Here is a 69,960-nt window from a genome sequence, read left to right on the forward strand (position 1 = left end):
TTTGTTTTTCTTCATGCTTCCACAAACGCAGATGTTATACCCTGTTTCTGGCTGTAGGTCCTCTCTCTCGCCAGGATATCACACGAGTGGATCCTGCTATGACGTGGTGCAAAGAGGGGGCTGGTATCACCTGGGTTTGTGCTGCTTTTAACAACATCTACGGAGAGAAACAGTGACCGGGGCAGAACAGCGTCACACCAGGGTTATGATCTCGAGATGAGATGGTGGCCAGTAACACCTATAGGTCCATGGCACACAGAGATTTTTGGGTCTATATGTAAAATCCGGCTTATTTGATTTATAAGCGTTTCACATCAACTTGCACCAAAATATATCTGTCCTGGGATTGGTTTCTACCATGAGATGGTGGCTCTTCTCTCCCCGGTGTGGTAGAGCGGGGTGTTTAATGCTGTAGTTGCGGAGACTTAGGGTTGCATTCTGTGCTGCTTGGACTGAAACTTGGCTTCTGGCTCTTTAGGACAACTTAACGAAGGGACTGGCTTTTCCCCTATTAATTGTACTCGCTTGTGGTGGCTTCAGATGCTCCTCCGAGGTGTGTTTAAAGGATCTCGTGTTGGCTCGAAGGGAGCTGAAGCTGGGAGGATTCTGTAGTGGGAGGTGATGGGCTCTTTTACACTTTTCTTGTGATACCCTGAGGTATAAAAGCTTTTAAATCCGCCTAAAGAACATGTTTTTGGGTGAGAATAGTCAGTGATGGGTTGACTTCAACCATTGCATCCGTCTAATTTTGTGCCAAAGCTCCGTAAGGATTAATATCCAGTTCAGATCTGGTTTTCCCTGCTCTCCATCCATCCTTATGATCAAATCATCATCGTAGTCGTCATCATCATCACCGCATCCAAGACGTAAGGCTCGGCTCCAGAAGGTGGAAAAGACCTAAAAAAGACTTTTTAAAAGCTGTCAAAAGCGGCATATCCGCTTCTAGGTCTCAGGTGCCTGGGAAAAAACGAAGCCTGGGAGACTTCTGGGTAGAGGGGAGTGATAAAGCAGAGCTGCATTATTACAGGAACATAAGTTAATTTATTCCATTTATAGCCCGTGGGGCTGTGCATCGCCTCCGTGAAACACGCGGCTTCCTTGAGACCCTTCAGAGGGAAACCCAGCCCTGGGCACACAGATCTTTAAATGAGCAAATCACTGGGCTCTGCTCAACCCAACCTCCTGTTCATGGATTTTTTTTTTTTTTTTTCAAGAGGGAAAAGCCCAATTTCCATGTTTGAGGTGCTCAGCAAACAAGGACAAACTTTTCTGGGTATGCAGAGGCAGTGATTTTTAAATTTCTCCTACAGGTTCTTGCTGTCCCTACATAGAATCCTCTACCCTCAGTGGTGGCTTTGGGCAGCAAATCCTTCTTGGTAATGCTGGGCACTAATACCCGGACCCGTGATCTACTCAGGAGGGTATTTTTCAGGTCCCTAATTACTCGAAGACCTGGGAATGAGAGTAGGGTTGTACACCTGAGCTGAGCGACACCTTGTTTATCATCAGGGCTGTAAATCGGGCTTGAGCGGTTGGGGCAAAGCCAGAAGCTGCTCTGGCATTTGAGGCAGAGGCTCAAAATCAGAGGTTTTTTGTTTTTTTTTATTGCATTAGAGGCTTTGGGTTTCTCTGTTGCTGTAGGATGGAGCGTGTTGGACCAGGGTTGGGTGCGTGTTGGTGGGAGGGGGGTTGGAAAGAGCCTGCGTGTCCCTTGCAAACCACGGCCTCGATGAATTTTCTCCAGTTCCCAGGCGATGCAATAGCATTTTAACCGTGCATCCAGCATCCGAGTTGCAAAATCTCTCCGCAGAAAGATGCGGCTCCTTCTGCGGCGCTGGTTGATGTTGGAACCATCCTACCCGTCGTGGTCGATCCTGCCGTGGAGTTTTTGTTGGAAAAACACCGAGCGAATCCCACAAGGAATGTTTGGGGATGAAATTAGGGCTGGTTGATGGCGATGGCTCCCATTCTGGGCAAATCATAACAAGCTTGGGGACTTCCAAGAAGTTTTTGAGTTTTAAAACAGAAAATATGCGCAACTGAGGGGGGGGAAAAAAAAAACCCCAAACAAACAGGGAAAAGAGATGCTCAGAATAATTTGTGGTTAATTAAACCCATCTGACTCCTCTTGATTATGGAGGAGGGAAGGGTTTTTTTTTCCCCCAGACTGGAGCCCAAGCTGCTGGATAATTTTTGCAGCCCGGTGGTTTTATTATTTAGCGTATTTAGCCAGGTATCTCACAGCAATAGATTAAATATCTGAGGCAGAGACTATATCTTAGCACGTGAGTGAGAAATGGGTGTTAGAGGAAAATTGCAGCATCTCCATCCACGTTTCCCAGGCAGAGATGTAGGTCTTGGCCCTCACCCACACCACGAGGTTGAGGTACGGAGAGGTTATTTCTAGTTTTTTTTAATCTATTTTTGTTGTTGGGAACCCACGTAATGAGTTTGTTATTTGCTGTGGGTTAATTGGCAGGGCTTTTGAATGGAGAGCGCTGCGGTGACTCGGTGTTTTGGAAAGAGTCTTTGGGTTTGTGGCTTCCCAGTGGGTTTTACCCAGCGCTGCAGGGAGCGTAGCTTGCATAGAAAATGGAACCAAATTCCCGTTTTCCTGAGTTTTATGAACTAATAAATAATCTTTCAAAAAAAAAAAAAAAGAAAAAAGAAAAAAGCTAGGAAAAGGCAAAGCTGCCAACTATGAGCTACAACTTCGTCTTCATTTTGCAATTATAACTTGTGCTAGCAAAAACTAATTTCTTGGGGCTATAAGCCTGGAAGTTCCTGTACCCTTTGGCATGTACTAGCCCAAATTAAAAGCGATATTTTTGTCCAAGCAGTGTCTGTCAGGTGTCCCTCCGTGTCTGTGGGGAGCGTTTTTTAACCCAAGTGAGCTCTGTGTGTTTGCATCCTCCAGCACTGAGGCTCAGCAGAGCAAGTGGCCAGAAAAAGAGCCACCAAGACAGTTTAAAAAGTGGGGGAATTAAGGGAGGGAGGGGGGGGGAAAGAAGTGAGGGTGGTGAATGGTGCCTTTAGGAGCCGCAAGGAAAGAGGCAGAAACTCCGGGCACACACAAACCTGGCAAATACCCAGGGGAAGGCGATGCCCTCCCACCTCCTCTAATTAAATTGCAGGGCTCGGAGCTGCGGAGGTTGGGAATATCAATCAATCCCGAGGGGATAATAAGGCCGGTTTGTGGAGGACGGCTCTGTCCTGAGTTATTAGAAGTGATGCTCTGCAGACCGGTGCTGACCCAGGAAGATGCTCGAGCGCGATCGAACCGGGAGAGCGAGCGATTCCTCTTCTCCACGTGGCTTTTACCGCCGGTGTTAGGAATGGTGGCTGCAGCGTGAGACCCCCAACCCGGCACCCCCGAGCCCTCCCGGTGTAACGGTGGGTGTTTTACAAATCCGAAAATTGCACGTTAAGGCTTTTGGGTTTATTCCCGCTCATCGTCTTCCAGCGTTGCTTGCTTATTATCTTAACCCCTCGGAGCGATTTGTCCCCCTGCCGCTCACTTTGTTCTTTATAGCTGCCACGCTCACGGTCGGAGCAAACCAGCTGCGCCGCCGTTTGCAGCCGTATAAATTAACATTTTTCCACTTTAATCACTGCCTGCCTAGGAAAAAAAAAAAAAAACCAAAAGCCAAAAAACCCAGCAACCCACCACAGGCCAAGTTGTCATTCCAGTAACGCGAGGTCTTTTCATTTGCGGCTGTGTTTATTAAACAGGTTGGCTCTAAAAAGCTGCTGCAGGAGGGAGTACGGGAGCCGAGGGAAGTGTGTAAAGTGGGATTTGGGCTTAAATATAGCTGGGACTTGGCGTGCCGCATGTAGGATTTCATTGGGAAAGCGGCAGCTTGGTTTATTTGTGGCCCAATAAAGAGAAACGGCTCCTGTGCCCGGCTCAAAAGCATCAGGTGTTTAAAAAAAAAAAAAAAAAAAGTGTTTGGCTATTTTTTTTCCCGGCAGGAAAAATGCAGAGTTGGAAAGACCCGGGAGATGGAGGGGCTGGGGCTTGTTGTTGCCCATGAGGATGGAAAACTAGCCCCGAGAGTATATCCGAGGGGAAAAATCACGAGAAGATGTTTTTAAATAAGGAAATGTTACTAGTGGGGGGTTTTACAGCAACAGAACTGACGGCGCTGAAAGGCACAGGAGAAAGTGGTCAATTAAAGCCTTAGAAACCCCACATCAGAGCTTGCAAATGAGGTTCGGATTAGCACAAATATTTGCTAATGATGTTATAGGGATGAGTAAAACTTTTTTACTTTCTGTGGTTTGGGTACGACAGGGAGTAAAGCCAAACTCCGCATCAGCAAAGGGAAAAGCTCCAGGAAAGCTGGGGAGGGACTCTGGATGAGGGAGGGGAGCCATGGGACAAGGGGGAAGGGTTTGCCACTGAAAGAGGGGAGATGGAGCTGAGATGTGGGGAAGAAGTTCTTTGCTGTGAGGGTGGTGAGAGCCTGGCCCAGGTTGCCCAGAGAAGCTGTGGCTGCCCCATCCCTGGAGGGGTTCAAGGCCAGGTTGGAGGGGGCTTGGAGCAACCTGGTCTCGCTGAAGATGTCCCAGCCACTAGAAGGGATGGAACTGGAGGAGCTTTAAGGTCCCTTCCAACCCAAAATGTTCTGGGATTTTATGGTGATTCCACCACTTCCCTGGGTTGGAGGGGACCTTGAAGTTCATCAAGACCAACCACCAACCCACCACTGCCCAACCCACCACTGACCTATGTCCCTCAGCACTAGCTTTTAGATCCCTCCAGGGATGGTGTTTGGGGAGTGGAGCCCTAGGATGAGGAGGAAGGGTTTTCAACCAAAAAATGGGAAACTGAACTGAGATGTGGGGAAGAAGTTCTTTGCTGTGAGGGTGGTGAGAGCCTGGCCCAGGTTGCCCAGAGAAGCTGTGGCTGCCCCATCCCTGGAGGGGTTCAAGGCCAGGTTGGAGGGGGCTTGGAGCAACCTGGTCTCACTGAAGATGTCCCAGCCACTAGAAGGGATGGAACTGGAGGAGCTTTAAGGTCCCTTCCAACCCAAACCATTCCATGATTCTATGTGCTCTGACAGCCTGAAGCTGTGGGAGAGGAGGATGGGGTTTGCCATTTAAACCCATTTTACTCTTTAGCTGCAAAACTTTTTCCCACGTAGGGTTTTCAGCCAGCAAAAGGAGCACAGATGAGAACGGCAGCAGCACGGCTTTTCATGGAATTAAATGTTAAATTAGTTGACAGGAACCATAATTTGGGTGCTCTCGTGTCTCTCTGAAGAAGGATGGAGCCGGGGTTTGGTGTGCGGCCGTTTCCCCGGCTCGGAGAAGGTGGGATGGATCCACATGGGCAGCCCTGAGCCTGCCTGGGCTGAAGCGCTAAACCTGAAATTAGCGCTTTCCAGTCCCTAACGTGGCTCTAGGGAATTGCAGCAGGATCCTGTGAAAAGCCTCGCTAATTAATTTATGCGACGGGCATTATTAAGGCAGCGAACCCAGGCATCGAAGCAACAAACACTGGCTGTTCCTTTAGCGCTTCCAGCTGCAAACTGGTCATTCCTATCCCATTTTCAGGAGGTTTGGGGATGTTGAGGAGTTTTTTGGCTCGCCCAGTCCTGGGTGCAGTTACGGGAGACCCCAGGCTGCCCAGTTTGGGCCAAGGCTTGGAACTGGGACCCAGTATAGAGCAGGCAGGGTGCAGCAACCACTTCTATCTAGCAGCTTAGTAAAAATCATTGTATAGGTTTTCCCCAGAACCCAGATTTAGTTATTTGTCCGTGAAATCCAGAGCCCAAAATCTCCCCAAAGCCCTTTTTTTCCTCTGGCTGCTTGCACAGGGCTCATCTCTGCTGGTGTGCGGGGGCAGCTGGGTCCCCTCCTTACCCCAAAGCACCAACAAACCCCGCTTGAGGTCCCTTCTGGGGTTCGGGGAGGGGGGGGGACAGAATTTAATCTGCCAAGGTACAGCTGGCAAAGTTGGGTGGCAGTCGCCTGCTTGGGCTCGTTAAGCTCATCCTGCCAGCGATTGGCAATTAATATGCTGGGGAGCCCCGCTCTGAGGAAGAAGTAGCATCTTTATTGCAGGCGCTTGGTATGCCGGCTGCATGCGGAGCCGCCTGAAGCACCGCCGAGGGCACGGGAATAGCACGGCTTGGTCCTTTGGAGGGTTTAGAGCATTTTCCTGCAACCTCAGTTTTTGGTTTTACTGGATTATTACAGGAAACTTTCTGCCTGTGAAGCCTGGGGTGATCTGTGGGGTGGGAAGGGAATCCCCATCCTCCGGGTACTGGAGGGGGACAGGACTTTGCTGGTGGAAAATCTCCCCCCCAGTAACAGCATCACCCCCTCAAAGGGCTCCAACCCCCCAGATTTTGGCTGCTGGTTGATGTCCAGCGGTTTGACCGGTCCCTGTTGGTCCCGAGCGTCAGACGCCGGCTGAGTCATTTCTTCCTGCAGTTAATGATTGCGTGGCCCTGATGCTGCCAGAAGCGGTGTCCGGTTAATGATTAAAACCCATAAATAAGGGCTTGCTGATTGCCCATGTGCGAAGCCGCTCCGTGTCCTTCCCTCAGCCCAGTGGTGTCACCAGAGGAGGAAAAAAAAAAAAACAAAACTATATTCTGGAATAAAACCCATCCCGTTCCCATTGCCCTTCCCCGCTCCCTCCGTAGCATCACGCCGGAGCGATGGTAAATCCAACCAAGTTTCCAAATCCTGTTTAAATTTGGACTGGAGAATTTGTTCAATTCAACGGGAAGGTTTTTAAAAGCTCCGCCTGCCTCTCCCTCGTGTCCGGCAGGGCTGGTGCATTATCTCTCCGTTACGGGAATGTTAGTAGAAATAAATGGATGATTTAAGGTCCCGTCTGCTCGTCTCCGAGTGCATCTCGATGGATGTAAAGCAGCAACCGTATGCATTTGCGCCGCCAGAAGAGCCCATATTCTTTATCATCTCTTTTGCAGAAAGGAAAGCAGGGTATAAAATTTTATTTGCTTGGAGAACAATAAAAAAAAAAAAAAAAAAAAAAAAAGAGTATTAAAATTTAAAGATCTCTGGGCGTTTAGTGAAGGGGTTTGAGCTTGCTGGGGAAAATGTGGAATTATTGCTGGTGGATGTGAGGTTGGGAGAGGGACCTGCTGCTGCTTTTGCAATTGTGCTTTTTTTTTTTTTTAAAAAAAAATTAAGGCATTTTTAAAGGGAATAAAATCATTCCCGGTTCACATATGGGACTGCAGTGTCCCCGGGCCGAGGTTCCAGTGACAGAGAAAATCATGGAAAAGCAAATTTCTCCTTTCTTGAGAGCGTTAGTATATCCTATAGAAGTAGCCGGAGAGTTTTATTGCTCTTCCCCTCCCTGCAGGCACAAATCTGGGGTGGGTTGGTTTTTTGTGAGTGTTTTTTTTTTTTTTTTTTGGCAATGAGTTGTATGGAGTAATTAACCGCTTGCGGAATAGCGGGTGTTAATTACCGGCTGATGAAGAAACGGTGCTGGGGTAGAGCCTGCGCTGCGCTCGCGGGGTTCTGGCCTGATTCCTGCCGCCGGATTCAGCGCGGGAGGGGAGAGAGCCTGGAATTACTGCTAAAACCGGGGAGGAACCAAAGTTTTACGGTGATTTTTTTTTTTTTTTTTCCCTCTTAAACGTGGCTTTAAATTAAGGTGGAAATTTTAGGCAACGTTGAGCTTTATCTACGGACTATCGCCGTGTCACAGCCCGGTTTTGCAGGGAAAGGCTGTTTCTCCCTCGCTCTTCTGCACACTCGGTTGACTTCTGAATTAAAGCGAAGAAAGCGTATTATATAAAAAGGGGAATACGCAGAGAGTTAGTCATCAGATGCCCAAAATTTCTCTGTGCAACGGGTTGAAAATAAACCCTGCCATCCTCGCACCGGCGTGGAGTCAAACCCGGTGGAAAGAGGTTAGAAAAACAAGAAAAAAAAAAAAGTAATTTTTGTTTTGTTTTGTTTTAACTAACTGTTCTGGCTGCATCCTTCAAAAAGGAAAGAAAAAGTGGGGGGAATCCATCATTCATCTCCCCAAGATGTTTCTGGCTCAACGCTGGGGGTTGGGATTTCTTATTCCTTATTTCTTGCTCCGCGTGGGCGATGCTGTTGCTGTTTCCTTCCTTTGCCCGGGTGTTCACAGCACCAGCTTCATTGGGTGTCAGCAAAATGGAAAGCGCTGGTGTAAATCAGGCTCCAACGCACAAAAAGTTCATTATTGGATTAATTTATTAAAAAAACGGGAAGAAAAGTTGACTGCTCTCTTTGCTCGTTCGGCCTGATCGCAGCCGGCTGGAGCTAAATCATGTCCGGAAATGTCATTTTTGGGATGTGTTTTGCCCCATTATTATATCTTGAAGTGTAATATCCTCAGTGTTTGGGCTCTGCTGGTCAGTGGAAATTGTATAGCTCCCATCCCATCTCCGTTCTCACCCCTGAAGCTTATATGCCTATAAAAGGAAAGGGATACGATCTCTTCCACTCCCCTGAATTATTCTATGTCTGCTGAGAGCTGGGTAAATACAGCTCCCCCCTGAATTGCTCTTATTTCTTCAAACCTTGCTTTAAATTCTCCATTTGGCTGCCCCGGAGAGAAGCAGCACCTTCCTCCCAAGTGCCTGGGGGTGTTTTAAAAACATTTCTCAGGCCGCAAGCTGCGTCGCCCCTTTTTCTTCCCGTCTCCGATCCGCGCTGTCAGGCTGCAGAAATGAAGGGTGCTCCCCTCTGCTGGGTGCTCCCCTCTGCTGGGTGCTCCCCTGCATCATCAGAAACTACGGAGCCAGCTTTTCCAGGCTCCTCTTTTTATTAAACATCGCTTTTACTCTCTCTAGAACTATATTTATATGGTATATATATATATTTATATATAACCCTTCCAGGAGCCGTGCGGTCTCCCGGTGCTGGTTTCTTGCTCCACATCCCTTTTCTTTCAAGCATTAAACCTCCCCGAGGTTTATTCCTGGGTGGAATAATTTCTCTTTCCTTTTTTCTCTCCACGCCAGTGCCGGGCAGCTCAGGGTGGTGTTGAAAGGGAGGTGTTGCTCACAGTAATGAGCGACGACAGGTGAATCTGGACATCTCTTTCCGGTCCTGGGCTCCGAGTAACTGCCTGGGGGACATTTATCCCTCTTCTTGCTAGATTTTGGGCTGCCGCTTCCCCCTCTGCTGCTGCAGGGATGACCGCAAGGGGCTTTTTAAACACACCTGGCCCCGATTGCAACACGTTTGTCATTAAAAATTTGCCTACATTGGTTTGTTTTTTTGGTTTTTTTTTTTTTTGGGAGGGGGGGAATAATTCTTGAAGTAAACCCCCTTCAGCAGAGCTTTGCTGTGGTGGAAGCCAAGCAAGGAACTCAGCAAAGGGTTAACGGCGGCCGCTGGTGCCGCTGCTGCCTTCCCTCTAATTGCTCTCTGCTCCTGCCAGGCGGAAGTTGGATCCAGCAGTTCAAGTTCAAGGCTTCCCCTCTCTGCATGTGTCGGTTTTTTCGGCTCCGCGGCGGAGGGCAGGGACCGGCCGGAGCGGGGACAGGCCGGCGGGCAGCGAGAAAACCCCTCCGGCCGGAGCTGCGAGGATGGCTCAAACCTCCCAGTGCCGAAATTCCCACCTTTATTACTACAGCATCAAATTTGCTCTCTCCACCTATGCCACCCTCTTCTCGGTAGGTGCTCCGGTCGCTTTTCTGTCCCTCCTGGCCTTTCCGCCACCACCCCCTCCCCCCCACCCCGTACCACGCCACCCCCGTGGGTTGGGTTTTACTTTGCAGCATCAAAATTTCCCCTTCCAAAGCATCAAATTCTCGCGGGAAAACCTGGTGCGGCGAAGCTTGGCCTTGGCTGGGTGTAAACTGGGCAATCTTGGGCAAAACGGTGGGTTTGGGTGGATTTAAGAGCATCTCCCTTCCCCTAGAGCCACTCTTGCGAATCCCTCGAGGCGGTGAGTTGCGTTTTGAGGCAGTTGGGGCATAAACAGGGAAATTTCATGTTTTCACTCCACAAAGACCAATCGGGCCACCCGTATCCCCCTGCCCCCTCTCAGCCGTTGCCTTTATGTCCTTCCGTAGGGACAAGGCGTGAAAACAGACATCGCCCGGCGGGTATTTTAGCCAGGTTGGTTATTTTAAGAGGCAAAAATAAAGCTTGTTTTTAAGTAGTTTGGAATCATTGAGCTACAGTCGGGGCGAGGCTTCCCCGGCACCTGGGAGGTGCAAACACCTTATGGGAGCAGGGGAGGGGGAAGCAAGAAATTCCCCATCCCTTGAGGGGCTGCGACTCCTCGATTTAATGCAGGAGATGCGAAGTTAGCGCCGTCCTGGGGTTAATCTTGGGGAATCCGGTCCGTATTTAGAGATATTTCCTCTCGAGGTCTAATTAATCACCTTTCCCCCTGCGCGGCTGCCCTGCTGGGCACGTATGCCTGTCTAATTGTATGGGTGTAATTGCAGAAATGTCTGCCTGAGTTCCCCAGGCAGGCTGTGAAGGGTAAACGGGGTAACAGGCAGAGTTTGAAAACGCTTTCTATTTCCTTATTTATTTATGTATTTATTTAAATGAATGAGCTCATTGGGAGGGCAGTGCTAGCTGGGAAGGGTGAAGCCCGTTGTCCCACTGCCCTGAGCGACTTGTCCCCACCCCAGGGCATGAATGAGAATAAGAAAAAGGGGATTTTTTTTTTTATTTTTTTATTTTTTGTCCAGCATCTCACTGATTTCCTTGTGGCTCGCTGGGTAGGAAAGCTCCCGAGGGGAGAGGAGACTTGGATATCTCTCATGGGGTGGCCAGGGCCCTCGTGGGATTCCCGCTGCACCCAGTGAGACCCAAAAAATCCAGATTTCGTAACCCGTCGGTAGCTGCAGTTTGAGTTTTGGGTAAGGACGGCACAATATTTTTGCTCGCAGAATTAATCTGCGGGAAACCCCATCTCTGGAGCTTTGGTTTCCCTGGAGAGCTGGGTTTGAGGTTTCCCAGAAAGCAGGTTTTTGAGGTTTTCCCAGAAAGCAGCTGTGGGGAGGGGGAGAAGGGGCAGGGTTTGGTTTTTTTGCTCCCCACTAATCTGAACCCGGGTCGGGGCTGTGTTTGCAAACGTAGATTAATGACGGACTGAACCCTCACGATCTCGAGACCAGATCCTTATTAATTGCTGGGGGGCCTAGGGGAGCATCCTGGCAAGATGAGACTCAATAATTTCCCAGTGGCTGGAAAAATAGCTGCAAAAAAGTCACTTTGGAGCACTCTGACCCAGCCTGCCTTCAGCCCCGGGACGCGTCCTTGCGTGGGGATGTTCCCCCATGGAATCTACCCGGATGGCACGGCTCCTGCGAGCTTTTCAGCCGCCTGACCTACTTCTGGCCTCATTTGCACATGTCGCCGCCGTACTAATTCAACGGCGCTGACGAACCCTTCAAAGCCTCGTTAACCAGACGTGACTGGGGCCGGGTTTCTCTCTGGTCAAAGGCACTCGATTAAAAAAAAAAAAAAAAAAAAAAAAAAATATTGTGTAGGAACTTTCTCATGAAAGCTTTAAAAATTTAAACACACACCCCCCCCGGGGGTAAAAATTCAGTAGAATAAGGCTTGAGTTGGTTCATCACGAAGGATCAGGGAGGTTTGGGGTGGGATTGATCATGGTTTCTAGAGTAGGGTTGTCCCAGTCTGCAGAAAACTGGACCTAATGCCGCTCGATCCGCTACTTTCCTGTAATGACAACACTTTTATTTATAGGTGGGAAAATCAGTCAAGGAGTGTGGGATAAGCCAGAAAGTGGCTTTAAACCAGAGCGAATGGCAGAGATGTTTGAGCATCACGGTTGGACCTGCTGGTTTTATACAGGGAGATTTAATCCTCGTTGTCGAGGACTCAGCGGAGCACAGATTTGAAGTTTTCTTTTCAAAAAGAAATGCTTCTTTCCTTTTCTTACTTCTCCCATGAAATTGAAAACTGCTATTTTAATTGACCCTTATAAAAGCGTATTTTTTTTTTTTTTTACATTCCTACGTACCGTCAGCAGTTAAGCATTATATGATGTGTTTAATCGCTGTATTATTAATCCTGTGATTCTATCTTCTAATGACTAAAAGCATTCAGCCCTTTCTATACCGTGGTTTCTCGCCTGCACGTTACAATAAAACCTTCCGAGGAGGAGCAGGAGGGCCCTCTCTGCTCGTTTGAAGGCAGACGGGTCTTCAAAAGCTGGGAAGAACGATTCCGCCGTGAGCTGGGGATTTGAAAAACAAGAGTTTTGCCCTTAATTTTGCGCTTTTGGTCATCTTGGATGGAGAATGAAGTGATGGCCCGTTCCCTCTGCTCCTCCCTGGACCACTGCTCTGACTCACGGGGTCTGCGTGGGCTTGAAGCCACCGTCATCGTGACTTTTTGGTGTTCCCGAATAAGGAGAAATTATTGCCTCGCGTTAGCGCAACGTTGACTCATCCAATTAACGCCGTTCACCCTGGAACGAGCTGTTTCTGCCGCTTGGCCCTTGGCAGCCTTCAAGGTTGTGCTGCTTTGGCCGTGTTAACATTGTCCCCATGGGTTCATGGTACCTGTTGGCTCTGCCAGCGGCTGAGAGGAACTCCCGTTACGTGGGTCTTTTGAGTCTAGGACAAGGGGAATGTGGCATCTCTGAAGTATTTAGTGGGATTTTTAGTGGGATGCTGGGAGGGCTGGAGCCCCTCTGCTGTGAGGACAGGCTGAGAGAGTTGGGGGGGTTCAGCCTGGAGAAGAGAAGGCTCCGGGGAGACCTCGAAGCCCCTTCCAGTCCCTAAAGGGGCTCCAGGAAAGCTGGGGAGGGACTCTGGATGAGGGAGGGGAGCCCTAGGAGGAGGGGGAAGGGTTTGCCACTGAAAGAGGGGAGATGGAGCTGAGATGTGGGGAAGAAGTTCTTTGCTGTGAGGGTGGTGAGAGCCTGGCCCAGGTTGCCCAGAGAAGCTGAGGCTACCCCATAGAATCATAGAATCGCAGAATGGTTAGAGTTGGAAGGAACCTTAAAGATCATCCAGTTCCAACCCCCCTGCCATGGGCAGGGACACCTCCACTAGAGCAGGTTGCTCAAAGCCCCATCCAGCCTGGCCTTAAACACTTCCAGGGATGGGGCATCCACAGCTTCCCTGGGTAACCTGTTCCAGTGCCTCACCACCCTCACAGGAAAGAATTTCTTCCTAATATCTAATCTCAATCTCCCTGCTCCCAATTTAAAACCGTTACCCCTTGTCCTGACACTACATCTCCTGACAAAGAGTCCCTCTCTGGCTCTCCTGTAGGCTCCCTTCAGATATTGGGAGGCTGCTCTGAGGTCCCCCCGGAGCCTTCTCTTCTCCAGACTGAACAACCCCTGCTCTCTCAACCTGTCTTCATAGGGGAGGTGCTCCATTCCTCTGATCATCTTCGTGGCCCTCCGCTGGACCCGTTCCAACAGGTCCATGTCCTTCCTGTGTTGAGGACTCCAAAGCTGGACACAGCTGGACACAGGTGGGGTCTCACGAGCATAGAGTAGAGGGGTAGAGTCACCTCCCTTGCCCTGCTGGCCACACTTCTCTTGATGCAGCCCGGGATGGGGTTGGCTTTCTGGGCTGCCAGCGCGCACTGCCGGCTCATGTTGAGCTTCTCATCCACCAACACCCCCAAGTCCTTCTCCTCAGGGCTGCTCTCCAGCCATTCTCTGCCCAACCTGTATTTGTGCCTGGGATTGCCACATCCCACATGCAGGACCCTGCACTTGGCCTGGTAGAACTTTATGCAATTTGCACGAGCCCATCTTTCAAGCCTGTCCAGGTCCCTCTGGATGGCATCCCTTCCCTCCAGCGTGTCGACCAAGCCACCGAGCTTGGTGTCATCAGCAAACTTGCTGAGGGTGCACTCTATCCCACTGTCCACGTCTCCAACGAAGATATTAAATAGCACTGGTCCCAGTACCGACCCCTGAGGAACATCACTCGTCACTGGCTGCCACTTGGACATTGAGCCATTGACCGCAACCCTTTGAGTGCAGGCATCCAGCCAGTTCCTGATCCACCGAGTTCCTTATCCCCCATCCCTGGAGGGGTTCAAGGCCAGGTTGGACTTTTTTTGTTTGTTTGTTTGGGGTTTTTTGGTTGTTTTTTTTTTTTAAGGTTGGACTAGATGATCTTAAAGGTCCCTTCCAACCTAGGTGATTCTGTGATTCTGTGATTGACAGGGCTTGGAGCAACCTGGTCTGGTGGGAGGTGTCCCTGCCCAGGGCAGGGGCTGGAAGGAGATGATCTTTAAGGTACCTTCCAACCCAACCCATTCTGTGATTGTAAGTCCCAGGGATTAGTTTGATTTGCTTGGCCATAGATCGTGCGCAGCCTTCTCTAAGCCATGAAGCCCCCAAAAAGCCACGCAGTGTCACTGGGTTGCTGGCAGTATCTCCCAATGTTGTGCAGGGCCTTTTCCCCACTGCATTTTGCATTTCCCCGTTGCCTTTGTGTGACAAATAAGCTGTGCCTTGACCCCCCTCCAAACAAGAAGGGCGTTACGCCGGGTTCTGGTGGGGGGTTCCCTGCCAAAGAGCTGGCTGTGATGATGCTGGGAGGAAGGACCAGCAGCCTCGTGTATGCCATGTCCTTTAAATTTTTCAAGGATACTTTCAGCCCTGGAAAAGCTATTTTTAAGCAATTCACGTGTCCGTCCTGCAAACCCCCCTCGGTTTCTCTCCCTTGCTGGCAGGTGAAGCCCATCCCAAGCATGCCCCTCGAGCATCCAGCCCTTGACCCCCCTCCTGGCTTTTCTCCGTGCTCTTTCCATGATCTCTTCCCTCCCTTGCATCGCAGATGGACTAATTAAAACAGAGCAAGTGGTTCTGATTGGCACGCGGGAGGAACAGCGGGGACTAGCGGGGTGTGCATTAATGTCTACCCCCCGCCTTCAAAGGCAAATGTATTTCCTGGGACACCGTATAAGAGATAAACATTAAATCAAACCCAATCCCAGGGCACCAACCTGGCGCTTAAAATAGAGTATAAAACTGAAACTGTGATTAAAAGCCTGTTAAAAGAAATAGGCTTCTCTGTTTAGTTTCAAATAATTAAAACATCACGAGTCTAAATTTCACTTTCTGAGAAGTTTCAATTCCTTTGTGGATGAGGTAGAGCCTGGAAGCAGACGGTGATCGATAGACATAAACCAGCTCCAAAACCCCACCAGAAATAGTGTCCAGGCAGAGTGGAGAAGAAAAAAATCAAATCAACTTCCCCCAAAAGCGAAGGTTTTGCATCACAGAATCACAGGGTGATATGGGGTCGGAAGGGACCTCTGGAGATCACCCACTCCGACCCCCTGCCAGAGCAGGACCACCCAGAGCAGGTCCCACAGGAACGTGTCCAGGGGGGTTTGAATGTCTCCGGAGATGGAGACTCCACCACCTCTCTGGGCAGCCTCTTCCAGGGCTCTGCAATTTTTGTGTGAAAATTAAGGATTTGGTGTGAATTAGCAGGAAGAGTTTGAGCAAACTCATTAGGAGCAATGAAGGCTTTTGGAAAGGTGCAATCAATGGTGGTGTTTGTCTCTGGCCAGTCCTCAAACCAGGATAGATGGAAAAGGAGAAAAAAACCTCTTTGGAGGTGTAGGGTTCCGAGTGCGGATGTCTGCAGCCGGGGGCTTTCCCCCAGGAGCCTCCCACTGCGGTTTGGGGTTGGGGAAGGGCAGGAAAAAGCAGCGTGAAAAAGGGCTGCGGATGCTCTTGGGTTTCCTCGCTGACCTTTTCAGGTGTCAGCTCGGCGCCGGCTGAGGAGCCGCTCGCCTCCGGCTGCGCTGCGGGGCCGACGGCCGTGATGGAACGGCTTCCTGACAGCACCCACCGCTCGGGGAGCGCCTTGTGGCTTTGATGTTGAAGGAGCTGAAGGGATGCAGAGAGCCCTTTGCGGAGCTTCGCTTCATCCCGGCATCGTTAGGCATCTCCTTTTCAATCGGAGCTGTTTCATTGAAGGGGGAGGGAGGTTGTCATAAATAATCCGTTGCTTTTCTTGATGGCACTTTTCATCCAGGGATCAAAAGCTCTTTGTAACGGTGCAGTCGGCTGCGTTTCTAATTGTTGGTGCCGGGGAGTGAAGAGAAGGCGAGCCGGGGGTTTGAGTGCGAGTCGGGGCTCAAGCCGGGTTTAAGAATGTTGGAGTGAAATGAGTGGTTTTGGGGATCGTGCTCTCTCAGGGTGACATCTGGGGGGGGGGGTGGGCTGTGGGTGTTAATGACCCTCAAACCCAAGGTAAGGGCCAAGCTGAGCATCTGGGGCATTAGGGGCCTGGAGCATCTCTCTGATGAGGAAAGGCTGAGGGACTTGGGTCTTTTTAGTCTGGAGAAGAGCAGACTGAGGGGGGATCTGATCAAGGCCTATAAATACTTCAAGGGTGGGTGTCAGGAGGATGGGGCCAGTCTTTTTCCAGTGGTGCCCAGTGACAGGGCAAGAGGGAACAGGCACAGACTGGAACATAAGAAGTTCCATCTAAACATGAGGAGGAACTTCTTGACTTTGAGGGTGGCAGAGCCCTGGAAGAGGCTGCCCAGAGAGGTGGTGGAGTCTCCTTCTCTGGAGACATTCAAACCCCACCTGGACACGTTCCTGTGGGACCTGCTCTGGGTGGCCCTGCTCTGGCAGGGGGTTGGACTGGGTGATCTCCAGAGGTCCCTTCCAGCCCCGTGTGATTCTGTGGTTCTGGTCTGACTCTAAAGATAAGGGCAGGGAGGGGAGAGGAAAAGCACAGCAAAAAACAACTTAAAGCTGCCCAGCTGGATTGATGACGCTGGAATTACATCTCCCCTTCCCAGTCAGAGGAAGAGCAGCCCAACCTGGAGCAAAGGGCATGTGCCAAGCGCTGATGGCACTGTTTGGGATTGGGTGCTAAATGGCTTGGAGTTGGGTGGGTTTTCCTTGGCCGTCTGGGACTTCTTCCACCTCCACTTCTCCCTCGAAGCCTCTGCTTTTTCCCCATTGGTGCCTGAATCCCGTCCCGTGCTTCCCTTGCAGATCCTCGGCCTCGTGATCCTGTGCGTTGGCATTTACGCCGAAGTGGAGCGGCAGAAGCACAAAACCCTGGAAGGGATTTTCCTGGCTCCGGCCATCATCCTCCTCCTCCTGGGCTTCACCATGTTCGGCGTCTCCTTCGTGGGCATGGTGGGTTCCCTCAGGGACAACCGGACGCTGCTGAAGACGGTAAGGCCGTTCCTGCGCTCTTCGTGCAGCCCTGGGGATGGTCTGGGTGATGGCAAGGAGGAAAATTAATGTATCCTAACGAGTCACCACCAACGACTTACAGCAACGGTGTGCTCCTTCCTGGGTTTAAATGCTCGCATGATGTGACTGCTCGGTGTTTTCAGCTCAGCCACGAAGCCAGTGGAGGGATAATGGGGAGAGGATATATTTAAATCGCAGAGCTGGCGCCCTAATTTCCCTGTTAGCCACGGCTGAATCCTCCCGACACCTGCGGGAAGCACTGCTGCCTTCCTCCGGGGGTAATGAGGGAGTTATTTTGGGGGCTGAGAGCCCGTCTCTGGTGGAGCAAAGTCTCCACCGTTAAGTTTATTTTAGCCGTGATGACGCCGATAGAAAATAGCTTCATTTCCTTTTGCAAAGGAGTTGTCGGCAGAGGGAAAAATTACCTTTGAAATCCAAAACAGAAGAGACCCAGGACAGTAGGGCAAAGCTGTTCACTCCTAACTTGTTTTCCAGGGGTTTTGAGCATTTAACCACCCGTCCTCCCTGCAGCTCGTCCCTGCCCTTGCTCTGGGCTAACACCTCTGTCCCCAGCGAGGAGGAGGAGCCTGCAGGGGTTTATAAACTGAATTATAATCCATTCCCTCCATTCAGATGGGGGCAAAACTCTTCCATCGCTCTTGGCCAGGGCCAACATCCCTTGATGAGCTCTGTGACAGCTCTGTCGGTTCCTGGGCTGCATCTGACGCCCTCTCGGTGAAGAAGTTTCTTTCGGATGAATAATCCGTGCTGGTCCAGGGAGCCTTCCTGCCGGCACACGCGTGCCTTGCATGCCAAGGATTTGCATTACACCTTCATCTCCCACTGGTTTGGGTTGATTGGTTTATTAAAACCCAACGCTCTGGGTAGCTTGCGCTCGCTTGCAATATTGCTTTTAAAAATTGCTCGGCATTTGCATTTCCAATTAATACAGATGGGAACCCGAATTGCAAAACCGATATTGTCTTTGCTTCGGCATGAGCAGACGAAATTATCGTTGCTTTTTTGATGCGCCTGGGTCTCTGCCACCTGCAATAGGCGGCCGTTTGAGCTGCCCTTGGGAAGGTTGCTGGGACCAAGGCCAGGCAGCGAGCAGAAGAGGAGGCTTCCCAACGGATCTCCATCGCAGGGCAGAACCCCCTGCTCCACTCGAGAGCAGAGGAGGAGGTTTCCCATCGGATCTCCATCGCAGGGCAGAACCCCCTGCTCCACTCGAGAGCTGCCTCCCGACCCCGCGCGTTGGAGGAGTCTCCAAATGGGTGGCCAGAGACACCCCATCCAAGTGATACTTGTGATGTTTAAATAGCCCCAATAACTTGTTTGCTTAAAAATTAATTTTTCATTAATTCCCCATCAACTGCCTTTTTTCTTTCTGTTCGGATGCTAAATGAGAGCAGTGGGAATTTGCCTGGACTCAGTTACACCTCTAACACATAATCCTCTTTTTCCTCTCCGGCAAAGCAACCGGCAAAGCTCTGTAGCTTCTAAGCCGAGGAAATATTTTTCTGCCAAAGCTGGAGTTATGTTGCTTGTGGAGAAGATTTCATCTTCTTTCTCGTTTGTCTGCTTTTAAAGCTGTAGAGTATTGTGTTCATTCTCTCCAGGCTTAGTCCCAAGAAGGATAAGTACTTCAAATTTCCGATTATATTTTTCTTTCTGTGCTAATACTCATGAATCACGGCTAATGCTCTGTTTCCACAAACCCGGACCGAATTTGGAAGTGGAAAATTGACACATCAGAGGGTCGGAAATCTCATCCTTCGAGCGACTCAGGGCGACAGAAACCCAAGCTCATTAACGGTGTTTCACAGGTTGTCGGCCGAATCAATTCTGTGATGGGCGCAGCTGAGAAAAAGAAATAATCCTGCCCGTTTGGGTCGGCTTTTTCTCCCCATGGATATAAGCAGCTTCACGCCTGTCATGTGGAATAAATAAAGCAATATCCATGCGAGTTATCGCACACAATAACACTCGCATCCCTTTTGGCTAGGATAGAAGAAAGGGGGTGTTTGTCTCGTGTGTGGAAATATGTTGTATTTTTGGGTGGTGGGTCTTCAGGGTTACTCGAGGCTCCCCCCTGCTTTTAGCTGGCAGCAGAGCAGCACGATTGGCCCAATACTGCATTAATTATCTATTTTCCAGGAGCAGATAAATGAAGTGATGTTTCGTAGAATTGTAGAATCCTTTAGGTTGGAAAGGACCTTTAGAATCATAGAATCGTCTAGGTTGGAAAAGACCCTTGGGATCATCGAGTCCAACCATCTACCCTACTCTACAAAGTTCTTCCCTACACCATATCCCCCAACACCACATCTAAGCAACTTTAAGGTCATCAAGTCCAACCGTTAACCCAACACTGCCAAGTCCACCACTAACCCATGGATCCACTAACCCACTATCCATTTCTGATAACGAATCCGGCCTAATTCCCGGTTTTGGAGCTGAAAAGCTCTTATCCCCATGGATGTATTCGGCTTGATGGACATCAGCACGAGGAGGAGAGCTTGACGGCAGTGAGGCATTTTGGAAATGCTCTCGATGATGAGTTAAATAAGGGTGTTCCTCATGTGGGCATTGCAGTCACACAAATACGGGAGGTATTTGTGCTCTGCACAGAGGTGAAAAGCATAATTTCTGCCTCTTCTTGTAGGAAATAGCATTGCAAGCTCAGAGTGGACCAAAAAATGGACTTAAAGAGCATCTCTAAGAGCCTGGGCCATGAGCGTGGGTTGGCATGTCCACCTCTGCCTTGCTCTGCCACCTTGGATGAGCCATGGGGGACTTGCCCACTCAAAGGGGTTGCAGGTCTGTATGGGAGCAACCTTGGATTAGAATTTTCCTGGTGGAGATGCAGCTTATCCTGGCAAAAGTGCTCTATACTTGTATCTGAAACCAGTTCTCCGGTGAGACTGGGCTGCACTGGGAAGACCCTTGCAGTTGGCATGGTTTTATGGCGCTGAATTACTTGATGCTTTCTTGTGCTCTACCTGCTCATGGTCATATTGGCAAAGCCATGTTGCCAAGCCTGGACTTCCCTCTTGTTTTTATGTTGGAATTGGCTGTGAAATGCATTAACATTTCCACCCAACACCCAAAGTGGGGGGTCCCACCAGGAATTCGCAGGGGGGTTTCAGTGCGGGGCATCTTCTGTCCGGCAGCAGCCTCTTGAAGCGTGGGAGACTGAGGATTCCTTTCATTTGTAGAAGTTGTTTCACAGCGGTTTTCCGCTAAGTTTTACCAGGAAAACTCTTGAGAGGATGTTACTGGTTAGTGGGTTTGTAATCTGTTCACCTTGAGGGGGAATCCGGTGGTGCAGGGACCACGGAGGATGCAGCTCTGTCCCTTGAGCCCCAAAAGTGGGCTTGGGACAGACCCTGGAGGTTGTATGATGAGGCAGTATAAAAATGTTTATATTGACGCTGATGGAAAATCGATGTGTGAAGCCCTTTGGGTTCTCAGGAGCTCGTGTGTGCGATGTCCTGCAGCTGCTCCAATGCCCGCACATGCCGCTTCGGGGAATCCAAACTAACAATGAGCACAAAAACAACCCCAAAATTCAAATCATTAATAAAAATTGACTTGTCTCTTCATCTAAAAATACGTCTTGTTAATCTGGAGAGCAGGCAATAAATTCCTCTCTATTTAGGAGAAAAAATTTCAATACCCTACAAAAATTTGACATTATTTGACATTAATAACCTTTTTGTTACACGTAAAGTATGGGTGCGGGTGTGTACGTGCTTCTTAAACCCTCATTCATCTCAGTCACTTACTGCTGAGAGATGGATTTTTATTTTCCTTATAAAATATTTATTGGATTTTTTTTTTTTTTGGGGGGATGGATTTTTATTTGCCTGGACAAAAATCGACCAACATTTCTCTTGGGCAAAACAGTTCAGAAAAGCCACCCCGCTCCTAAATCCGCTACTTGATGTATTATTCCAATATCCGCCCTGCAAGGTATCACAAATTACATTTTGGTTTTAATCTTTTCCTTCTCAATCTTATCCTCTCCAGTCGTCACCTGTAATTGTCACCCACAACCACACAACTCTTCCCCGGGCGTAAACCAGATTATCGCGTCTTTAATGACTTTCTCTAATAACCCGAGCAAAGTCTATTCAATAAAAGCCGCCACCTCCTTGCAATCCTCAGCTCAAATTTATTAGAAAAAATTAGAGGCAAAACCTGGGGGTTTTAGCTGCTGGGGTGTGTAATCGGAGTTAGGGAGATTTGTATTTAATAGATGAGTTAAGGGTTTCTGGTTGGAAATGGAGTTTCTTCTGTCGCCGTTAATGTTTGTGAGGCTGGAAGAGCTGCAGAGTCGGATGCAGATGGTTTGCTTTGAGGGAGTTTGGGGTGATTGAGTGAATAGACTGTAAAAATCAATATTTCTCTGGCTCAATGAGGTTCTGGGGTGGTTTGGTTGAGGAACTGGAAATGCAGAGGGACAGGCTGCTCCGGCACCTGGGTTTTGCAGTTGAATATGCCCAAATTGTCTCCTCTTCGTGGCTTTTTTAAGCTGCTTTTGCCAGAAATGTGTTGTATCTTACTCAGCATCTCTTGTCTTGGGGCTTGGGATCCATGTGTTCGTCCCATGGGTATTTTACCTTCCGAAAAGTCAGCAAACCCCTGAATTTTCAGAGGCAATTCCGATAGAGTTGTATTATTTTATGCAGAATGGAGGAGAGACGAGGGTCTGAGCAGGCCAAGAAATTCAATTTTCCCATTTTTCTTCACCATTTGGTGAGCTTTTGGGGTCCTTCCTTTCCTGCCTTGGGTTTGCCAAAACTTGTCACCCAAGGCAGGATTTGACCTTGGGTTTGTGGCAGCGAGAGATCAGCTGCTGCAGCAGCTCTTTTGGCCTTTTGCGGGTGTTTTAGATAAATATATAACCAACAGAAATATATATATATATATATATATATAAAAAAACAAACATATATTTTAATGTATATTTATATCTATACTGCTATTTCCAAACGTCAGGCACAGCGTGATGTGAAAGGCAAACTCCGGCGACCGCCACCGGCTTCGCCGGTTATTTTATTTGTAATTCTGTATTTTTATTCTCAAGGTTGAACCCACGAGGCGACTTCCCGAGCTGGGGTTTGAAATGTGCCTTCCCCCCCCGCCTCAAACCTCTCCAGCCCCTGATTGCACGTGTGAATAAAGAGATTAAACGCTGGAATATGTCAGGTTTGAAGAGGGGAGCGGGTAGGGCTGCGAGGAAATGGTTGGCAATCACCGAGCTATTGTGTGGATGGAGAATTGTCCTTCTCCTGGGAAGATAAATTCCCCCCCTGGAAGAGAGTCGGCTCCTACAGTGATTTGCAGCCCCGGGGGCCCTGAATAAAAGCAATCAGAATAACGCACGTGTGAAGGAGCACTTTGAGGCCTGAGCTGGTCCAAGCAGCTGGGTTTTGGTTTTTTTTTTTCCAATCACGCAGAGAAAAGGGGCAAAAATTGCGCGGAAAACCTCTATTACAGCGGTGCCGTATAAAGCCCACATCACCGGCGCTGATTCCTCACCCCCCAGCAGCCGCTTTGAATCAGTTTTAAGTCAGAGGAGGTGAAAATACCAGTAAGTAGCACCTCCCCCTTATTTTCCTTCTGCATTCGGAAGAGTTGAGCGAAATAGTTAATGGTTTGTGGGGGCGTTGCCTGCACTTAAACCACTTGGATATTGGAGTTGGGTGAATTCCTCGTGGTTTCATGGTGCTGGAAAACCTCTGGGTTGAGAGCAGAGGGTTCGCTTGGAGCATCCAGCTCATCCATCTACCCCGGGCTGTGCTCACCTCCAGGCATGCAAAAAGAAATAGTCTCTTGAATATTTGCACTAAAGAGACGCATTTCCAAGACCAGGGGGCTTGGAAAAACCTTTGGGAGGAACCGAAAGGCTCGGCGCGGTTTCCTGAGTGTGGTGACCTCGGTGGTTGGAGGAATTTGGGGTGAATTCAGGCTGGCTTGGGTTTCCAAAGTTTGCAGCTGGTGGCTGGAGGTGGGTTTTTCTGTCCCTGCAAAATGAATGAGGGAGAGCAGGGTGGTTTAGCAAAAAAAAAATATGGATTTTTATGGGCAATATGGACATTCCCTACCAGAAAAAATTATAGCAATTTCCAGTTGAAATGGGATTTGACTGGCATCTCCTTTAGGCTGTTTTTCCGTTTATTTCTGCCCTCTTAGAAGATGGAGAAGGGGAAGGAGTTGCCCCTTCTGCTGTAGCTGCAGCAAAAGACCCTGCCATGTGTGGTCTTTCTCATCGGTGAGATGCAGCTTTTGGAGGAGCGGTTGAAGGTTTTGGTTGTAGAAGCTGCAGGTTTTGGGGGTTGGGTGCATCTGACCTCCTCCATAGCAAGGTGAGCTATAAATCAGGGCGGCAACGATGGCTGGGGCAGCAGCCCTCGGTGGCTTTGGCTCTGTGATGTGATGGATGCCATCCAGAAGGACCTTGACAGGTTGGAGACGTGGGTCCATGCCAACCCCATGAGGTTCAACCAGGCCAAGGGCAAGGTCCTGCACATGGGTCAGGGCAATCCCAGGCACAAATCCAGGTTGGGCAGAAAATGGCCGGAGAGCAGCCCTGGGGAGAAGGACTTGGGGTGTCAGTGGATGAGGAGCTCAACGCGACCCATCAATGTGCGCTGGAGCCCAGAAACCCCCTGCACCCTGGGCTGCATCCCCAGCAGCGTGGCCAGCAGGGCGAGGGGGGGGATTCTGACCCTCTGCTCAGCTCTGGGGAGACCTCCCCCCAAGTGCTGCCTCCAGCTCTGGGACCACCAACATCAGAAGGACACGGAGCTGTTGGAGCGGGGCCAGAGGAGGCCCCGGAGATGCTGGGAGGGCTGGAGCCCCTCTGCTGGGAGGACAGGCTGAGAGAGTTGGGGGGGTCAGCCTGGAGAAGAGAAGGCTCCGGGGAGACCTTGGAGCCCCTTCCAGTCCCTAAAGGGGCTCCAGGAAAGCTGGGGAGGGACTCTGGATGAGGGAGGGGAGCCCTAGGAGGAGGGGGAAGGGTTTGACACTGAAAGAGGGGAGATGGAGCTGAGATGTGGGGAAGAAGTTCTTTGCTGTGAGGGTGGTGAGAGCCTGGCCCAGGTTGCCCCGAGAAGCTGTGGCTGCCCCATCCCTGGAGGGGTTCAAGGCCAGGTTGGAGGGGGCTTGGAGCAAGCTGGTGTGGTGGGAGGTGTCCCTGCCCAGGGCAGGGGGTGGCACTGGGGGGGCTTTAAGGTCCCTTCCCACCCAAACCATTCTGTGATACCGCACATTGATCGCAGTGGAAAATTTGATCACTAAAAGGCTCCTTCTGGTTACAGGTTGCATGAGAAATGAAGCTGCATTTCTGTGTTTGAACTCATCCAGGGTTATAACCCCGAGCGAGGTCACCAGGCATTTTTTCACTTGCTTTTGTCTGCTTGTGGGGATATTTTAGGTTAATTAGGAGATGCTTTGTGCAAAGCATCACTGCAAAACCCCATTTCTCTTTATGGTCCCTCGGGCCCGGGTTCCACTGCCCCCAGGGTGAGGGGCTCAGCACCCTCCATCCACAATGAAGAGTTTTCTCTGGATATTCCAATATTGGCTGCTTTCGATGGTGCTGCTTTAACTCGCCAAAAACTAAATTCCTGATAATTAGCACACAAATAGAACCTGCTGGAAAAAAGCGATTGAAGAAACTCCTTCCTGCAGAGTTTTACTCGGGGATCTGGATAGATTTCTTTTTTCTTCCTAAGCCCGCTGATTACATACCGCTCTGATTGCAGGTTCTTTAAACGAAAACATCACTTTCTTGATGTTTTTTTTTTTTTTCTGCTTAGCTGCGCAGAGGGGTGGATAAATGAGGAGGGCCTGACATCTGCGCAGCAGAGGGCATTCGGGATTGCTGGGGGAGCTGGAAACATCCCAGACCCGGGGGCAAAAGCTTCCAGGGAAAGGAGGGGAGTCCCAGCTTTGTGCTCGGGACCGGAGCCGATGCGAAAGGGCTTTGGAGCAGGTAGGCACCGAGGTACCAGTGGTCCCTACACTCCCTCTTAGCCTAACGAGCACCCGCAGCCTCCTCCTGGATGGGACAGACCCGCAAAAACCCTCCAACACCCAAATCCCCCAAAAATACGGCAAGAAAAAGCCTTGCAGGGACCCACCCCACCCCTACCCCCGCGCTTTTTACCCATCTAATTTGTTCTCTTTTTAGTCTGTGGGTTTCAATCCTTTTTAATTATTATTATTTCATTTGCTTGAGACAAAGCAGGAAACCCCAGGGCAGCAGAAGGAGTTTTGTGCGAGAAATTGTGGCCGATCTCCTCCGCAAAGCGTTGCTCGCCTCCTGGCTGGGGCTTTTTAATCTCCACAACGTGCTTTAAACGAGGATTTGCGTGGCCGCCGTTGGGCTCTGAGGGGGCTGGAATTAACGATTCTTTTGCCGCGCTAATTATTGGCACTTTCCCACTGAATTTCTCGCAGCGTCCCCATTCACCATCTTTCCAGGAGCAGTTTGGGAAGGTTTTGCAAGCAGCAAAAAGCATCCTTTATTCTTGCCAAGCCTCATAGGATAAGCATCCCCAGCAAACTCCCAGCACGTTGCATTTCTTTCCTTGGTTCTCCCCTCTTCCTTTTTTAATCTGATCATTAAATTAACCGTTGCAATAATAACAGCCATCCTCGCAGTGAACTAGTGGGAATTTGCTGCTGGAAAGCCCTGGAAAGGGCTGACAATACAAAATCCTTCCAAAAATCTTCCAGGCATGGATTATTTATGAAAATCTCTGGAGTTACTTACCTTCTCAATATGAATCTTTAATAAATAGAAGTTCTAGCTCACGCTGCATTTTTACCCCCTAAAGAGAACTGCTGGTGGTTCCCCAGCATCCCTCAAAGTCGATGCTGGTCGATGAAGGCACCCGAATAAGGCTGAGGAGAGGGGTTTTTGCCAAGTCTGAGATGATATTAATAGCATTCGAGTGGTTTAATCTGCCTTAAGAGTTTCTGGTGAATTGCCTGGAGCAGCGAATTGAGCCAACCGCGCCATTGAAATATTTTTTCCTGATTGAGGGGGAAAGCAACAGGTAGATGTTCAGAAAGAGGGAAAATTTGATTGCTGGGCCCTCAAACTCCAAAATAAATTAGATTTGAAAGGAGCCGTCGCTCATGGAACTGATGGAGGGAGGGGGTCTAAGAGGCGACATCCATCTCTATTCTTTGGGGTTTTGGGAACGTGAACGTGTTCTAGTGGCAGTATCTGTCCTGGTCTTGAGATGGAAGAGAAGTGAGCGGGGCTATAGCCAAGGAAGGGTTAACAGCAACCAAAAATGGACCCAGCTGCAGGCTATAGAGGCCCAAAGTGTGTAACAAGTATTTTTATTTTTTTTTCAGGTCTGGGGAACAGATTTGGTCTTCAAAGGGGCAGAGAAGGCATCTGTGGGATGTGGAGGAGGTAGGGCTGGTCCCTGGAGCATGGAGGATGGACCGTGCTGCCTACCCAGGGCTCCCAGGGAGTCCCCATCGATTATTTGTAAGGCTACTGGCTCTTTTTGGGTTAAAACCAGGTTTCTTGGTCATGTAGCTTGTGAAGCGTAAAGGAAATGTGTATTTTGACTTAAGGCTTGGCAAATGTGTGCGCGAAACCCGGAGAGAGGGGTCGTGAGCCCCAGCCTGGGTGGATGGGCAGGAGGGGCATGTTGCCTGCCCCCTAAATAAAATAACACGATTTGCATGAATAAAACCATGTCTTGGGCAGAGGGTTCTTGCTGTAATGTTAAAACAGAAGATCCTCTGCAAAGTCTCATCATCTGGGCTTTGTTGTCCTCGTTTTATCTGTGTAGGAGACATCCCTGACAGATTTTGGGGTTGTTTTTTTGCTTCAAAGCAACTATGAAGGCTGTTTCTACGTGGGAATAAACAATTATTTGGGTTTTCAGAGGAAGAGCTGCACGCAAGTGTCTTTCAGAAGAAAAGCAAGCCCTGAGAAAAGGCCACTCTGCGTGGGAGAAAGCTCCAACATGTCATTAGGAAGAAACGGTTCTTTAAAAGTGTTTCTTAAAGTTTCAGTTTGGGGACAAAAGCAACCGGATTCGTGTTTCTGTGCTCACATGAAACGGGGGATGGACGGACACCTCCGTGGTCTCCAGGAAGGCAGAGGAGGAGGCAGGCGCTTGCCAAGGGAATGATTTAGTGGCCTCCCAGGTAGAGTGAAAGATTTATTTATCGCTCGCCTCCGCATCGGGTGCGTTTCACGCGGCTGCACGTTCGGTCCGTTCCCATGTCTCGAGAGGCAACGACCGGTTCCTTCTCCAGATGCCCCAAAATACGGCAAAACCTGGGCACCGCCATCCTGTAAACTCCTGTGGATGCAAAATGGGGGGGATTTGTGCTTTATGGGAAGAGAAATTAAAGGGCACAAGTTTATTTTCATCTTGGGGACAGGAAGTCCAGATTATCCATCCCTTGATGATCTGTCACCACTTTTGTATTAGCAGGTCCAAACCCTCTTCTTGCGTTGGCTTCACTGGGGCTGACTTGGGTCCTTCGCTGGAGAAGCAACTATAGAAATGGATAAAAAATAAAATATTGGGGCGTTATTGGCATGAATGGAGAACGTACCTGTTCCCACAGGGGCTTAACGGTGCCTGAAGAGCCTAGAGCGAGGATAAAATTATCTCCACACTTCACAGAGCAGGGTCAAATCCCTCCGTTCCTCCTCCATTCACTTCTATCAGGTCTCATTATATGGGGCTTGTAGAGTCTTTTCTTTTAAGTATGACCAGTAACTTTTTCTTACCAAAAAACGCACTCCATTTCTTAAATTAGGCAGCTGTTTATCATCTGCCTGTACTATTTTAATGTTAAATTCAGCAAGAGGGCAGAAGGATTCCAGAGCAGCATCTTCAGTCTCAGCTTTCCCAGGGTCCTGCTGCGAAGTACCTGGAAATCTATTTACAGGTTTATTTCTTTTCTTTTTGGCTCGTATCATGGGATCTCTAGAAATTGCTGTCCTCGTTATCGATCTTATTATCTTGTCCTTCCCTGCGACTGAGCTGAAGCAAGAAATGGATCATTAAGAAGCAAATATTTTCCCTTATCAGCCCCTGGGTGCCACATGAGAAACTCCTGGCGGTAGAAAGGAAGGATTTTTGGATATTTCCTTTATTTTTTTTCCTTTATTTCCCTGCAGTTGTAGCAGCCAATCGCTCTCCCTGGCCACGCTGTGAGATCACAGCCGCATTTCGCAGATGGAGCTTGCTTGTATTAAATAAACATCACAGATTTCTCAAATGCTTTCACGTTTCTCCAGGAGCTCTTCCATCCTACTGGTTGCCTCTCCCCCTTTCCCTACCCCATCCCTGGCAATCAGAGCATCCCTCTCCCATCCAGAATCCCATTGGAGACACACTTGGGCTTGGCTTGTCAGAACCTCCCATGGCCATGGGTGTCTTGAGTGCGTCTGAGCTCAGGAGCGATGCTCAGCCTCTATCTGTGGCTCAAAACTCCTTCTCTGGGCTGGTTCCTGAATAAATCCCCGCGTGGTTTATTCATCCCTCAGCCTCGGTGCCTCCAACCCATCCCTGACCTGTGCTTGTCCTCTCTGCCTGGTGAGGACACGTTCGAGCTGGAAATTGGAGGTGGCTTCAGGCTGCTTATGGTCTGGAGATGAAGCAGCAGCAGGTTTGCCCCCCTCTTTCATTCAGACCCACAGCTGGAAGTGTTTACTCTGAACCAACTCAGTATTTCTGGTGATTTTTAAGCTTCTGGGATATTAAACTTGAGGGCAAGAACATCCTACCTGGTGTACGGAGGTGGCAGAAAACCAAACACCCAGAGGACGTAGGGGAAGGGATTGTTCCGGACAACCCATATATTGCTTATCTAAAATGACCCTAATGAAGGGAGTTTTTCCCCAAATTGGAAGGACACCTGTCTTTAAAGCCGAGGCAGAGTGTTGTCCCTGGGCGCTTTCCTTCTGTGTTCGATTTGGCTTTGGGAGAGATTAACTATGAGCGAAATGGCACTGGAGACTTGTTAGAGGAGGAAGGAGCAGCTTGGAGCTCTGCTTATCATGGGAACGGGGGTGATTCATCTTTTTGTCGAGGTATTTGAGGACATTAAGCAGTATAATTTATTGCGAACTTTCAGATGGATGAGCTCTTTAAAGGGAGCTGGCTGCGGCGAGTGTTAATTGAATAAGAATTGAGCAACTTTTCCCCAATCCAGCTGTCTCGAGTAAGATGAAGGTTTTATCGGGGAGTTTCTCTCCTTGAGATGCGATGGGTGAGATCCTCGGGCACCTCCCCGCTCCCTCCTCCACAGGGTTTGCCTCCTCTTGGGGTCACGAGTGGTGATGTCCAGCTGGAGGGTCACACCGTGGAGGCACAGCCACCCTCTCGCATGCCACCGCTTCCACGCAAAAGGTGAATTTTTGCCAAAATCTGGAGGAAAAACCAGCTCCTCGCTGCACTGCTTTGTGATTTATTTCTTTTCCAAACTTACAGCAGCTCGAGGCAGAATTAGATGCTGTTTAATGTGGATTTTCACTCTTTATTTTGCTGCTGGAGTCTTTTTAAGGAACAAAATGCTGATTTATTCATGCCCAGTCTGGCAGACAGCAAAGGCTGCAATGCGCTGGATAAAAGGGGCGATCACGGACGTTCCCAGCAGTTTTGCCCCTTAAATATGCATTACAGTTACTGGTGGTTGCCGAAATCCTTGTGAATGGGAAAAAAGTGCCACTTTCTGCTACGTCCCTGCAGCTGGTGAGGGTTTGCGTGCTCCATTTGGCCGTTATTTGGGGGAAGAAGAGGTGGGTTTCGCTCGGGCTGCACATTTGCAAGGCTTGCGCTGGTTTGCACAAGTTTGGTTTGCTTTTCTTGCAAACCCTCTATAAATTATAAGGGAAATTGTGGGCTTTCTGAAGACGAGGTTCCACATTGCGGGGTGTCCAGGGAGAGCTGGGCATCACCTCCGTGACTCTCCAGCTTTGCATTTTCTCTCTGGCAAGGAATTGCAACCAGCATCTGCCGTGTCTTTCTTCCCCGTTAATGCTGGCACTTTCCCCCCGTTTATAAAGACCCTAAACTAAGCTCTTTTGGGGGCTTGCTCCCTTGGAAACAGTGAGGTTTTGCTACCTGTGAACCTCATCTGATGGGGCATTTGAAAGCCGCATTCAATCATGATTTTTCTAATAGCCGGGTACAGCCGGCATCCCATGGACTTCTGCACAACACGCCCGCGTTTGTTTATAAATCAGTTATGAACCTGGATATTAAATATTAGCCTTGATTTTAATATGCACAGAACAGGCTGAGTTGTCTTGCACAAATCTTGCCTTTTATATCTTGACTTGACAAGCTCTAAGGCAGAAATTGAGACCCAAAGAAGGGAATAGAGTAGGGGATGGAATTAGCGCGTGGGGTGCAATGGCCAAGGCACTAGAAAGAGGAGAAAAACCATCTAGCGACACGCACGAGGGGGTGTCTCGGGTTCAAATTCTTGAATTTGGGGGAAGAGCTGCAGGGTTGGTGCTTTCAGAGGAGTTTGGCAAGAAGAAAGGGTCTGTGTGCCGCATCCTGCTGAATTTTAGGAGTTTCTTGGTGCTCTGGTCTGACCGTGAACACAGTGGGGGTCCCCACGTGGACTTTGAAGCCGCCGTCTTTTGTCTGTGCTCACAGTGGGATCGGTGAGAATTTGTACTTTTTCCCAGTGAACAGAGGACAAAGCACCCTTCTTGTTTTTTATTTCTTGGGTTTTAACTAAGGTTGAAGAACAAATACGTTTCCAAAATTGAATTTCTCTTCTTCGCTGTGGTGTTGTGAGACCTAGACATGCCTGGCTTGGTAAAGCCATGAACCCAACCATTTTGGGCTCCCTCCCAAAAAAACCCATTTTATATCCGTTTAGACACATGCGGCGTTTTGCATACCGCCTCTACCCACAGGTAACAGGTGCTTGGTTAATTGTATTCCCTAATTATGGGTTTCCTTGCCTAATTACACCTGGCCTGTCATGAGCTGATTTAGCTGGTGATGAAAAGCGATGCTGCACCTCCGTGCTAGCTGGCTCTCTAGCTGGCAAATGAACACGGTGCAAAACTGGTTGGTTAATTGGCGGCTAATTAAAAACCCCGATGTTTTGGGGTGAGAAGTGGTGTTTTGCTGCGGCAGCGGTTGGATTTTGCCAAGTTTGGGAAATAATTTCTGGGTTTGCAGGTCCCTGCGCGACCTGCCTTTCTAACCAGACTGTTCTAATAAACCAGTGGTCAAAGTGAATATCGAGGTAATAAATTACCTCTCTCCCCCTCCCCCCTTTTTTTAACTCGCTTTTGGATTTTTAGCTGGTTGCCATGGTAACTTTCCACCTTCCTTTTTCTGGCGAGTCTTCAAAGTCGCTGATGGAGGTGGCCTTGGGGAAACAAGTGTGAGCTGAGCAGAGCTTTCCTCTCCATCCCCTGCGAAGTCGGGATGTCCATCCCCCTGTGAATGCCTGGTGGGAACTCTCAGAGAGTGACCAAAGCATGAGGAGATGGATGGATGTGGGCTGCAAAGAACATCAGACCTTCTAGTTTAAGTCATTTGCTCCATCAAAGAGTTGATTTCCAGCCTAAATCTGTTGCCCCAATCAGTTCTGGCAGATCATGCGTTATTGCCCGTACTCTGGAGGATGGATAATGGAATCATAGAATGATAGATTGGTTCGGGTTGGAAGGGACCTTAAAGCCCCCCCAGTGCCACCCCCTGCCCTGGACAGGGACACCTCCCACCACACCAGCTTGCTCCAAGCCCCCTCCAACCTGGCCTTGAACCCCTCCAGGGATGGGGCAGCCACAGCTTCTCTGGGCAACCTGGGCCAGGCTCTCACCACCCTCACAGCAAAGAACTTCTTCCCCACATCTCAGCTCCATCTCCCCTCTTTCAGTGGCAAACCCTTCCCCCTCCTCCTAGGGCTCCCCTCCCTCATCCAGAGTCCCTCCCCAGCTTTCCTGGAGCCCCTTGAGGGACTGGAAGGGGCTCCAAGGTCTCCCCGGAGCCTTCTCTTCTCCAGGCTGAACCCCCGCAACTCTCTCAGCCTGTCCTCCCAGCAGAGGGGCTCCAGCCCTCCCAGCATCTCCGGGGCCTCCTCTGGCCCCACTCCAACAGCTCCGTGTCCTTCTGATGTTGGTGGCCCCAGAGCTGGAGGCAGCACTTGGGGGAAGGTCTCCCCAGAGCGGAGCAGAGGGTCAGAATCCCCCCCCTCGCCCTGCTGGCCACGCTGCTGGGGATGCAGCCCAGGGTGCAGGTGGTTTCTGGGCTCCAGCGCATGTTGCCGGGGCGTGTTGAGCTTCTCACCCACCGACACCCCCAAGTCTTTCTCCTCAGGGCTGCTCTCCGGCCATTTTCTGCCCAATCTGGATTTGTGCCTGGGATTGCCATGACCCAAGTGCGGATCCGTGCACTTGGCCTGGTTGAACTTCATGAGGTTTGGTCCTCCATGAGATGCCCAGTTTGGAAACGTCGGTGTTCAGCCAAGTGCCATCACAGAGTGATGCTGCACACCAGTATCCACCCAGTTTGCTCCCACACCATCCATTTTACCCATTTCCCTGTGCAGTATTTGGCCATTCCAATTGCATCTGGTTTCTTTTTTCAGTCCATCCATCCTTCCTTCCTTCCTGCAACTATTTCTCCAAGGGAGCAAACCGCTTTCCCTGTTAGGAGCGAGATCTTTGGAAGAGATTTGAAGCTCCCTGGGGAGCTCATAATGAAATGATCTGATTTCTAAGTGTTCCAAAGCAGCTCTGGGTTTCCAGGTCTCCCTTGCTGTGGTTAACCACTGACAGAGAACACAGCCTGCCTTGGGGCAGGGCTAATCCTTCCCTTTCTCTTTTCAGTTCTTCTGGGTCCTTCTGGTGATTTTCCTCATGGAGCTGCTGCTGATATTCATCGAAATCATCTTTGAAAAGAAGGTGGGTGCAATCGGGAAGCCTTTGGGTGCTGCGTGGTGACAAACTGCAGCCCCATGTGTCATCGGGGAGGAAAATCCTCAAGTATCTTTCAATGTAACCTGTGAAAATGCAAGTTTTTCCTTTGCTCTTGCTCTTCTGGGGCTGCCCATCGTGCTCCAGAGCTGTGATGGACCTCCAGCACCACCCACAGCCCCCGCCACAGCTCCCTGTGCAGACTCTCGGCCAAAAACCCACTGGTTTATTTTTTTCCGGAGGACTCATTAAGCTCCTCGCCTCAATTACGTTAACTGCTGGCTTGCATTTACAAGGACAGGTTTGAGTTATAGCTGGGCTGGTGAGATGGTAAATGCTTCCAACGGATGTCCTTTCTGGCCACCCACCTTCTGCTGAAGAAACCCTGCCACTTTCAATTTAATCTTGCCCTTGCAATCGATCAGATGATTAAATAGCTAATCTCAATCTCTGCTGGATCAATGAACGCGCAAGGCAGGAGCACAGCATCGGAAATACCCACTTACAGGCTCAAAAAATCTATTTCCCTTTTCACAAACAGCTTGATACTCTCAGATCCGTTGGGAGTTGCGAGTTATTTGGTTGGTGGCCCTCAAAGACAGGCTGGGGTTGGAGTTATGTGGTTGGTGAGCCCCAAAGACAGGTTGGGGTTGGAGTTATGTGGTTGGTGAGCCCCAAAGACAGGTTGGGGTTGGAGTTATGTGGTTGGTGAGCCCCAAAGACAGGTTGGGGTTGGGAGTTTTGAGCTTGGTGAGCCCCAAAGACAGGCTGGGGTTGGAGTTATGTGGTTGGTGGCCCCCAAAGACAGGCTGGGGTTGGAGTTATTTGGTTGGTGGCCCCCAAAGACAGGTTGGGGTTGGGAATTTTGTGCTCAGTGAGTCCCAAAGACAGGTTGGGGTTGGCGTTATGTGCTCTGTGAGCCCCCAAAACAGTTTGGGGTTGGAGTTATGTGGTTGGTGAGCCCCAAAGACAGGCTGGGGTTGGCAGTTTTATGATTGGTGAACCCCAAAGACAGGTTGGGGTTGGGAGATGTGTGACTGGTGAGTCCCAAGGAGAGCTTGGGGCTGGAATTATGTAGTTAGTGAGCCCAAAAGAGAGGTTTGGGAGATGTGTGGTTGGTGAGCCCCAAAGACAGTTTGGGGTTGGGAGTTTTGAGTTCATGACTCCCAAAAGACAGGTTGGGATTGGAGTTACGTGTTAAGTGAACCCTGAAGACAGGTTGGGGTTGGGAGTTTTGAGCTTGGTGAGCCCCAAAGACAGGCTGGGGTTGGAGTTATGTGGTTGGTGAGCCCCAAAGACAGGCTGGGGTTGGAGTTATGTGGTTGGTGAGCCCCAAAGACAGGCTGGGGTTGGAGTTATGTGGTTGGTGAGCCCCAAAGACAGGTTGGGGTTGGAGTTATGTGGTTGGTGAGCCCCAAAGACAGGCTGGGGTTGGAGTTATGTGGTTGGTGAGCCCCAGAGACAGGTTGGGGCTGGGAATTTTATGCTTGATGAGCCCCAAAGTTGAAGGGAGGAAATGAGGGGGGAACATTGCCTTTTGGAGCTGCAGCCAACTCGATCCAACAGCTTCCCAGAGCTCTCCAAAACCCTCTGATCCCTGGAAAATGCAGTGCACTGGTGGAGAGATGTGCTTCTCCGAGGAAAATCAGATTGCTCGAGTCCTTCCCGTGTATAGGAAATCAATATGTGCTGCCACGTAGAGGCTGTGTTTTTGTGAAAATCAGCACGAAATCCTCTGCTTTGCTCCACCTTTGAGCCTCGCTGATGGTGCTCAGCACCACCCTGCACCACAGGGATGCAGGGGGAAAACGCTGGTGCTATCGGGAGAGGGGATCGCAGCCTTGTGATTAAACTCCTGGTTGAGTAGAAACCATTAGTGCCTAAATTGTCCCTTAATTTAAATTTAACAGACAATATCAAAACCTAATTAAAAATCAAACAATGAGAGAGAAAGAAAAGAGAGATCCGACAAGCGATGAATCCACTTGACCTAAAATTGTTCGGAGGCATGAATCTGCATTTGGAACAATGGTTGTTTATTAAACTTGTTAAAAACATATTTAATTGGATTTTGTATTAAATAAGCAGGGACAAGGAACGAGTTTAGTGGCCTTGAAGCTACTGAACATTGAAATGGGCTCTGTTGATATGCAAATGGGTTTATGGAGATTATCAGAGATAACGGGTTTGGCGTCCTTGAAGCGAAGGGAGTGGAGAGGTCTCATAACCAGAACTTAATGATTTAACCCTGCGACATTTATCTCCCACCTTAAAATCAAGATTTAATTACAGGGGCTGCCTCCGGGCTGGCATCATCTCAGAGGGCAATAGGATCTTGGGGTGAGCCCATCTGGGGGAAAACAAGCAGGAAATGGTAAAACCTGGGTGTTGCCCATTCTGTTGGTCTTAGTGGTGGGCAAACCAGGAATTTACATTTTAATAAACTTCCACATGAGCAATTTCTTAGAGGCTTTTTCAGATCCCCTTGCCTGATCCCTCGCTGTCGGCAGGCTTTGTTTGCTGCTCTGACGTGCCTTCATTTCTCTTTTTTACCACGTTCTTCTCCCCGTTCCTGGTTTACCCAACCTCTAATTTTCATGTCAGAGTGAATTATGAAAAGCAATGTTTTCTTCCCCCCCCCCCTCCTCCTAACTCAGAAAAAAAAAAAAAAAAAAGTTCTTTTTTCCTTCATTAATATTTCTGCTTGGCGGTTTGTCAGGAGTCAAACGACAAACCTGCGCCAGGCTTTGCATAGGACATTTCGAGCCTCCGCTCCCAGCTCGCTAATAAGCTTCCCAGGCTTCTGTAAAATACATTTTCGATTAAATTAGTGTTTAACGTGAAGTGCCTGATGTGTCAAAGTGTCCTGGGAGATACGGTTGAAGGAGCAGCAAGGAGAGCCCCAGCCCGGCTGCACCGTTCCCTTTCAGGGCAGGATTGAATTGCGGGATGATTTGTTGGGATTAGGAGTGATCGAGGGCTCTGATGAGGTCTCTGCTCCCGCGCGTAGCTCATCCTGTGGATAAATCACCGTACAGCCGGCAGTGTCGGCTGCCACAGCCCATTTCACCTCCTCCAGCCCCTTCTAACCCAGCAGACCCCCCCCCCCGCCAGTGGGTAAAATCCCATTACTCGATGGGATTGGAGAGATCGAGGGAGCTTTTGAAGAAGTCACCCTAATAATTAAATTCAATATGCAGCATATAGGGAAAAATCCTGTGGGTCAATGTGTGTGGGTCTGCTTGGATGTGCAGGAAACGGAGAGGTGCTATGGGATGCTGCTGACCCTGAGAGCTCAAAAATGCTGCTGCTGGCCCCCAGAGCTCAAAAAAAGGTGAATTTTACCCCAAGAAATAGGCTTGTGCCAGCATGCGGGTTAAATTCTTACTCCGGTAGCAGCTGGCAACGCTTGCTATGAAAAAATCTTCATGTTTTGCAATATTTTTCCGGTGCCTCTTTCACGTGTGAGCCGTGGGTTTGGTTTTTTTCTCTCCCCAGATGAATGCAGTTTTCCACTCCAACATCCAAGAGGGCATCAGACACTATTACGATGACCTTGACTTCAAGAACATCTTGGATTTTGTACAAAAAAAGGTTCGGTTTGGGAGGAGGGGGTGGCATCGGGGAGGTCCGGTTGTGAAGTTTTTCAAGGAAAGGTTAACTCTGTGCCTCACTGACGCAGAAGTATTAGTTTTCCCTGGATTTTTAGAGTTTATTCCCATCCGTAGGGTTCCTTTCTTGATCTGTCTTGAATATCTTGATCTTTCTTGGTTTCCACTGCTCGTTTTGTACAGTTTTGTGTTGTGCTGCTCTCCAAGATCACCCCGCAGGGGTTTTTTGGTGAGTTATTCTCCTGTTCCCTGTGAAGAGCATCTTCTGCTCCACACACGCGTGGACCATACCAGGATATTTATAATTCCCAATCTTGATGGGAAACCGGTGCCTAATGCCTGAAAGCTTTTTGATAGCTCCCACAATCTGCATGGAGAGAGATGGAGGAATAAAATAACATATGCTAAAGCTGCTCCAGGGCTGCAGCAACCCTTAGATGGGCCACCTTAGGTCAGTCTCTACTCGAGGTGTCATCAGTAGTTGGCCATGCTCTCGACTCAATGGGGAAATTGCAGATATGGTGTTTTCACGCAGTAGCTGGAAGGAGAGAAGAGCTCTAGCCAGGGGCAAGCTGCTCCTGGGACTGGTGAGAGCTATGACCAGTCCAATACTGGGGCTTGGCATAGTCTGCTTTAATTTTTTTAGGTGTGTTGTTGCATATTCTGTCTCGTATCTAATGCTCAGAGCCTGCCAGGCGTTGGCAGGATCCGTCCCCTGTCCTCGAGCCAACCTACAGGTCGATAAAACCATCCTCCTAACGCTTATTTTTTTTTAACCAAACTTTTGATACGCTGCTGCTGTTGCCTTGTGTTTTCTGCCCCGCGTAGTTTGTTTGAGGTACTAAATATTAAATTAAGTAGTAAATTAAAATGCCTTCCTTATTCCTGCCGTTGAGCCCCAGCTAGACGTGTTTCCCTTTTGTCTCTCGGAACCCAAGGTAGCCGCGCTTCAGCAAAGGAATGATTCATGTCCCTCAGGTACATCGAAAAGCCAAGTACCGTCAGGATTTGAAGTTATTACCCGCGCCCTTAAGAGTGCGACCGGTCTGGAGAAGCTTGGTTGGCTTTAATGTGTCATTTGGTTTTCCAGCACCATTGAGAAGCACATTCCTGGGAATTTGGGGGTGTAGGTTTGCTCATGTTTTGAGCGAGGATATTTGGTTTACCTTTTATTTGTGTTACCGTGGGGAGGAACCACTTGACTTGAAGCATTTGGCAAATGGAAAAAAAAGTGGAAATAAACCCAAAAAACTTGAGATCTAGAAAAGAAATTGCAATGATGTCACGTCTCCGGGCTTGGTTTTGGAGAGCAGAGCCAGGCTTTGCCAGCAAAGCTGCTTTCAGATGAACTTTGAATGTTCTCACCTTGACCCGGTTTCTCTCTTTTCATTATGGGTTGAAATATTGTAAATACGTGAATCTTATCTCCCGCTTTGAAGAAAAGGAGAATGTGAAGCTCCTTCTTCTTTGATGTAGCTGGAATTTAAGGCTGGTGGTGCCCTCCACGCTCCCCTCTCTTGGCTTAAATACCTGCTTTTGACTTTTGGAGTCATCCTTAATGAGCCGAGCGCATTAAGACTGGAAGCCCTCTGAAGGTCTCAAGACACCACTGATTTTGAGAAAGATCTGAATCTTTTTCAAGTTTTATTCCAAGCTCCCTATGAGGATGCTGTAATTCAGATCGCTCTGCATGAATGATAAATGGATGGTGCCACGAGCAGTGGGAAAATCCGTGTTGGAGCCATCCTCAAGGAACCTCGGCAAGAAGGAGAGACCGCAGATCTCCAGATAAAGCAGATTTATTTGTGGGAAGGTTTCTGTATCTCCAAACAAGTGAGGATCAGGCATTTAGTGTTCAAGTGTTTCCTGGGCAGCCTCCGCTAGGTGGTCATGCTTGAGCATGAGGGTTGGACGAGATGACCTCCAGAGGTCCCTTCCAACCTCAACTGTTCTGTGATTCTGTGAAGAAGCATTCAAGACCAGGCTGGATGGGGCTTTGAGCAACCTGGTCTGGTGGGAAGTGTCCCTGCCCAGAGCAGGGGGGATGGAACTTGATGATCTTTAAGGTCCCTTCCAACTCTAACCATTCTACGATTCTATGATTTATCATATAATCTCACCCTATTTTTATACTATTTTTCCCCATCTACTTCTCCACCTGACTTTTTATTAAAAGTTTTCAGGGGGAGGACTTCAGCTCCAAGTCTCTCTCTGGACTATCAGAAGTTGTGGCCACTTACAGCGTTGCTGATGAGTCGTTAACATCGGCACATTTTGTCTCGTAGCGAGAGAAGGAGCTGTGCGAGAACGTACAGCTCATTGCTGTGAGCTTTTCTATTAGCGTGTGATTTCCAAACCAGGAACAGCGGCAACGTCAGCGATTGAAATGCAGACTTGCTTCGTCCTGAGGGTAGGACCAGGGAAGAACAATGCAGAGGGAAAAACTGCTTTTAAGAGAAGGTAAATTGGTTTTATGGAGCTTGAGCAGCCCAGTTCACTTTTGGAGGGTGGAAACTGGAAGGAAGGATTGGACCCAGATCTGCTTTTTTGGATAAAACACAGTGTCAGAGCAGCTAGTTATCATCATTTAGTGGTTATTCTTGCCATTTTCTTTATTAAAAACCTTGTCCATGTATAGGTTAGCTGGCACACGGCTTATTTCATAGAATCATAGAATTGTCTAGGTTGGAAGGGACCTTTAAGATCATCTATTTAGGTCAGGAAAAACCAAACTACGCTCCTTAAAATTTGAATTTTGCTCAAACCCTCTCTCAAGTGATACTTTAAACTAGAGCTGGCTGCCTTCACACATTTAAGCCAGTATCATACAGTAAAAATAACAAGTAATTATGGTCCCAAGTGCCAGACATTAATATTTTACCAGGATGATGGTGCAAATAATGTGGTTTTATCTGTTGACACCTACGTGGTCTGGCTGCCTGTGAGCAAGTAGATATGGAAATAAATTACCCTAAAGAAAATAATACTTATATGTTTTTATCACTCGCTTTTGCTGAACTACTGCCCTTTGCAGCCCTTGGATGTGAGGCTGGAGACAACGATGACTCAAAAAGCCCGAAGTTTGCCCCAAGTCAGCAACTGCAGCTCTTCTGCTGCTCCTCAATTTATCTTTTTTTTAATGGTTTGCTGAGCACAGGTAGAAGAGGAGAGTTCAAACCGCTTTGCTGAGCACAGGATTTGAATTTCAAAGAGCTGCCGGGGCTGAGGTTCTTGCCGAGTGGGTCCGAACTCAAAGTAAGGCTGGGAGGGCTGGAGGGTGTTGTGCTCACAAACCTCCTCTTTCCTTCTTCGGGAAGATTAAAGGCAGCTCTCACCAGCACGGCTCGTTCCAGCACCTTGCTCTGAGGGCAATGGTTTTAGCCATAATGAGCCCATGTCTCATCGGTGGCGGCGGCATCAGTCCTCGACACCGAGAACTCCTCAGATGTGACCTGCCAAGCTCTTTCCCTGAGCTCTCTTTGGGTTTTTATCCACTTGTTATGATTCTCTGAGCGCTGGGAGCCGGCATGAAAGTAAAACCCGCGCCGAAGCCTGTCTCGGGTTATGAGAAATAAATCCTGGCACAACAGTAGTTTGGGCTAAAACTCTCTTTGCAGAGAGGAAAATACCCTGGTGAGGCTTCCCAGCAGGTAGAAAGCCTCGTTGTAAGGGTTTTGTACCAATTTTTGCATGTTTATACAAGTAAATGGCAAAAACTCCTTTGCAGCACGGGGATATCAAATGGGCAGCAACAGCCAGTATCCCTTGAGGTGGTTTTCTCCTCCTCTTTCTAGGCAGCTTTTGTAAGCTGGTCTCCCTCGCTGATACAGGTAGAATTAAAAGCGATAGAGGAATTAAAGGTAGGGAGTTAGAAAACAGTTGTAAATCTGTGGGTTGGCTGTTCCTGGCCGTATCTGCCCATTTTGGCACAGAAGGAGACCAGCAGGACCCCAAGAGCCGGCAGCCGAAAAGCTCCCGTTGGCCAAGTATCACCACCAGCAGGAGGGGGAGCAGATGCTCACAGGGTGAAACTTCACCCCAAAACTGCTCCTCGAAGAGTGAGGTGCTTAAAGAAATGGGGAAAACCTGTTTTTTTCTGTCTTAGGAAGCACATGCACCTCTCCTGCCCACCTCAGGCTTTTCTTTCCAGGGGAAAAATGTAAAGATTCGAGCTTGTTTACCAAGAGGAGGGATGACTTGATATATAATAAGCCCACTTTTATTCTGCAGAGAACAGAAAATGACTTTCATTAAACTTTTTTTTTTTTTTTTTGGTCTTTCTTCATTGTGCGAACAGAAGGAAAAAAAAAACGAAGCTTTTTTTTCCTTTGTAGCTGCAGCATTTGATCTCTAATTTAACTTGACAGGAAGAGAAATCCCTGTTAGATTGCGGAGCCTTATTAGCATTTTGTCGAATGGCACCAACTATCCGAGCTGCCTTCGAGAGCCAAGAAATACATTCATTCAAGGTGCTGAAAGAGCCATCTCTCCTGCGTGCCCCGGGAATAGGACGGATTAGTCACCTGTAATTAAATCAGTGAAGCATGAATGAGCCTGATCTTTTCCCGGGCTTGTAAAAGCAAGGGTGCCTCCAATAACTGCGTGTGCGCATCTAGAATTGCTGCACGCCTCTAAAATGGGGCTAAATGGGGATAAACACCCACTTTTCTGTTTGTTTTTTTTTTTTTTACGTGGTGTCTTCAACTTCTTTTTTAGGGTCCTGGAAAGCAGAGGATAATAGGGGCTGTCAATGCAGCAAAAGGTTGGAGGGGGGGATTTGGCGATGGGCTGGAGGCGTTGAGGTTCCTTCAGCTGCACGTTTCATCCCTCTCCTTTTCTCCTTTTTTTGCAGTTTTCTTGCTGCGGCGGCGATGAGTACCGAGACTGGGAGGTCAACCAGTACCACTCCTGCAACGGCAGCGGGCCGCTGGCGTGCGGGGTGCCCTACACGTGCTGCGTCAGGAAGGTAAGGCAGCCCAGGCAGGGAAAGCGCCTTTATTTCAGTCGATATTTCAGCAAAACACCCTCTCCCAGCTGGTTATTGCTGCATATTTCTGTGCTATAGGGTCTCTTATAAACGGCATTGCCGTCTTGCAAAGCGGTTTGAGACAGCATCAATGTGAAACGGTAAAGAAACTAATATATATATATATATATATATACAGGCTACACTGTATTTTAGTACTTTTAATGAAGAATAAATCCCAATGCGCTGGGCTATCGTTGCATTCCTCATGCCAAAAAGCTGTTAGAAATGCCGAGTTGCTGTTTTTCAACCTGATATGTGATATAAAATGGTTTTGAAGGATCATTTTGCAAAGAAGTAGCAACATCTTAAAAGGACTCGGCTGCATCCTGGCATGGATCCCAACGAGCTGTTGTCCCCTGCTCTCCTGCCCAAGAGGACACGTATCTCGGGCAGGGTTTGGTGGTATTTGGGGATTGTGTTCGCTGGTGTTTGCTCCTAACGAGGAGGTTTTTGAGGGTTTTGTTGAAAATGGGGCTGGGAGAGGTATTTGGATAAAGAGCTGCCCTTGTGCAACGGAATAAATAAAGGTCTCGTGAGCAACTGCCCTTGCAAAGCTGCGTTTCCAATGCGCTGTGAGTTGTGTTGAACGGAGATGGAGAGAGAGGGGAGTGGATTTTCAGAGCTGTTTGGGTCTCCTGGGCTGATTTTCAGAGCCGAAAATCAAGATACTCACCCCCCAAGCAGCGCTTTTCAGCTCAGTGCTTCCACACCGTCTTGTTTAATACGGCCGTCCACCTCGTTGCAATCAATCTGACACATGCTGTGGGTAAAATGCCAAGAGCTGGGCCAAGGCAGGGGGAAAAAAAAGGCAAATATCCCTGATTGTTGTAGCCAGAAATGCTAGAAATGCTGCTAAAAAAGATTTGCTAAACGTAATCCTGGCAGTAAAACCTCCTCAGGGTTCAGAGCATCAGGAGTATCGGTGTTGCCTCTGAACCCTGGCCATGCCCCAGGCTTTATGAATCACAGAAGGAAAATTTATCGTCAATCTGGTATTGGTTTTGAATTTTTTGATGGAAAAAGAGGGAAATCTGAGGTGTCTTAATTATCAGTGGAAGTCTGACATGCAAATCAGCTCCAAAAATAATTGTCATCTCTAATCAGGGCATTGATTAAGAATCTTAAAGCTCCTGAAGACGGAATTAGAAATTCATGTGTTGTCCTTTTGTGCTGTGAGTGAGGATGTGTTGGAGAGAGTCAAGTGCATTTTTCGGTATTTTTACACTCCCCAAGGTTTTGGGTGACAATTTGGCAAATGAAAGACCTCAGCACAGCAGGCAGTATTGGAGACAGAAGAAATCAGATATTATTTATAGTGATGGTAGTAGATGATAATATAGTAGGGTAAGAAATAAGGCAACTTTTTGGCTTCCCATTGCAATGAGCTGGGTCTGGAGGATGCTCTGGCGAAGGACTGGAGCAGCCAGCCCCTGGGAGGGAAAGTCCACAGTAAACCACAGAATCACAGAATGATATGGGGTTGGGAGGGACCTCTGGAGATCACCCAGTCCAACCCCCTGCCAGAGCAGGGCCACCCAGAGCAGGTCCCACAGGAACGTGTCCAGGGGGATTTGAATGTCTCCAGAGAAGAAGACTCCACCACCTCTCTGGGCAGCCTCTTCCAGGGCTCTGCCACCCTCAAAGTGAAGAAGTTCCTCCTCATGTTTAGATGGAACTTCTTATACTCAAGTTTGTGGCCGTTCCCTCTTGTCCTGTCACTGGGCACCACTGGAAAAAGACTGGTCCCATCCTCCTGACACCCACCCTTTAAGTATTTATAGGTGTGTAAACATATCCCCTATGTTTAAGAATTAAAGCCCATGAACATGGCTCTGGCAGCCGGAGCGGTTTTATGGGAAGTGAGACCTCACCAAATGCATCTAAATCTCTATGAGAAATGAAGCCTGTTCTTGGGGAGCAAGAGTAACCAGGTAGATAGATGTAGCCTCGTTCTTCAGAGCTTTGGGTTTGGGCACTGCAGGGCACTGTTGGTTAAAAAATCAACCCGACGCAATATCAATAGTACATGAAATGGATTAAGAGAGCCGGCTCCCTTGGGAGATTTCTGCTGTCTGCGACGTGAAACAAGCTCATAACAACTTAGTTTACACAACAGAGTGAATCTCTCCGTAATTGCATTTGTTGTAAGCTCTAGCACATCTATTCGTAGCTGTTTGCTGAAATTGCAAAGCTGTCGGAGGGGGCTTTCCTTGGGAGCTGAGAAGGCGGGAGAAGCACCTCTGCACCTCGGGATGATGTGTGATGTGTGTGATGTACCTGTGTGATGTGATCTGGACATACCTGGTTGGGTGTTAGCCACGTGCAAGCCCCGCTGAAAACCCTTTCCACCAAAATATGTTACTTGCGGGCTGAAGAGAAGATCTTGTGTTGGCCCTGGACCTGGAGGGAATAACCAGGGACCACCCGGGCACGTGTATGAGTTCTTCTGCGTTGGGTAGAGATGAACACGATGGTCTCTCTGCTGTGAATAACCTTATAACCAGTTATAAATCCACTGGTTTGTAGGGCAAGAAACCCTTCTCTTCTTGTGTCCTTCTTCTCTACCTGTGCCTTCCTGAATGAGAGATGGAGAACAAAGCATCTTTTTTGTCTCAGAGGCCCTTTGAGATTTAGTAGAGAGGTACCAGAAGATGTAATTTGGAAATGTAATGTTGTGGAAAGAACAAAAGATGCTGATAGGAGCGAGAAGGAAGGAGCGTGAAACATGGATTAGGAGATTGGTGGCAATACGTTTTCAACTTGTCATTAAATACAGCCATAAAACCATCCCATTTTCCAATAAAAGACTTTTTCTATTACAAGACCCTCCAAGAGCTTTGTGTTCCATCCCCTGGAGCATCTTCCAGGGCAGGCTGAGTTGCATTAACAAGAGCAGACGTCCTCCAAAAATAGAGGAGAGCTATTTTGAAGAGTCTCATCTCTGAGGTTGTAGACCTTAAAATCTTCCCAGGAAGAAGGAATGGGAAAATATGCACCTACTTGAGGGTGTGAGACTGGATCTTCATCTCGAAGTGGTTTTCTAAATGGTTTTCCAAGGCACTTGTGCCTTCTCCCGGGAAGCTGCAGCATGGCTGTGCCTCTGCCAAACGCAGTGTCTCCGACCCACTGGTGAAGTGTCACCACCGACATTCGGCAGTGATTTTAGGGGAGAAAAGCAATTGGTTAAATAAAAAGTGCAAGGATTGAGGTCTTCTGCCCTTGATGGGTTTTAAACATCTGCACGTGTTGCTCTTTTGTGATCCCTGAAAGGCATCAAAATGCTTTCTGGAAGAAGAGAAGCTTCTGCCTGGTTTTTTTTAGAAATTTCAATTCAGCTCTGACCTTCTCTTCCACGCAAGACCTTGACAAAAGTCGATCGAGGCTAAAAACCTCGCTTTTCTATCTTCCACACCTCTCCCAAATACAAGGTATTGAGGGAATTACTCAAACATATGGGCAGGACTGGAGACGATTGAGAAATCCCTGGATATTTAAGGCAAGAAGGAAGAGAAGTGGCGATGAATTTGTGCCGTAGCCAGATGTGGCCAAACGATGAGCCCAGTAGAATGCAATGATGTTTCACCAGCCGGAGTCCTATGATGTCCATGGAAGTGAGTCTGAAAAGCAAGGACAACTGAAAGCTGTTGAGAAAAGTAGTTTATTTTTTTTATGTAAAGCAAATAGGTGGATCCTTGGTAACGTACGTGTTTCTTTCATAGAATCATAGAATGGTTCGGGTTGGAAGGGACCTTAAAGCCCCCCCAGCGCCACCCCCTGCCCTGGGCAGGGACACCTCCCACCAGACCAGGTTGCTCCAAGCCCCCTCCAACCTGGCCTTGAACCCCTCCAGGGATGGGGCAGCCACAGCTTCTCTGGGCAACCTGGGCCAGGCTCTCACCACCCTCACAGCAAAGAACTTCTTCCCCACATCTCAGCTCCATCTCCCCTCTTTCAGTGGCAAACCCTTCCCCCTCCTCCTAGGGCTCCCCTCCCTCATCCAGAGTCCCTCCCCAGCTTTCCTGGAGCCCCCCCCTTTAGGGACTGGAAGGGGCTCTGAGGTGTCCCCGGAGCCTTCTCTTCTCCAGGCTGAACCCCCCCAACTCTCTCAGCCTGTCCTCCCAGCAGAGGGACTCCAGGCCTCCCAGCATCTCCGTGGCCTCCTCCGGCCCCGCTCCAACAGCTCCGTGTCCTTCTGATGTTGGTGGCCCCAGAGCTGGAGGCAGCTCTGGGGGCAGGGAGGTCTCCCCAGAGCGGAGCAGAGGGTCAGAATCCCCCCCCTCGCCCTGCTGGCCACGCTGCTGGGGATGCAGCCCAGGGTGCAGGGGGTTTCTGGGCTGGCAGCGCACCGCTATAGGTGACAGCATTTACCTTATGAGCGTTGCAAATTCCCCTTTTGCTGAAGGTTTCCCATTTGGTGGTCCCACCCCTGGAGGAGATCCCTCTCAGCGATGATGATGGACGCTTTGCTCCCCATCTCCAGTTTTCCCTGCAAGTCTTTCACATGCCGGGGGACTAATTAGTCTCCTTAACGATGCCCAGTTTGTAAACAGTGTTTTGAAGTGGTGAGAGGTGGGATTTTTGATAGGGCTGTGAGTAATGTGGTGGCTACAGAAGCTCTGGGTAAGGTAGCGCTGGAATAATTTCCCTGCCAATTAGAGGAGGAACGAGCTGCAGCTTTATGGCCGGAGCCTGTCCGGAGGTGCACATTTCTTTTACTCTGCGTCTTTCAGGAAAACATAATTTACACCTAAATGTGCACATTTCTCCTTTTCATCTCTGTGCCTCCGAAGCACGGGATGTTTTTGTTTTGTTGTCCTGGAGCTTTTACTGGTTGTCAAAGCCATCTTTCTGAGAGCGTAATAATTTCAGCACGTTGTTATTTTATGGGCACAAGGCCCTTTTAGAAATACAGGGTGTTATGGAAGCTGCGGTTTGATCCATGAAACAAGCCCAGAAAAAAAAAAAACAAACAACAAAACATCAGAAGATCAATCCCCAGAGGTGCAAAGTACCCAACTAGCTCAGGATTTGCCAGAGCTACTCTCCGGCTTTGATTTATTTGGGATGAGCTGGTTACTGAGCTGGAATCAGTTTTGTAACCCAAAATGTACCACTTTGCATCTTGACAGAAGCAGAGGAGTTAGGTTTGAATTTATTTTATAAAGGTCCCAAACAGCAGGGTTTGACCGGGATTTCTCTCGTTAGCTGTAGCTCTTGAAACGTTTTTGTCGGCCAACAAAGGTCGAAGCCTTGGGGATGACTAAAATCCTTACGTTTCTCCCCAAAATGCTGGGAGACTTTGGGGAAATTCCTGCTTGATTTGTGCAGAGCCCAATACATTTAATCCCTGTGAAATTCCCTTTATTATGAAGGAGAGACACGACTGATGGTGTCTGAAAAGGTGGTATTAAACAGGGAGAAAATCCAGGGAATGTCTTGAAAGAGCTGCTTTGCTAAATGCTTGTGTGACATGGAGGTGGTCCCGGCTCCAATCACTGGGAAAGGGTTGAGGGGACCTGAGCATCCTGCGAAACAGCAGAAACCACAGAGAAAAGTGGTTTAAAAAATAAATAAATAAAAAACCCCAACAACTTATTGCCAACGTGCATGGTTTCAGCGTTGCATTTGGGCAAAAAGGAGCCTGCGGTAGCAAAGCGGTGTTTAGGGGTAGCCTTGAGCGACACTGAATGATCGAGGCAACGAGGCGAGCTCTTCTATTTCTTATTTTTTATTCTTATCTCTTGTATTTCCCCTTTGGCTTCCTCCCAGCTAAGTCTGTTCACAAATTGTCTGTTCGCAGGTCCCCGGAGAAGTCGTTAACACCCTGTGCGGATACAGGACGCTTGATAAAGAGGTAACGTTGCCTTTTTCCTTTGTACGTACGAGATTTGCTTCTCCTTCCCCAAATCCCCTAAAACAAAACAGTTATCTGAAGGTAAGCTCTTCCCCACCACGGGCGGCTGTTGTGTATAAATTCATTTTTACTGCTTTTCCCTGGCACCTCAGGGTGATGCTCAGGCTCGTGACATGTTTGGGTGGTCCCTGGAGGCTTTGGCGTGGCCTTTCTGGATCGGCCCCGGGAAATGCTAGTCCCGAGTTGTGTTTTGAGGCTCGGTGGTAGGAGCGAAGCTGATTTCTGAGGCCTTCGGGGGTGGCCACGGGGCTGTATCGCAGCAGAGAGCTGCAGTGTCCCCGGGCATATGGTCTGTAGCTCCCAGGGATGTTTTTTTGGAAGAAAACCCAGGGAAAGGGCCAATCCAAGAAATCAATTCCCAAACACTTGTCATGCAGCGCTTCTCCTTTGGCTTGCAAGGAGGAGCAAACACAAGTAATAACATCTCATAGAATCATAGAATAGAATAGAATAGAATCATAGAATCATCCAGGTTGGAAGAGACCCTTGGGATCATCGAGTCCAACCATCTACCCTACTCTACAAAGTTCTCCCCTACACCATATCCCCCAACACCACATCTAAACGGCTCTTAAACACATCCAGGGATGGTGACTCAACCCCCTCCCTGGGCAGCCTGTTCCAGTGCCCGACCACTCTTTCTGTGAAAAATTCTTTCCTAATGTTCAGTCTAAACCTACCCTGTTGGAGCTTGAAGCCGCTCCCTCTCGTTCTGTCATTAATTACCTGTGCGAAGAGACCGGCACCAACCTCTCTACAGTGTCCTTTCAAGTAGTTGTAGAGAGTGATGAGGTCTCCCCTCAGCCTCCTCTTCCTCATACTAAACAGTCCCAAACCCAACGTCTCTCCCCAAACCCAACGTCTGCCCCCAAACACAGCATCTCAGTGAAAACCACGATGCTTCTCTCTGCTCCGGTTCCAGCGCCTGGAGCTGCTCAACGTCATCCACGTGCGAGGCTGCATCCACGCTGTCGGGCTCTGGCTCAAAGACAACTTTGGGGCCACTTTGGGCATCGTTTGCTCCCTGCTGCTTCCACAGGTACGTGGCGGATCCAGTCGGCATCCTCTCAGCTTCTTTCACCCTGCTGGAGGAGGAAAGCAATTCATTTTTAGCTATTTTTTTCCCCCTCTGTTTACCCCTAAGATGGGTGTCTTGGGTAGGAAAAGTCACAGCACTTTCTAGAGCGTCCTTAGCAAAAATAACAGTTTACAGCTGCGGTGCTGCCTGTCTCATAATGCACTCCTGAAATCTAATTATTGATCAAGCAATAACATCTAAAAGCAAGGCATGCCTATGTTAGCACAGATAATCCTTTTATATTTGTTTTTACTTGCGCTGTAAATTTATGCTCTTCAAATAAAGCATAAATATCAACCAAAATAAACCATAATTGTAAATTTAGCAGGATTTGCCATCCCTTGTGAAATCTATTTCCCGTTAATGATGCCTTAAGGATCCAAGCAACTTTCCAGCACAGGTAATTAAGCTCCTCATCACAGATGCTTGTTATGGAGAGAATTTTTGGGTTGCAGCTGGGGCTATTCCTTTGCAGCACCGTTGGCACTGTGCTAGCAAGGAGGAGAATATCTCCCTTAGATCTTTCCAGAATTATTTTTGACAGAACTTTGGTGATTTAGTGTTGATTTGATCCCTTTCAAGACTCACAAGCGAAAGCTTTCTTTTTATCTCCTTGGAATGTAATGTCGGGTTTGCTGCTGGAGGTATTTGGCGATGCTTTCCAGATACGGGGTTTTATCTAAATGGGAATTAAATTATTTTCTTTTTTTTACGTGTTTCCGCTTGCAGTGAAAGGTAGAATAGGGGTCGAACAAAGCAGAAGCTTTTGGGGAAATATGAGGTGCATTGAGCTAATTTTTCAAAGGATGGACTTTCCTCTTTGAGCTCTCAGATGGTCCAAATGGAAAACCAGGACGGGGGAACAATTTGTGCCCAGTCCTCGCTGTGATGCTCCACGTTTCTAAAGTGCTTTCTCCAAAGCCTGCAGATGAGCAATGGGCTTCTGCTGTGCTACCACCGGGAAACATAACGGGCACAGAAATGGGGTGAGAAAGTGCTGTAATGGAGGCGACCGCTTCCATCTGCCTCGCAGGATGTCGAGAGCCATTACAGGAGCCGCCTGTTGCGTTACCCATTAACCTGCCAACATGATGCTCTTAACTGGGAAGGATGGGGAGGAAAACCAGCGATGGCAAGAAGGATTGCTGAGCCTTGATGAATATCAAGTGCTTTTGAGCAAGCGTTATGATTTTTCTGGCGTGCCGTTAAATGCTCTTCAGATGAAGAACCTCGTTCTTCCATCTGCTCACGATTTCCAGGTTTTAAATATAAATCCGATTTGATTCTGTCAAGTTTTGGAGGGAATTAAGTTATAAATGGCCATCTGTGTTGCCAGGAGCTGTCAGCCCAGAACCAGCTTCATGCCCAGCAGCTGCCAGCAGAAAGCTGGGGTGAGATATTGTTCTTGAATCGCCGATCCAAGGGGGAAGGGGGTGGCACCGTTGACGTGGGGAGGTGACAGTGCCTTGAACTTTGGGAAGAGTGAACATATTGAGCTGTCCCATCTTTGGCCCTGGGGTATTTGTCATGTCCCACACAGGACGTGTGCCTCCCCGTGGAGCTGCAGACCACACTGGTGGAAAACCTGCAGGTTGCTGGGGAGAACCTTGGGTCCATAATCCACAGTCCAAGTCCAGCTTTGGGTTTTGCCCGGTTCTCCTCAAAGTGTTGGTCTTCCTCGGGGTCAAACTCCAGCCTTGTTTGTGATGGCGAGCGGATCGAGGGCTCAAAGGTTGGGGGTTGGAGCTTGGCTGATGTTCACCTTCTGAGTGTCCGAGATTTGTGCTTGGATTTGGGCTAAGCGACCGGCTCTTCTTGTGCAGAAAGAAGGACCCAAGAAAAGTTTTGGATGATGGAGGGTGCCCATGGCAAGTGAGTGGTTATTGCTCTCGGTGTTGTCTTTCCATCATGCTCAGATGTAAGAAACCATAAAATTTTGGCTTTCCACCATGCAGGAAGGTGTTGAATTTTTAAGTTTTCTCTGCTTTTCCCCAAACATCCGTGCAAGAAGCCAAGGGCGCAGGTCAGGCTGCTTGGCTTTGCTCTCTCACGCGTGCGGGCGTCTCTAATTGGGTTCAGGGAAAGCTGTAAATCTGCTGGGTCCTGTTGGGTGTTGAACGGGTGCCAAAGCAGGGAAAATCCTGCCCGGGTATGTCACAGTGCGGCGGCCAGCCTCTGTCCCAGCCGGTGCGAGGCAGAGGGAGCTTGTAATTTTATGATCGCTCTTAAATCATGAATATCTCTGCCTTTTTTAAGCCAACCATCAGGCGATGTGAAAAAAAAAATCCCATTTGAGGAGCGGGGAAGCGGTTGTGTTCATTTGTCTTACTTCATTCAGAGCGAAGCTTAAATGCAGCCACTCAATTATTTTTCTGCCGTTGCAGAGTACCTTTAATTCTCTTTCTTTCCCCTTGTTTCATTCTCCACTAACAATCCCGTCTCCTTGCCCTTCCTCTCAGCCAGGCTGCAGGCCGAGGCCAAATCGCTCTCAAAAAGATGTTTTAATTTAGCTGCTGGCAGTCAACGGCAAATTCACATTGTGGCCTCGTCCTCGTTGTGTTTAATTATGAAGCAACCCCAGATCTTTCAGCAGGTGCAGCAAAGCACGGAAATTTGTTTTATAGCGGCTCCGTCCCTACCTTCCCTGCCTCTAGCGAGATTATCCGTGGAGTTTACAGCGTGCATAAAATGCCTTTGTAGTTTAAAATAAGCCAAAAAACCTTGGGTGTTGCTCTTTCCCCTTTGCCATGCCCAGGTGCTACTTCAGGAGCCTTTATATTCACCTCAGGAAAAGCACCTCCAACTTTTCCATTCCCTTTGTCTTTGCGGGGGGTGTTTTCTGATGGTATTTCATCCTCCTTAGCAAGGTGAAGACGTAGCCACCGTAATAAAGCAGAAAAAAGTGCACAAAAAAGCTCTTCAACCCCTTTTTCTCCATCCTAAAGAAGCAGAAAGTGGCCCAAGTCCAATTAAAAAGAAAAAAATATCTCTGGAAGATCACTGCCAAGGGTTAATATTTATCGACTCTGCGGCACAGCCGACTGGACTCGCAGTAAATTGTTGCCTCCTCGGTTTCGCTTTGATATTCCATCAATCTCCAGAGCTCTGCGCTGGGAGCAGCCACAGAGTAATGGGAGCATCAGCGCAGAGGTAGGTGTTCCCCCCTAAGAGTATAAATCCAGAAGATCAACTATTTCAATTCTCGAAAATGCAGCATTAGGCTTGCGAGGGGCATTTTGCAGGTTGGCGTCTCCGTCTCTTGGTGACAGTAATGGTAAATGTTTCCTTCTGTAAAGGGCTTTGTGTTGCCAAAGTTCTCTTTTTTCTTTGCAAGATTAATTTGTATTTTGTTTGCTTTTTAATATCTTAGTTGCTGGAGGGGCTGGAAGGCGGTGTATTCTCAAGCGGATGACGCGTGCTTAATGTAGTAGAAAAGGGAAATAAAAGGGATTTTTCCATCTGCAGTCCATGACCTCTACGAGAGCCCGGTCTATAAATATCAATTTATGGAAGGAAAAGCCAATAAAAGATAAATGCTTGCCTTTTACTTGATTAGCTCTGGGAAAGCTTGAAATGATTCAGCTCTTTTGTTTAGCAGGATCCAGCTTTACGGCCGCCCAAAATGGACAAAAACCTCCAGACCTGGGTGCAGGCCTGGGCAGCAGCCGATGAGGGTTTGCATGGAAAAGGGTTTTCTTGCAGAAAATTTTACCTGCAGAAGACCCTCATTGGGCTGATGGATTATTTTCTCCAGGGCCAGAGCTGGTATTGTCGGGACCGTGATGCCGCGGGATGCGGTTAATCGCGCTGTCGCCCTGCAAGGGCTCTCGAGCATCCTTTTGGTGCCCTTTTCCACCCTTGATTTTTGCCCTTGTTAAGCAAAAGCCAAATTGAGCCTTGCGTGTTTGATCGCTCAGGAAAATGCGACTGGAGGAGCTGAGGTCCTTTCAAATGCTCTGCGAGGGCCCAAAATGCAACCTTTCCACCCCAAACGGAGCCACCGATCACACTGCACATGCACACTCCTGAGGGAAAGCCGCTGTGGTTCTCCAGACCTTTTTCTCATTGTATAATAAAGTGAAAATGAGGGTTTAAGCCCTTTACTTCCAAAAACGTTCCTGACTCCGAGCATCCTTCCTTTCACCAGACATGGAAGAGTCCATCCATCAGTCAACGAGGATTTCCCAGCGAGGAGGACATTGCAGTTAGATCTCGGCAACGCCAGCCACCTTGAGACCTGTTCCTAATGCGAACCTGTTTAATCCGAAAGAAGAAGTGGACCCGCTACGAGTCAGTGAGCAAAGCTGGGGCTTGGGGAGGATGGAGCTGAGCACCAAAGAGCCTTGTAATAAAACTTAACGGCACCGACGCGGGAGACAGAAATACGTGGCTTGTGTCTAGCAGAAGGCTCGGCGCTGCACCAGAACCACAGAAATTGGAGCGTAGCCTCAAATACTTGTATATAATTAACTTCCCCAAGTGCTGGAAGAGAAGGAATAACCATTAGTTGAGTTAAAGTATCCCAAATTTCCATATCAATCTAATTTTGGTCTTGTGATGTTGGTAGGAAATGGGTAATTACAACAAGACTGATGCTGTCTTGTTGGAAATGGTTTTTAAAAGTCTTCATTGGCTGCTGTCAGCTCCAAGGGGGAAGAGAGCTTTGGGCTTTGAAGGAGAGAGCAAGCTTTGATCCCGAGAAGTGCGATATTCGGGTTTATCTGAGTCGGAGAACCAGGATGCTTCACTGCCACCACAAAAAAGAGTGGAGAACAGCCGCTGAAACCACTGGACCATGTACTTCCAATCTCTTCTGGATATCTCTTGTAATAGAAAGATGACGTTTCATGCCTTGGAGTAATAGCGGTGGGTGAAGTGAGACATTTGCTGTGGCAGGGACAGTAAGTATTTATTTTCTGGAGTGATGGGTTGGGAACAGCAGCGGGATGGTGTCCCTGCTCAGCCAGACAGGCCAACACCCGTAGCTTAATGACAATACAGCACCCAATTATAATTAGTGTCACTGTTCTACGTTGGCTAGAAATAATTGCAAGTTCGGGAACAAAATAACGGGGGGTTAATTTGCTTTTTGGGCTTTTGCTGTTTAGCGGAGAGAAAACTCGAGGGTCTTCCAGTAGCCGGGACTTGCAGACATCCACGGGAACCCTCTGGGATTAAATGAGCATTTATAATCGGGCATAAAACAAGAAAATAATCATCCTGCCCTTGCCTGGCTGCGTGTCCCCACGTGGTTTGGCCGGGGCAGGGAGGTCCCTCTAGCGTGGACAGGAGAAATATGAACGAGGGGGTTGATTAAGCGGCGTGGGAGGATATGAAAAGCTGCAAGTGATGAATGGGTTTTATTTCCTCGTCCTCCCAGGTGGCTCGTAAGCATCGTACAGCCCCTGGGAGTCCAGGACAAAATCCCTAAGGATTTGTGCTTTGGAGAGCTTATTTTTTGTTTTCTCCGATGGAAATAAATTTCCTCTGGCTGCTCGGATGGGAGAATTTATGGCTGGCCCTCGCTGACAGCCGACGTCCCACCCACCCTTTAGCTGGGTGAAAAATGAAGATGCAGAAGTTCCTTACCCTATATTGGATTAATTTGGGGCAGACTTCGGCCGTGCCTTTCCAGGGGAGTCCCAAAGTGCTGCTGAGAGATGGACATCAAGGTCTTCAACTGCAAAATGCCAGTTTGGATCCGCTCGAGGCCACCGAGCTGCTACTGGGAGGAGCTGGAGAGGTGGGAAACGGCAGCAGACATCTGCCCCCGTTCCATTTTGCTGTGCATTTGGATATTTAAGTTTTTCTTTAAAAAACAAAACCAAACACAACAAAGCAACAGGATACCTCCTTCCTGGCCCAACATCATGTGCTTAGTGGGTTAAAATACAATAATCCAGGTATCTATGTGGCCACAGTGATTATCGTTGCTTTTAAGCGTGATGCAAAGTTGGTTTTGCAAAATTTCTCTTCTTGATCCGTGCTCGTGGTGGGCGGGGGGAGCCGAGGGCGAGGGGGACAACGTGTGTGTGCAAAGGGAAGGATGCAGGAAGGATGTGCTTGTGCAAGCCTTTGCACGCTCCCTCCTACAGCGTCCGGGTGGGAAACGAGGCAGTAAATCTCACATAATGTCAGCTGCAAGGTGGGCTTTTTCCATAGCTGTCACCGCAGGGCATCCCTGACTTTGAGTGCCACCAAATTACAAATAGCATTATCAATACAATTTTTTTTATATATATCTCTCTATATATCTATCTATATATCTACATAAATTCCTACTGCAGTATCATTGCAAAAAAAATAGATATAATTGTATATATATTTAGAAAATCATATTGTGCCATTCCAGTGGGTCTGGCTGCTTTATTGATTCCCTCGATATGCAAAGGTCTTTGGATTTATTGTATGCACGCAACTGCCTCTTGCATTCTATAAGAGCAGCTACTCGATGATTTTCACCAAAAATGGAAACCCCTCTGCGTTTAAATCCCCCAGCGAAAAAGCTCCAAAAGTGGCAGACGAGAGACCTCCCGAGGCAGCGGTGGTTTCTCTACTTCCCTGAACGCCAGCCAGAAAAAAAGAGGCAATTTTCCAACTTTAAATGACCCGCGAGCAGTAACTCCCGAGCAGCTCTCCCCTCGCTTGCTGGTGATTACCATCCCGAGGCGGGGGAGTCAGGGAGAAAAGCAGCTTTTTAATATTTTTGCCCTCATATTTGATACATTTTGTTAACATGCTCCTCTGCAATAACGCCTTCCCTCATATTGCAATGCAATAAAATCAGCGCTCGCGTTAGAAGTCTCTTTACTTGGGGAAAACATGGTGCCCTTGGTGCCGGAGATATTGAACGCATCTATATTCCTGACAGCTTTTTCTGTTTTCATTAAGTGAAAGGGGATATTTAGAGCCGAGCTGGAATGGAAGTCGGTTCATAACTCAGAGGAGAGAGAAGGCTGTGGGATGCAGGCTGCTGACTGAGGACTTGGGCTGATTTTATTCCAAGAAATCCCTGGTTTAACCAGGATATTTCGGTACCTCGGCCGTCGCATCGCCGCCGGGAGGAGAGGAGCAGGGAGGGATGATGATGCCCCCAAACCCGGCTGGTTTTGCAGAATTGGGTTCATTTGCATGGGATTTATTGTAAACACAAATCTTTTCTGAGTTATTGTTTGGTTTAGGGCGGAAAAAAATGACACGCTTGCCTTGAAATTTGTCATTTCAAAGGGTTCTGCTTCCTTGGTCCTTTCACTGTATCAGCGGTGGGATTTTAATCTGCCCAGTGATGACATGTTAATAGAAGTAAATAATGCTAAAGCTTGACATACATTTAAATATTATTTTAAAACTTTTTAAATCCTTAAAGGCTCTGCCGTTGAATATGGATTAGCACAATCTTCTTATCCGGATCCGCACGGGAGCGGTGGCTCTGGGCTCTCCCTACAGTTCACGGAGAGACGGAGCCATCTCCAAGCACCATCCAACCAGCCTTGACCTCCTGCATCCCTGCCTGGAGGATTCTGTGGCTTTTGGGGACCAAAGAGGGGACGGGTATGGGATAGGAGAGCAGGACCCCGGCTGGCATTTCCACGACAAAGTCTTGGCTTTTGTTATTTTTGCTTCGCCAGCAAAAGCAAGCTCCATCCCAGGCGATGGAGAGGTTGCACAGCCCAGTCTTGCTCCTCGGGGAGGGAATGCGTCTCGCATGGTTTGAGTCGGAGATAAACGCCGTCGCCACACGCAGGCTAAAATCATTCCGTAGAGTGTTTGGGAAGGAGTTACCCGCTGAGATGGATGTATAATATGAAACGCAGCAGTGAGTATTTTGAGGGCAGCTGGGAGCTACGCAGATACATACAGAAAAGTTACCGGGGCTGTAAGATAACCTGATTTCAGGCCATTTGGGTAACAAAAGGAGTCGCTGAGATATTTCCAGACTTCAATTTTTCTTTCAGCATCTGCAGTTGTCTTCCCCAGTAAAGAAGCCTGATGGCACGAATCCAGCACTTCATAGAATCATAAAATCATTAGAGTGGGAAGGGACCTTAAAGCCCCCCCAGTGCCACCCCCTGCCCGGGGCAGGGACACCTCCCACCAGACCAGGTTGCTCCAAGCCCCGTCCCACCTGGCCTTGAACCCCTCCAGGGATGGGGAAAACTCTGTAATTCCCACAATCGGGAAAGCCCTGCCAGCAATAACCAGGCAGCGGCCTCCGGCACCTCATCCGTTCTTTTGGTGATTAATCCTATTGTCAGTAATTAGGTGGAACGTCAAATAAGCAGGATGCTCTTTGAGGATCGGTAGGTGCAATTAGGAAGGTGGAAACGGGGCAAGCTGCAAGTGAGGACTTGTCCTGGTTTGACCAACACAGGATTAATTTCTCTTTCAGTAATTTTACTTTTCAATAAGGTTTCTTCTAATTCTGGGGAAAACTGCACTTTTAGAGGCCTCTGGGGTGGGAATTGGTGACAATATTCCCTTTACAGCCAGCTCTGGGGGTGATCTCAAGGTCTCGGTGTTTTCCAGCTCCCCAGGCACTCGCCCTAAGCTGCCCCCAGAATTATTTCCTACTGGGAATGGCCCGTTCCAGAGAAATGAGAAAGTTTGCTGAGGAGTTTCTCTCTCTCTCTCCTGGGATGGCTGTGACCCTGAGAACTCCTTGCTCAGGTGCCAGAGCCCTGAGCCCTTCCCTTCCTCCCGAGGCTGCAGCTTTTTCCCCAATTCCCTTTCCCAAGTGAGGAGGGACCATGGGGTGAGAGAATAATTGTCTAAAGGACAATAAATTGTTGTGGGTTCCTCGAACCGTAACAGAACTTCAGGGAAGGACTCTCCGTGCCGGGAGAACATCTCAAGGAACATGGTTTTCCCCTTCTCCTGACTTGCTGAAGGAAGAGCTGTCGATCCTGGAGGTGAAGATGCTGGAAGATCCTGAAGATCCTGGAGAGCTGCCTGGCAGAAAAGGACCTGAGGGTGTTGGTGGACAGCCAGCTAAACATGAGCCAGCAGTGTGCCCAGGTGGCCAAGAAGGCCACCAGCATCCTGGCCTGTATCAGGAACAGCGTGGTGAGTAGGACTCGGGAGGTGACCGTCCCCCTGGACTGGGCACTGGTGAGGCCCCACCTCGAGGGCTGGGTCCAGTTTTGGGCCCCTCACCACAAAAAAGACATCAAGGTGCTGGAGCGTGTCCAGAGAAGGGCAACAAGGCTGGTGAGGGGTCTGGAGCACAAGTCTTGTGAGGAGCGGCTGAAGGAGCTGGGGGTGTTCAGCCTGGAGAAAAGGAGGCTGAGGGGAGACCTTCTCGCTCTCTCCAACTCCCTGAAAGGAGGGTGTAGCCGGGGGGGGTCGGTCTCTTCTCCCAAGGAACAGGCGATGGGACAAGAGGAAACGGCCTCAAGTTGTTCCAGGGGAGGTTCAGATTGGATATTAGGAAGAATTTTTACACTGAAAGGGTTATTAAGCCTTGGAATGGGCTGCCCAGGGAGGTGGTTGAGGCACCATCCCTGGAGGTTTTCAAAAGACAGGTTGACATGGTGCTGGGGGACATGGTTTAGTGATGGTGTTGCATTTTGTTGTTTTGCGGGTGTTTATTTTTGTCAGTTAGGTTGACGGTTGGACAAGATGATCTTGAAGGTCCCTTCCAACCTAGAAGATTCTGTGATTCTGTGAAAATTCACCTCCAGGTGAATCTGGGGAGGCAAAATAAATATTGAGCTGTTTTGCGGCAACTTCTGCGCAAGGCAGAGGCTGCTCGTGCAGATGGCAGGGTATTTCTCTGTCTCTGAAAGGCAAATTAATAAACCCCAGTGATCTTTGCGTTTGCCTGTTTGCTTTCAGCTCTCTGGGTGACGTTTATCTGATTTGCTTTTTCCCTGTGGAGTTTTTGCCTCCATTTTCTGCAGCCTCCTCTGGGCAAACACTTTTCCCTTTCCACTACGAGATAAAATGGTCCCTATTTTAAGATGCTTGAGAACCCTTTGCTCTTATCCCCGTTTACCTTTCTCTTAATGTTCCTGCTTTCCAGACTATTTAATGAATCGACTAGAACCCAGAGAAATGATTAATAACATTTTTCAACTCCAAACCCGACACGCCGCAATAGTACAGGAGGTTCCAGCTGATGGATGGTACAGGAGCAACGGGGTTATTTATTGATCTTTGTTGCAAGGAATGGTTATGCAGAAAAACATGTTGACTAGCCTCAAAAATGAGGGAAAAATAAGGTCTCGTCCTTCTCCATCCCGCCTCTTGCATTGAAAACATCTATAAAACCACACTGTGTGTACCCCGGTGCTGACCTCAAAGCGCGTGGGGGGGATCTTATAGGGAATAAACCTTATTTCTGCAGATTGGTAGTCAAGGTGGGTAAAGGGTTCGTATAAAAAATGCAGTTTGAGCTGAAATTGCTCTGATTGCCACCGTGCCCAACGCTCTGATTGCCACCGTGCCCCTCATCAGTGCCTGGTCTGCAAATAGCTCCTCGCGATGGCTTGTCGCCTGGTGCTTGTGGCCACCGCAGAGGTGAAATCAAAGCAATGTGCTTGAAATCTTCTGCTGATGAACGTGCTTTTTTTTTTTTTTTTTTCCCCCCCTTCTAAAGATTTAAAGGGTATTGTTTAATTCCCTGGCAGCCAGCAGGGATGTGGGAAATGACCTGGGTGGCACCACGCTTGCAGCAATATCTTGATTTTAGCAAGAGCCTGGACCTCTGCCCCTCTCTTTGCGCTGCTCATGGTGATGTCCAAGGGATCTGCATCCCGCTGTCAGGGCTGATGAGGGAAGTTGTGAGATGGACATGGCCATTAATGAGTTTAGCAACACCCCTGTTGCTTTGGCGGAAGATTTTACTGGAGCTTGTTCTCTCTTGTCTCGTGGCCAGCGTTGGAAGTTCAGGTGACACCACCCCTTCACAGCAGAAGACCTTCAGGAAGGGTTTACACGGCTACCGTGGTTTTAATGCTCCTATTTTGCAGGTGATCGGCCTCGTGATGGCTTGGCTGTATTGGCAAGAGCTCAACGAGATCTACTCCAAGCTGGACACTGTGGACTTCAGGATCCTGGAGATGCGGGATTTCAGCTTCGGGGCGGTGGATCTGAGCGGCGCGGGCTGGTGCTGGTGCTTGCCCAAGGAAGGGGGCTACATTCCCGTCAATGCTGAGGAAGACGAGGAGGAGGAAGAGGGCGCCATCGGCCACAGCAAATTGTGAGAAGGTGGAGGGCTGAGAAGCAGCTTGGAGCAAAGCTCTTTAGGGAGGCGGCAGATGTTGAATGTGGAAATAATGCGATTTATCTTCTCAGGTTCAGGAGATACTTTGGGGGAAACTGTAAAATAACACTGGAAAGTTATAAGAAATGGAATGCACTGTGCGGGCACCTGAGCTCCCCAGGGCCCTTGTAGTACCTTGGCGTTTCAAAGTGTTTGTACATCTCCTTATTCGTTTTTTTTTCAGGGGTTTTTTATGCAATAAATGTGACTTCTGTTGCGTTTTGCAAAGTCGCTTCCACTCGCCACATGCCGGTTGGGCCATCGGGAAGGGAAGTAGCACCGTCGTCATTGCTCTTTAGGGTATCTTTATAGTTATATTTAGCTTGATTTCCTGAAAAATAGTGCCTTTGTGGTAGATTCCCAGATGTGCCCAGACCCTGTGTGTGCCCAGGCCCCAGAAAGACATAGCTAAAGGAAAAAATGGAGCAGTTTGCTCTGCAGAGCCGTTCCAAAGGGCTTTTCCAGGAATCAAATCCCCAGGGAGGCACCAATTTGCACCTCCTGGACCAAGGTCGATGTTTGGACAAGGCTTGGACAGGGGGAAAACACCCATTTCTGAAGGTTTCCAGTTCTTCCCCATGAACTGCAGCTTCGGTTTTTATCCCTAGTACATGGAAAAGGAGAGCTCAGCAATTTTTAAAACAAAGACAGCTTTACTGCGGCAACGCGGGGATGATGGTAACTCCCTTCTGCTGGAGACCAACCTCTGAGGACTAGGTAAGGAATTATCTTTTATAATATTTCATCTTTTTAATATATTTTAATATTTTTAATATTTCATTTTTAGCACAGCAACTTGATGAACTTGTGTTCCCCTGGGCTCAGTATTGGGGCCGGTTCTCTTTGATATCTTTATCAACAACCAGGATGAGGGGATCACCGTGAGTAAGTTTTCAGATGACACCAAGTTGAGCAGGAGTGTGGGTCTGCTGGAGGGGAGGACGGCTCTACAGAGGGGTCTGGACAGGCTGGATCGATGGGCTGAGGCCAACGGTGTGAGGTTCAACACGGCCAAGTGCTGGGTCCTGCACTTGGGTCACACCAACCCCATGGATGCTCCAGGCTGGGGAAGAGTGGCTGGAAAACGACCTGGGGGTGTTGGTCAAGAGCCGGCTGAATATAAACTAGTGGAGTGCCCAGGTGGCCAAAGTGGCCACCGGCAGCCTGGCCTGTGTCAGGACCAGTGTGGCCAGCAGGACTGGGGCAGTGACCGTGCCCCTGAACTGGGCACTGGGGAGACCCCACCTCGAGGGCTGTGCCCAGTTTCGGGCCCCTCACCACAAAAAAGACCTTGAGGGGCTGAAGCGTGTCCGGAGAAGGGCACTAGAGCTGGTGAGGGGTCTGGAGCACAAGGAGAAGGGTCTGAAGAACTTCTGAGGGAGCTGGGGGTGTTCAGCCTGGAGAAAAGGAGGCTGAGGGGAGACCTTCTCGCTCTCTCCAACTCCCTGAAAGGAGGGTGTAGCCAGGGGGGATCGGTCTCTTCTCCCAGGGAACAGGCGATGGGACAAGAGGAAATGGCCTCAAGTTGTGCCAGGGGAGGTTTAGGATGGATATTGGGGGAAATTCCTTCATGGAAAGGGTTGTCAAACCCTGGAAGAGGCTGCCCAGGGCAGTGGTGGAGTCGCCATCCCTGGAGGGATTTAAAAGCCGGGCAGACGTGGTGCTGAGGGACACGGGTCAGTGGTGGTTTGGGCAGTGCTGGGTTGATGGTTGGACTCCATGATCTGAAAGGTCCCTTCCAACCGAGACCGAGGCGATAATTCCCTCCCGCATCACTAGGGATACAGGAATTAAATACCTGGCATGTGTTGCATCCAGCCCTGGACCCATCCCTTTGGGTACCCAGCAACCCTGGACCAGTCAGCTGAGCCACATTGGGAAACGAGCTCACAGAGGGAAACCTTATGCAAGATGAATTGCAAAAATATGAGTGTTTTTATTAAAAAACAAACCGTAAGAGTGGGAAGCCTCTGCCAAGCTCCCCGGGCTGCTCCGGTGTGGGCTCAGCAACACCCTACCGATGGGAAGGCTTTCAGGTCAAATGCAGAGAAGGGAGCTGGATCAGGGACCTGTTTTCTCCCTAAATGTACCAAAATCCCACGGGGAGACTGTAGTTGTTGCGTTTGTCAAGCGGGAGAGGAATCATCTCAAAAGAGAAATGCAAAGGAAAAAAAAAAAAAAAGTCTATTTTCCCAAGGAGCAATGAGCCTGCAGCGCCGCTCGGCGAAGGAAATGCTGGTTTTCTTCGTGGCAGTTCTTATTAATAAGTGTATTTTGTAAGCTGGAGGTTGGCTTCCTTTATTTGGATGCCCAAGCAGGGAAAGGTGGGTGAGCACTGGTGTGCGACTGCCGGGCTCTGTCTCCCTCTTCTGACCGTTCCCAGCTTTTTCTTTTTTTTTTTTTTTAACTAAACGAGAAGCAAAACCCAGCACGGGCCTGAAAAAGCACTTTTTTTGAACTGCTGGTTTCCTCAAATCACGTTGAAAGCGGAGCTGTGAACCTCAAGAGCTGAGCGGTGGGGTTATTGAATTTTTTGACAACAGGATGACCAAAATTAGGGTGGTTTGGTTTCTTTTTTTGCAAGTGGAGAAGGGAAAACCCACAACCCAGGGAAATCTGGTGAGCGCAGTCATTTAAGGAATAACAGGGTGGGTGTCTTCATCCCGGCAGCTCACAGGCTCCGGGGATTTTGCTTTTCTTCCTTCTTCCCCCCTCTCTCCAGGAGGTGTTTAGTAAAACCTTAAGACACACAAGCTGATAAATTCAACCTGCTCTTTGTTTTTCTATGTTTTTGAAGAGAAAAAGTTAATTTCCATTATTTTGTCTTTTTATTACAGGACAAGGAGCCACCAACACCTTTATACCGTTTTCCTGGCTGGGCAGAGCCCGCTGGGGCCGGACCCCAGCACGGGCAGCACGGAGTGGGTCTGAACAGGTCAGATGCAGGTTTTCACGCCTGGATTTGTACTGGTTTTTGGCAGGTGATGGGAGATGGGGAGAAGACGATTTATGCAGCACCTTGGCAGCCGGCTCCCCTGTTCCCATGGACCATTGGTCTTCAAATGGCCGGAGAACGGGAAAGGTAGATTTAAGCAAGGGTGTGGAATCCTAAGTGCACTTTGCAGGAGCTTTTCTCCCCAGTTACAAATACGTCCCGTAATCCCAAAGAAAGGGAATGCCAATAATATTCCCTAATCCACCCTGAATTTTTCATCTTGAAATTGCTGCTGCCTTACTCCAGACCCTGCTACACATGGAAGAGCAGGACTTTGGAGTCCTCAGCACAAGAAGGACACGGAGCTGTTGGAGCGGGGCCGGAGGAGGCCACAGAGATGCTCCAAGGGTTGGAGCCCCTCTGCTGGGAGGACAGGCTGAGAGAGTTGGGGGGCTTCAGCCTGGAGAAGAGAAGGCTCCGGGGAGACCTCGAAGCCCCTTCCAGTCCCTCAAGGGGCTCCAGGAAAGCTGGGGAGGGACTCTGGATGAGGGAGGGGAGCCCTAGGAGGAGGGGGAAGGGTTTGCCACTGAAAGAGGGGAGATGGAGCTGAGATGTGGGGAAGAAGTTCTTTGCTGTGAGGGTGGTGAGAGCCTGGCCCAGGTTGCCCCAAGAAGCTGTGGCTGCCCCATCCCTGGAGGGGTTCAAGGCCAGGTTGGAGGGGGCTTGGAGCAAGCTGGTGTGGTGGGAGGTGTCCTTGCCCAGGGCAGGGGGTGGCACTGGGGGGGCTTTAAGGTCCCTTCCAACCCGAACCATTCTATCACTCTATAATGAAACAGGAGTTAGGATAAAGTATCAAACAAGTTTTGCTTTATTTCTGCTGAGACGCCGGATCATGCCATCGAATAATCTCCCCAGAGGCGAGAGAAAAGCCCTGTTGTCCGATGACCTTAAAGCACAAAGTCTGATTTCCCAGTCCTCGTTTTTTTGCTTAACGATGAGGCCAGTTGTGACGAAGCGCCGGGCACCGCTTTGATGCGGATTTATTGATACCCCTGTTAAAAGGCTTAGCGGCAGCGAGGAAACCAGGCGTTAAATAGAAGCAGACACCTCAGGAAATGAAGGGGACATATTCCTGTGACCGAGAGCTTGGTTTTCATGGAATCAAATTTACGGATGTTCAACACGTTAAAAGCAAAACGTGGAAATCGCAAAATAGTTTGGTAGCCACCCCTTATCAAAAAACCCCCAGGGGCTGCTCCTATCGTCCCCAGAGGTTTAGGAGCTTCCTTGCTGATGGTGATGCTTCTCTGCACCTCGCTGAAGAACTTCCTTCCATTCCTTAAGGTCTGATGTAGATGATATTACACACACAAAAATAAATAATAAAAGCAGTTGCCCTCCCAAATCCCAAGAAATCAAGGCAAAATTGATGCAAAAAAAAAAAAAAACCCTAAAACCCCCAGAAGATGCAGATCGTGCAAATTGGGGATGGACAACTTGAATTTTCATACATCCCGGTGGTCTGATATCTAGAGACCATCACTGCGCAAGACCAGGGCTGTGCTGGCGTGAATGTCCCATCCTCTGCGGAGGTCTATTTGCATCCCGTGATGCCTTTCTGCTCCCAAAGTCAATCAGCGTCGCCCAAAATACATTTTAACCTGGGAGCTAGAGAGCGCTTGGCAGTGGGCGTCGATACGATGGTTGCAAGAGCAGCTCTATCTCAAGGCAATCTGGGCTCCCGCACCCACCGGCGCCCGTGACTTCCCTCTGCAGCCCCATCCTCTGATTTGTGAGCGTTTTTGGGGAGCTCGAGGTGAGTTTATTCACGTTAAAACTTTGTTTTTGTAGAACTGGGGTGGGGGTAGTGGGGATTAATTGGCAAAGATAACAGCACTCTTCCTTCTCTTATTTCTACCACGCTTACGATCATGTTTTGAAGCAGTTCTGGTCTGTGTCATGTTTGTGTTTGTATGCCAGGATTTTGGGGGAGAAAGCTTTATATGATAAAAAACAGAGGAAAAAAATCCTAGGTTATGTGCAATTCTCATAAATTAGCCATAATCAATCAGGACCTTTCATTTCTCAGTGGATCCAACGTGGGTTTATCAGACGGGTTATTTTTGCTGCCCAACAGAGCCGTGGTAGAGCTCTCGCCAGCCAAGCTGGATTGCAAAAAAAAAAAAACAACTCATATTTCTTCTCAATATAGAGCCAGCTGAAGGGTTGTGTGTCCCCATCCATCATCTGGGGACCCCGACCTAGCACTGAAGCTCGTGGGGAAATCTCTTGGGGGGATTTGTGACACTTCATCTATTAGAAAGTACCAGCTCATTTTTAGAGCAAAAATATTTGTGTCTTCAGCTGGGTGGGCATTTTGCTGTTTCTTCTACCAGCAGTAGCTTCCTAAAATCCTCAAAATTAGCCCCATAATGTTATTCCCAGGAAGTCAGGGCTATGATTGATGTTACCCCTCTAATACACCCAGGTTTGAGGCACGGTCGTCCATCCAGAGGTGTTTGCCCCTAAAATAAATTGGTTCCTGCACCTGTGTAAAAGGGGTTGGGTTAATGCGGTCCAAAAAAAAAACCCCAAACCTGTTAAATCAAGAGGTGTCTGCAAATAGCAACTGGGTTAAGGCTGGAACCTGTATTGGGCTAAAAATGGTCTTTGCCTTGGGGGAAAATGGGTCAATAATTGGGCAACCCAAGCAGAGCTGACCTGGGTGGCGCTGGACCCTTCCAGCTGTTTAGATGCACACCCGTTTGCTTTATGTTTTTAATCTATTTGGCTTGAATTGAGAGTTTTTCTTCCCTAAAAGAGATGGATAATGATACATTGCCATGGATGCGAGCAGCCGGAACGGGGGACACGGAGAGGCTGGCTCTCCGACCGCTCTCAAAGTGACTTTGGGAGGCATCGACCGGGCTGCCATGAATAGTAACCATTCTCCCATCCAAGTCAAGTGTGAAAGGCAATCACTGGAGGTCAGATAATTAGGAGATTAATTAGCATTCGTGGCAAAATCCAAAGAAACTCGTACGGGGAATAAAGCAGCAGGTTTGAAGGAAGGTGTCTGGAAGCAGCAGCGTGTGTACGGGGTAAAATCTGTGCTTAGGAGGTGGGGAAAAATGAACTTTGCTTCTGCAAAACCCCTTTTATCTGTGTGGATCCCCCTCAAAAATTAAAGGGGTGCTAATTGCCAGCAAGCGACCCCTGTTAACTCAGCTTGTGTCCGTAATTGTACCAGCAAATCTCTATAACAGTCTCTTAACGCTTCACTCACGCCTTCCTTTGAGCAGCAGAAATAAGAGACGGGAGATGTAACCCCGGTGAAATTCATCTGGATTTTCTTAAATATGGGGAGAGCGGAGGTGGAGCATGGGCAGGGCTGAGAGCTCGTGAGATGTGGGTGCTGAGGGTCCCTGGTGCATCCGTAGGGAAGATCCTGGCTCCCCGGTACATCCTCGCCCCGGCTGGGATTTCACTGGAGCCCCCCATGAAGAATTCCCGAAGCAGGGAGCACCCAGGGGTTTGTGTGAGGAGGCTGTTCCCCTGCCCAGTACCCTGTAAATTCTCTCTCCTTTCTCCTCTCCACGGCTCAGCTCTCTCCGAGCGGCAGGACCATGCTGGAGGATGAGGATGGGATGAGCGAGAGGGGGCTCAGCAGCTCCAGGAGGAGATATGACGATGAGGAAGGTGAGCAAAACCTCGGGAGATGCCCCAAATGGCAGCGGGCTCTTCCCTGATGGCTGATGCATCAGATCTCCCGGTACTCGGCTCCCCACATCCCACCCACGACATGGGAAAAGCTCCTGTGGATGTTTTAAGCCTGGTGGGAAGATGGCAAATATCTCCCTGGCTTTTTTTCAAGTGAGGAAAACTCAGATCTGCTCTCTAAATCTAAAGCTTTCTTATTTAATATTTTTTTTTTCCCTGCTCTAGATTACCACTCCATCTACATCGGGGTGCCGGTGCCCCGGGGCTACCGGAGGAAACGGCGCCGGCGAAGATCTGCCTCCAGCCGGGACAGGACGAGCGAGAGCGAGCGGCACTACGAGCGCCAGGATCGCTCCGACACCGACGACGGCGGCCACGGCTGCTACGAGAACGGCAACGACAACGCCAGCAGGACCAGTGAGTCGCCCTCGGGCTTCCCGGAAAAGCAGGAGGGGTTTTGCAGCCTCATTTAATCCAGGATTAAATCACACCCCCCCGTGCGCTTAACCACGTCGCTTGGCCCGACGTTCGCATTTGGCGCTGCTTTTCCCGACCCTTCCCAGGTTTATTTTTCCCCGTGGGTGTCTCTGAGAGCTGGGCGCAGGGTGTGAAATGGGATTTGAGGCTGGGATTTGATGGGTGGGCTAAAAGGAGCCTGTCTTTGCCCCTGGGAGCCTGTCCTTGCCCCTGGGGGGTTGCTAACGAGGAGATGGGGGTACAGCGGGGTCCCGGGGGCACAGACATCCTCTGGGCATCACACCTTGTTCCCGACAGGCTTTTGCCCGAGGCTTTGCCCGGTCTCGTTAAATCTCCTTAGCCAAGATTAACATTTTGCACAGCAAAGTAGGTGTCGATCTCTTGGGTTTGGAGTTTTGGGTTTTTTTTCTCCCCTCCCTATAGAAATTTGCATTTGGGTTTATGTCGGTCGCGGCTCCGCAGAGCGGGCAGGGGCTCGGCTTTGTTTTTCCCTGCGGAAGGGAGAGTTTTCCAGGGTTTTTTTTTGCATGGGGAGAGGTTTTTAATCTGCAGCGGGCTTTGCTCGCAGCTCCTTCATATGCCTTCAATGGCGGCGTGAGTGGGACCACGTCTCCTGGTTTCCGCAGGCAGTAAATGCCACCGGGATACAACACTGGGCTGGTTTTTGGGGGGCAAAGTCATTTTATGGAGGAAAAATACTCCAAAAACTCTGCAGCAGCCCTGCTTTCTCCCCAAAAACATCTCCCTCATTTGGATGGTTTTACCCCAAAAATCTCTACCTTGAGCTTGGAAGGGGTTTTTTCCCACCTTGCTCCGAGCAGGAAACAAAATCCCTCTGCAAAATAATCCCAAACCTTTAATTTCTCTCTTCCTCCCCCTCTCCCTCCCTCCCCTTTCTCGCTCACTCCATCCCGCTGCCGCCCAAAGCGCTCACCTCTCCTACACGCATCCCGTTTGATTTGGTAACTTCCCGTCATGAGAGCCCAAGGGAAAGGAAAGTGCTTTATATTCTCTATAATCTGCTCCTTAAGCCTTGGGAGTTTAACAAGCCTGAGTGGATAAAGGAGGAAGTTTGGAGGTTTGGGTTTTTTGTGGGTTTTTTGTTTGTTTTTTTTTTTTTTTCTACCGGGCAGCAAAGGTTTGGTTTAGCCGGGAAGAAATGGGGGAAAAAATGGAAACGATTCCAGGTAGGTTATTTCCATCACTCCTCGGCGTCCGTGGTGTGGGGAGCGGGAGGGGAAGAAAAGCTCCATTTTGAAATTTTTTTTGGCTTTCCAAGGGAAAAGTAACTTAGGAACCTGAGGAGGGGGTGGGCTGAGCACACGCTCAGGGCGCCGAGCTCCAAAACTCACCCCAAAAATATAAGGAGAGGGAATCTGTATGAGCTTCCAGTGCTCCCCAGCAGCAGGGAACTGGAAAAGATGGTATTTGGAAGGAGAAAATTCTCCTAGAACTGGGATTTGCTTGAACGGGAACGGAGCATCTAATCCCATGGGATGTGCACCCCAATCTCCTCTTTTTTTTTCTGGGAGGGGACCCTTCTGAGCCGTGAGACCCCGGGAAAAGGCTGTTGTGTACCTAAAAGGACTACGCCAGCGGATGGTTAATGTCCCGGAACCTTAAATAAAGCTTAGTCCCACTGCAAACCCCGGGCGGCATCACGTTCCCCCAACCCCCATTTTTATCACCTTTTTTATTGTAACTAAAGCCAGAGTAGGATTTTTGGTTTGGAAAAACATCGCTAGGCGAGGTTTTACTGCAGGATGGAAGTTGGGGTGTGGGGGGTTCTGTGCACCTCACATTAAAGGAGGCATAAATCAGCGTGAGTGGTCCATCCCGTCCAATTATCCACGGAAACGTAGGCTCTTGTGTGAGTGAAATTATCCTATATTATCACCGGCGTTAATGCTGAGGGAATTCCGCGGCTTTGAGCTCGATTGGGATCCACCCTGGCTGAAATCACGGTGGAGGTTTGATGGGTGGAAAGCAGGAATTGCAGCTGGGAGCGTTTTCCCATCCTAAAAGCTGGTTCTGGGAGGTACGGATCCATCGAACTGTGTCTTGCAAGAAATAGGTGCTGATTTTGGGGTCCCTTTGTGGGTTTTGGCCAGTATTGCTGCAGTAGTTTTACGGAGATGCCAAGCCCTGGATGCTGCTGTTCAATATCCCCTCCCAAGCGGATACCTGCTGCTTCCCAGGATTAATTTAGGTGCTGGGTCAGTTTTCCAGGAGAAAACAAATAATTACTGAGAACTGGGTTGTAACCAGCTGCCGGGCCGGGTGTTTTCCCGGGCACGAAAGGGTCCTCCAGGTGAATAAATGCCATGAATTTTGGCCGCACGGCGTTGTTGGTTTAGCAACCGGCTCTTTTTGGGTCAGCGAGCGGCGGGGAGAGGAGGTGGAATCACACGTTATGTGCTGAGAGATGGGTTTATTCCTTCAGCTGGGGGGAGAATGGGAAAAAAAAAAAGTTTAAAAACCCCAAAAAACCTCTTTATGTGCAAGCTTTCCTTTATCTTTTGTGGTTTCCAGCGGCTAAAGTGTGTCACCCAAGACGGGTCTTTCCAGCAAATTCCCTTTGCTGCCGTCCGGATTGTTGTATTTACAGTGAATTTGGGGGTTTGCAGGAAATTTAAGGTTTGGTTTGCAGAGCAAAGCAGACGGCGTGAGGCTGGGGGTGGGCAGGGGGGGCGGGGAAGTTACTGGTATCGCGGTGATTTCATCCTCTCTTACGCGAACAGCACTTAGGCTTAAAGAGCCTGAAGCCTCCTAGGCATGTAGCCCGGCTCTAAAATTAACAGGAATATTAAT

The 69,960-nt window shown here is 49.0% G+C and overlaps 2 protein-coding genes across 2 annotated transcripts in view; both read left to right on the forward strand.

Annotated features, from left to right (window-relative positions):
* The first annotated feature begins 9,557 nt into the window (after nt 1-9,557).
* Nucleotides 9,558-59,958, forward strand: LOC141475734 (tetraspanin-15-like). Its single transcript, XM_074164232.1, has 8 exons — nt 9,558-9,648; nt 16,908-17,146; nt 33,036-33,110; nt 36,621-36,716; nt 41,586-41,699; nt 47,563-47,616; nt 48,599-48,715; nt 59,725-59,958. The coding sequence occupies exons 1-8, from the start codon at nt 9,558-9,560 to the stop codon at nt 59,956-59,958; spliced, it is 1,020 nt and encodes a 339-aa protein (XP_074020333.1).
* Nucleotides 59,959-66,578: 6,620 nt separating this feature from the next.
* SLC4A5 (solute carrier family 4 member 5) overlaps nt 66,579-69,960 on the forward strand; it is a 28,066-nt gene continuing 24,684 nt past the window's right edge. The window contains exons 1-2 of the mRNA XM_074164187.1: nt 66,579-66,651; nt 66,898-67,089. Of these exons, the coding sequence (XP_074020288.1) occupies nt 66,579-66,651; nt 66,898-67,089 (265 nt within the window). The remainder of the gene's footprint in view (nt 66,652-66,897; nt 67,090-69,960) is intronic.

The sequence above is a fragment of the Numenius arquata genome, chromosome 26 (genome assembly GCF_964106895.1).
Source record: "Numenius arquata chromosome 26, bNumArq3.hap1.1, whole genome shotgun sequence".
Lineage (NCBI taxonomy): Eukaryota > Metazoa > Chordata > Aves > Charadriiformes > Scolopacidae > Numenius > Numenius arquata.

Excerpts from the sequence above, each read along its gene's own strand:
- LOC141475734 (XM_074164232.1), top strand. The coding sequence starts at position 9,558 with ATGGCTCAAACCTCCCAGTGCCGAAATTCCCACCTTTATTACTACAGC. Across the intron at positions 17,147-33,035 it reads ACCGGACGCTGCTGAAGACG|TTCTTCTGGGTCCTTCTGGT; the intron begins GTAAGGCCGTTC and ends TTCTCTTTTCAG. Across the intron at positions 48,716-59,724 it reads GCTCCCTGCTGCTTCCACAG|GTGATCGGCCTCGTGATGGC; the intron begins GTACGTGGCGGA and ends CCTATTTTGCAG.